At 41.4% G+C, this 61349-nt stretch overlaps 2 protein-coding genes across 2 annotated transcripts; one reads left to right on the top strand and one right to left on the bottom strand.

Annotated features, from left to right (window-relative positions):
• The first annotated feature begins 7171 nt into the window (after nucleotides 1–7171).
• On the top strand, nucleotides 7172–24815 carry LOC139461808 (gustatory receptor 5a for trehalose-like). Its single transcript, XM_071243284.1, has 4 exons — nucleotides 7172–8113; nucleotides 12026–12091; nucleotides 13508–13597; nucleotides 24690–24815. The coding sequence occupies exons 1-4, from the start codon at nucleotides 7172–7174 to the stop codon at nucleotides 24813–24815; spliced, it is 1224 nt and encodes a 407-aa protein (XP_071099385.1).
• Nucleotides 24816–33805: 8990 nt separating this feature from the next.
• On the bottom strand, nucleotides 33806–57345 carry LOC139461809 (PDZ and LIM domain protein 4-like). The gene is made up of 3 exons (XM_071243285.1): nucleotides 56964–57345; nucleotides 37599–37747; nucleotides 33806–35523 (listed from the first exon to the last, which is right to left on the bottom strand). Exons 1-3 carry the CDS (start codon nucleotides 57066–57068, stop codon nucleotides 35454–35456), a joined length of 324 nt encoding a protein of 107 aa, XP_071099386.1. The 5' UTR covers nucleotides 57069–57345; the 3' UTR covers nucleotides 33806–35453.
• Nucleotides 57346–61349: the final 4004 nt, after the last annotated feature.

A 61349-nucleotide genomic window follows, 5' to 3' on the forward strand; every position in this document is an offset into this window, starting at 1 on the left:
TACATAACAATGCCTTCCGAATGCCAAAATAACCAGGAATAATTATGCCAATTATAACACACACACTCCAATACGCAGTCCATACGTCTCTCTCTTCGTCAGCGTTGCGCGGAGTATTTGCTGTTAATGATAAACTTGCAGTTCCTTGATGATATCGAATGAGGATCGGAGTGTATTAATGTCTTACGTCTATCACTGTGTTTACAGAGGAGAATGAATCAATCAGCTCGAGAGTGATCGATAACAACTGTGAAAATCACATCGCGTCCCCCTGTATCTTTAGAGCGAAGACAGCCATCTGGGTGAGAATCCTGCTCCCCTTCGGAAGATATTGTAGACTTTAGATCAGTGATGGGAAATGTTATTTTTCTACATGAAGGTAAGACATTAACTAATTGATTTGGAAAAGATAAATCATTTTGTTATTCATGTTAATATAAAATGTTTGATTAATCAACGATAGCTCATTGATTGCGTTAGTTTTCATGAAAAATCGGGCGTTGGGGTAGCCCAGTGGTTAAAGCGTTCGTTCGTAATGCCGAAGGCCTGGGTTTGAACGGCGTAAAACATATTATTTGTGTGTTGTTTAGCACCGCACTCGACAATAATCCAGATATATGAAGGCGGTCCGTAAATAACTGAGTCTGGATCAGACAACCCTGTGGTTGATAACGTGAGCAACGATCCACACCGTTGTGGGACCAATTCTAACCCGGAATCCCACGTAAAATTACACTCACTCACTCATGAAACGTCCTTATTATGCCGCAGCAAAGGGCAACACATTTTATTACAAAACAATATCAGTTATCAGTGATACACGATAGTATCATAATATAATTATTTTACTATAAAATCCAATTTCAAATATCAAATTAAAAGTTATAATGACTTAATTTAATGATTTGACTGTTTTATACTTGTCGTTTGTTGCTTTGTATTGATGTCTGTTAATAATAAATGTGGCCTGGGAAATAAATATTTCCGTTAAGGTTTAGATCGATAAGAATTCCAGACCATTTCTCACCAGTTATCACCTATAAACAAACGTCAAACAGTATCCACAGTTGTAACGTTTTCTTAGCTGAGTGAGGGAGTGAGTGAGTTAATATTTAACTTCACATCGGCAATATTTCAGCCAAATTGTGACGAGAAGTTATACATTAATAAAACATATATTTAGACTTTATAAAATATCTGTCATCAAAGGACAGTACGATAACTAGAATATCACAGATTAGATTAAAAACTAGTTGAGGAACATTTAAAAGCAGAATGAATGAGTTTACTACACAATATACAAATGGGCTAGAGATCGTCAGTAACTTGAGGGAGATCACCATACCAGGGACCATGGGGACTTACAGTGCCTTTGCTTCCTGCATGGAGCTGAGGCCATGGCGCGATTTTCTTGAGTGAGTGAGTGAGTGAGTGAGTGAGTGAGTGAGTTTGGTTTAACGCCGCTTTGAACAGTGTTTCAGTTATATCACGGTTTACCAGTTCCATGTTGGAGGTAAGCCAGAAGTGATGCAGGTCTCAGACGTTTACCAGTTTGCTGAGCACGAGCCTGGGTATGGTGCTGACACACCTAGAAACATAAACAGCACGGTCCTATGTTCCCCGTGACCCGTGAAGATCCGGGGTAGAATAGGTCTTCAGCAACCCATGCTTGCCGTAAAAGGCGACTATGCTCGTCGTAGGAGGCGACTAACGGGATCGGGCGGTCAGGCTCGCTGACTTGGTTGATACATGTCATCGTATCCCAATGGCGTGGATCGATGCTCATGATGTCGATCACTGGATTGTCTGGTCCAGACTCGCTTTTTTACAGGCCGCCGCCATGTAGCTAGAATATTGCAAAGTGCGGCGTTAAATAACGCACAAACAAACAAGCAGACAAACTATGCTCCCTGTGAATCTCAGAGCGAGAATTTATCCTCAGCAACCCATGCTTGTTGTAAGAGGCTACTTTTGTTTGTTTGTTTGTTTGTTTAACGCCGCACTCAGCGATATTCCAGTTGCCTTTTACGACAAGCATGAGTTCCTGAAGACAGGTCGTAAGAGGCTACTAACGGGATCGTGTTTTCGCACAATACACAACTGATGATGGGTACCTTAAACATCTTATCTTTTAACATCAATACATTTGCATTTTTTTCGGCACAAATGTACAACATTTCAAACATGGTAGAAAATAATTTCTTACCCCAGTCTTCATTGAACCAAATTATTCTTACACAAAATTACCTCGCGACAGAACACTTTTTACAAAGTGTTGCAGGAATGAGTGATGATTAAATAGACATAATGGAATTTAACAGTTCAATTTTCACAAGTACATACATACAAACTCGGTATACTTTCTTTTGCCCTCAGTATATTATACCCTAGATACTCGAGGATGGGTTCCCTCAGGCAGCCCTAATCCCCACCTCGTATACATAGACATTAGACGAAGACATGGAGACAGTTTCCAAAACAAAAAATACAAACTGTTTTTCTGAGAAGAGTTTTCAGCGGGTGATGCAGCTGGAATTATGAATAAAACACTCAGCCAAAAGGAAGGGCGTTGACACAGCATGTGGTCGATAACACCATATCACAACGTATTACAGATGGTAGGCTGTGTTTGCTGACATGTCCTGTATAAGGCAAGCGGTGTGTAACACTACAGTTTAACCCTGATTATCCGGACAATACTGTCAATGTAAAGTAATGCGGATTAACCAATGTCTGGATTAACGAGATGTGAGTAAGAACACTTATCAATGTTATATATGCAGAGGTTCCCAATCGTGATGGTCTGAAGGACGGGAATCCCGGAATAACAGGGTTTCACTCTGCTTGCAGTTTATACAGGGTGGGTGAGTGGGTGTTGATTAAATATTATTATAGTTATATTAAAACGGTGAGCCGAATGTGTCAGGAAATCCCAAACTGACGTAGTTTGTATTTGGTTGTTGTTTAGCGTTATTCCATCTATAACACGGCGCTCTGTAAATGTTCGAGTCTGGACCAGACAAACCAGTTTTTGATATGAACAAAGATCCGCGCGGTCAGGGTACGATGGAACGCCATCAACGAGACTGACCACCCCATCCATTAAGTCGCCTCTAGCGATCAGCATAGGTTGCTGCTGGTCTCTCCTAACCCAGAATCCCCACGTGGCGATGTAGATGGTTACCAACAGAAAGGTACCAGAACCGTTATGGTACTGAAGGACAAAGACTATGAACCTAGAATTATGGAATATTTGTAAGAATTGTTTGGACCTCCACGCAAACGGACGATGAAGAAATAAAACGCGTTATATTCTAATATTTCAAAGTAAAGCTCAACCTGATGTACCATATTTATTCAGTTTTGTATGGTAGAGATAGGTGTAGGTCAAGCAATTTTTGAAGCGTCTGAATTCGAACAGAAGGTAACAAAAGTAAGGGTACTCGTATCGGAGCCTTCTTAACAAAAACCCCCATAATCTTAATAGAATAAACAGATTCGTAACAGAATATACAGAATCTAAAAATAATAAATGTGTGTTCTTGAAACAATGAGAACAGAAAGCGTTATGTGGTACTGAACCCTGAAACGGAATGAATGTTTGGTGAACACTCCTTGTAAATAAGTGTATTGAACTGTAGTAATACTGAAACAATGTAACAGAAGAACTGTAGTAATACTGTGACAATGTAACAGAAGAACTGTAGTAATACTGTGACAATGTAACAGAAGAACTGTAGTAATACTGAACAATGTAACAGAAGAACTGTAGTAATACTGAAACAATGTAACAGAAGAACTGTAGTAATACTGAAACAATGTTACAGAAGAACTGTAGTAATACTGTGACAATGTAACATAAGAACTGTAGTAATACTGTGACAATGTAACAGAAGAACTGTAGTACATGTATACTGAAACAATGTAACAGAAGAACTGTAATAATACTGAAACAATGTAACAGAAGAACTGTAGTAATACTGAAACAATGTTACAGAATAACTGTAGTAATATTGTGACAATGTAACAGAAGAACTGTAGTAATACTGAACAATGTAACAGAAGAACTGTAGTAATACTGAAACAATGTAACAGAAGAACTGTAGTAATACTGAAACAATGTTACAGAAGAACTGTAGTAATACTGTGACAATGTAACAGAAGAACTGTAGTAATACTGTGACAATGTAACAGAAGAACTGTAGTACATGTATACTGAAACAATGTAACAGAAGAACTGTAGTAATACTGAAACAATGTAACAGAAGAACTGTAGTAATACTGAAACAATGTTACAGAAGAACTGTAGTAATACTGTGACAATGTAACAGAAGAACTGTAGTACATGTATACTGAAACAATGTAACAGAAGAACTGTAGTAATACTGAAACAATGTAACAGAAAAACTGTAGTAATACTGTGACAATGTAACAGAAGAACTGTAGTAATACTGAACAATGTAACAGAAGAACTGTAATCATACTGAAACAATGTAACAGAAGAACTGTAATAATACTGAAACAATGTAACAGAAGAACTGTAGTAATACTGAACAATGTAACAGAAGAACTGTAGTAATACAGAAACAATGTAACAGAAGAACTGTATTCATACTGAAACAATGTAACAGAAGAACTGTAGTAATACTGTGACAATGTAACAGAAGAACTGTAGTAATACTGAACAATGTAACAGAAGAACTGTAGTAATACTAAAACAATATAACAGAAGAACTGTAGTACATGTATACTGAAACAATGTAACAAAAGAACTGTAGTAATACTGAAACAATGTAACAGAAGAACTGTAGTACATGTATACTGAAACAATGTAACAGAAGAACTGTAGTAATACTGAAACAATGTAACAGAACTGTAGTACATGTATACTGAAACAATGTAATAGAAGAACTGTAGTAATACTGAAACAATGTAACAGAAGAACTGTAGTAATACTGAAACAATGTAACAGAAGAACTGTAGTACATGTATACTGAAACAATGTAACAGAAGAACTGTAGTAATATTGAAACAATGTAACAGAAGAACTGTAGTAATACTGAAACAATGTAACAGAACTGTAGTACATGTATACTGAAACAATGTAACAGAAGAACTGTAGTAATACTGAAACAATGTAACAGAAGAACTGTAGTAATACTGAAACAATGTAACAGAAGAACTGTAGTAATACTGAAACAATGTAACAGAAGAACTGTAGTACATACATACTGAAACAATGTAACAGAAGAACTGTAGTAATATTGAAACAATGTAAGAGAAGAACTGTAGTGCAAGTAAGGCAGACTTCTTTTTTTAACCGAGCTTTTCAAGAGAGCAAAAGTAGTGGCATTAATAGCGTTTATCAGATATATTACGAAAATTATAACTGTAGTAATATTGAATCCTACTGTCATCATCCCACGTAGTGCGTTGTTCATAATATCAATAAAACCCAATGTCAAGATGACTTAGTCCATTGTCAACGGGTATCTCCGAGTAATTACTTCACCATGTGCATTAAGTTTTGTACACCACGACATCTTGAATTGCACATGCAATCGCCTGCTTCATTTCGACGCAGGTGAAATTGGTTGTATTTGGCTCCTTGTCAGCGTTGAACTATTTATGTCAAAGAAAGAACTGAAAAGATCCACGCAATCGTGAATGAGTAAGTTAGAATTTTATGTCACATCGGCAATGATTTAGCCATATCGTGGGGAGATGTTTTACATTAATAATAAGTAGACTATTTGAAAACCTGTCAATAAAGGACAGTAAAATAACGAGGCTATCACAGACATATGTAACCAACTTGGAGAAAGGGGACCTTATGGGTGTTAGGATGCAATTGTGCTGTGACATCATAAAGACGTTTGGCGTCAACTTTCTTCAGTAAAAGTCGCCATATGTGCGGACTGAACACAGCTATTCTATATAATTATCTCTCGTTAGTTTGTAATGTAATAAAAACTTTATTTCAAAACATTTCAGCATATATGCCCTCTTTCAATTAATCAGACATATATCTAAAAACTGCAATCATTACATAAACAGTTACATGTCTGATAATGGGACTTTGCAGAAAATGAGTCAAAATGTTTGATGCCATGTATATCTGTAATAAATATGAATTGAAGCTTATGAATTGTATTTTTGTGGTCCCAAGATAATGTAGTTTTTAAATATTATATTTATATATTTATTTATATTAAATTTATATTAAATATTTATATTTAAAGTCATTATGTGATTTTTCTCCCATGAGGTCCCTTATGTCATGGTTGGTCACATATGTTTAGAGTATGGAACCATTTCCACCCTCGTGTTTAATTTGTGACGAAAACACGCTTTTTCGTACTTATTTGATGACAGAAATATATGCATCAGATCGCCTCCATCACTCAAAACATGAAAAATAACATTACTCTGATGTTCCAGGTAGATGAGTCGATGGGTCTGGCCATGATATCGGGATACGGTCGGTGAAGGACATCAGTGATAACTGCAAACACACAAGACTAGCACAAGTTTAATTGGATCTGCACAATGAAAGTATTGGTTGAGGATATAACTCGGTGTCTTCTTAAAAATTACCAGGGATGTTGAATATTGATCGCCATCGACTAGATTTAGGAGCTAAGGACATGTTGTCATCACGCATATAGAAAGTGTGTTGCAGATGCGGGTAGATTATTAACCAGGCACCCAGGGAGTATCTCTGTGATACTCTGCTGTATTCGTAACACTGGCCATGAAATCAAGACAACAATGAGATGCAACTGGTTGAATAATTTCTTATGAATGGCAACGGTGGAAGAAGTATTTCGTAACTGAAAGACAGGCCATATTATGGACATGTACCTGTAGTTGGAACACTAGAGATCGAACACACACACGCCTCTATATTGAACTACTTTGGACGCACTTTTTAAAACTTAAATCATTGTTTTTATAAAGAAAAGAAAACGGAATTCGATCGGTTTTGATTTGATTCATGGCAAGAACCTCGCCTAAGAAGCGCGAGAGGATTGTGATTGTCCGAGAGAGAGGGGTGGCAGGGATAGAGAGGGACAGAACAATGCAAGCTTGGACCACACGTGATGACGTCAACAGCGCCTTGCAACAAGAGGTGTTTCCTCCTATCTCTAATAAACCCACTCACGACGACATGAAGGTCATTGACTGCTATGAAGGATGTTCCTTCTTCAAAGACCTTCGGCCATTGTTCTGGAGTCTTAGACTAACAGGTCTGTTCTTCCAGAGAAGCGAGACCAGTGCAGGAAAGTTCATTATAGGAAAGTGGGCGGTAGTGTGTGCAGTGGTATGCGGAATCACATTAGGGAACAGTATTAGATCCTTTCTCGTGTTCAAGAGCGGAGAACCTTTTGATGAACTCTTGTTTTTTAAGCTTCAACTATGCATTTGGTCGCTGGAGGGTTTTTCTAAAGCGGCTGTCATGTTTTTGGCTTCTTATAAGAAGGATTTACTTCCCTTGTTCTTTAAGCTGTGGCGGGAAATTTGTGAAGATAAGAAACCGGATAAATTTCTCAAGCTTGTCATGAAGAAGGCAATCCTGCTGAGCTGGAACTTTTCTATAGTAAACACCATCGGCGTTGCTGTCACCTTTTTCTTTGTCCCTGACCTTGAGGAACTGTTTCTGAATGCCACTCTTCCGGGCGCAGCCGAAGCGGACATGAAACTGCCTTACAAAATAATGATGATTGTTATGGTGTATTTCGCTTCCTCTGTAGCCATGTCGTCGGTATCTCTGCTTATTGTTATGTCCTTGGCTGTATCTCGGGAGTTTTTTGTCCTCAACAAGGAACTCTCGTCTCACATCTCGTCTGACGGGAAGTTCTCAGCGGAGCTGGAAGATTATCGTCTGCGCCATCAAGGCTTGTGTCGTCTGGTGGACGTCCTGGACGACGTCTTCATGATCATGATCGCCTTCGTCTTCATGTCCAACATCCCCTTGTGCTGCGTCATCCTCTACAACATCATCTACACCAGCAGACACTTCTCCATCCTCCTGCTCAACGTGTTCTGGCTGTGTTTCCTCACCTTCCACATGATCGTGGTTGCCGTCGTCTGTGCCTACATCAACATGGGGGTGAGTACGGTGTATTCGTGTTTGATAATCAGACGCGTGAGTGTTTGTTTGTTTATTTGCTGTTTAACGACGCACTCAGCAATATTCCAGCTATATGACGGCGGTCTGTACATAATCGAGTCTGGACCAGACAATCCAGTGATTGACATCATGAGCATCGATCCTTCATTTGGGATACGATGACATACATCAACCATGTCAGCGAGCCTCCCCGATCCCGTTAGTCGCCTCTTACGACAAGCATGGGTTGCTGAAGACCAATTCTAACCCAGATATTCACGGGTCATTTCGTTGTTAACTTAGCCCCTTATTATTGTAGCGACTACATTGGACCAGGTGGTCAGGCTCGGTGACGTGGTTAATTGCGTGGATGCCTGGAAGTTATGTCAAAGAATATTATTTCCCTGTCACTGCTACAAGGCATCCACAGTTTGTCTATGTAAGGAGTTGTCAAATATATTTTGGGACCCATAATTCAGGACCTCCGGACCTTCGGAATGTCCAATGAATGATTATACTTTTTGGAACCTCTGAGGTCAAATGTCAGTTGTTTCAGAAATGGTCGTTCCTGTAAGCACTGTGTCCCACTTCAAGAAGAAATCTTAGTTCATCTGCCGTAATGTTAAGCTATGGGAGTAACGACAATCGTAGTCCTGCGATCGCTTAGTTAAACGGGGCCCTAGACACATGGAGCAATTTTAGTGCTACGTCTGTTGTAAGTCCATGTTATCTATGGAAGTTACGACAATCGCAACACTACGTCAGTCTTAGTCCATGTTAAGCGTATGCTCCTTCTGTCGTTAGTTCATATTAAGTTATGGGAGTGACGACAATCGTAGTACTACGATAGCTTGGTGGTACTGGGCACCAGACACATGGAGCAATCTTAACGACTATGTTAAAACACAGTAGCTCCATCAGCTTTAATCACTTTGTGACACGTGACCTGGAAGTAAGGTACAATCATCACCAGGAATGTATTTCAATGTATCTCTAATAAATAAAAGCGACAAGACCCTTTCCATATTCCTAGGAAATCTCTGCTGAAAGCAGAGTCGACTGTGCGATTCCGATTATATCACTGTTCAATAAGGGATGATACCAGGCTTTCGTGAAAAAGCGAATGGATCCTGACACACCGTGGCACCCATCACAAACACATGCAAAGGCAAGGCACCTATTCACCAGAAGGAATAAAATGGAAAAATACGGTGCATATAATATTGTACCTCATAGAAATGTAAAAGAAAATGGAACTGCAAGAATAATGCTTGACAAGAAGGGAAAGTTGACTTGAAGTCATTCCTCTTGTCATACAGTCTTGTGGCGCGTGTTTGTCAAGCTGAATATTTATGCCGATGCATCTGTCACTAGCTTTTCCAATGAGAAATGAATCCATCAGTTTCAATATTGTCTGAAAACCCCCAACTGACCCTGGTATGGTCATGTGTACAAAGACAATAATGTTTCCCTACTTACAATGAAACTATTCAATGTCCTCCACTGCGTCCGATCCATCTTAGATAGATAACCTTGAGTGTATCAATGGGTAATGATTATCCGTACAACAATACAAAAATGAAAGGCCAAAGTTCCCGAGGATCCATATCTTTGTCTTTGAGTTTGTCTCTAGTATCTGTTACTGAATTGTTTGGTAGGCATTTCTAGATACTTATACCGTTGTCAAACAAGACTAAATATTGAACATGGTACAGACTTATATATGGCAGGTGAATGATTAACAATGACATCTATTACCATACAGGAGAGGGATTAACATGAGTAGGTTAACTGATAACAAAAGGACGTGAATAGGTTAACTAATACCAACAGGAGGAAACCTTTACAGGCCGTTAGAGGCGACTGAATGGATAGGGTTATCAGGTTCGTTGCCCTGGTTGACTGTGATGGTTCTCGACGTCGTGGATACTTGCTCATGATATCAATCACTGGTTTGTGTCCAGGCTCGATTATTTACAGACCGACGTTATATAGCTGGAATGTTGCTGCGGCGTTATAGAAAACCAACCAACCAACCAACCAACCAGCCAAACAAACATCAGATAATAGATCCCTTTTCGTGTGACCTTGCTGATTTTTTTGCGAGTAAATTTGGTTTCGCGCTACTTTGAATAGTATTTCTGATTAGCTTTTTCACAGCGTGTCAACTTGATGTGGGAGGAATGGTCGAAGTGATGCATGTCTTGGCCATTTACGACTTTTGTGAAAATCATAAGTACAGGTGTCGTGCCGACAAAGCAAGAAACATAATCAAAACAAACCGGGATTCGAACCCAAGATCATCGGTTCCTGACGTGCCCAAGGGACGCAACTCTGCACCGATTTGTGACGATTTGGCCGCCCATGACACCTCGTGTCACCGTGGCCCGACGGCGGGTCAACCACTGATTAGCTATCGCCAGGAACTTAAACCAATATGATATCACACACGCACACATTTTAAGAATGATTGCTCCTTCTGCAAAGCTCCATAAAGGTAAAACAAATGTTCATGAGCGCAACCCAGGGCACTTTGGGGAGTTCTTAAAAGAAACAAATGTGGACGCACATTTCCTCGTTGCTTCTTTATTGGGATTCACATGTTTTCATTCTGTTTTGCAACATCTTTATCAGCCGATTTAGAATTATCGCATATAAAAGCGCGTAAAGGTCACCCCGTATAACTGCGCTTGTTGTCACAGAAGAGCTTTCTCGGGCTATTTATTGCTTTCTGAAGATGCACTGGCGTCATTACCGTGTTTCTTTGTTTCCTGTTCTTAATGTGTGCCTGCATCAGACACTCTCGTGTGTTGGAAGACTTCAGTGATGGAACACTTTGCCAGTTTGTTGAGTATACGAGTGGATATGTTGGTTGGTTGGTTGTTTTACGCCGCACTCAGCAATATTTCAGCTATATGATGGCGGTCTGTAAATAATCGAGTCTGGACCAGACAATCCAGTAATTGATATCATGAGCATCGATCCACGCAATTGGGATCGATGACATGCTTCAACCAAGTCAGCGAGCCTGACCACCCGATCCCGTTAGTCGTCTCTTACGACAAGCATAGTCGCCTTTTACGGCAAGAATGGGTTGCTGAAGACCTATTCTACCCCGGTTCTTCACGGGTCGAGTGGATATGTAATAAACGTAGTAGATATGTAGCACAATGGGTGTGTGGGTGTGTGGGTGTGGGTGTGGGTGTGGGTGTGGGTGTGGCGTGGGCACGGGTGGCACGGGTGGCCCAGTCGCCTTGGGCTGTTTCCCTTAGGCATACCAGAAACCTATGATGATTGATTCGTTATGTAAATATTTCTAGGTTTCTCAGCACCATACCCGTGATGGTGGGTTTCCCCAAAGCGGTGAACGTTTGAGACCTGCATCACCTCAGGACTCCATAAAGGTGCCATGCCGTGATATAACTGGAATAATGTTCAAAGCCGCGTTATACCTCACTCACAGACTTGCTCGTGAATTAGTGAGTGATTCAATGCTGTTTCACGCCGCAGTCAGTTCTATCCAAGCTGTCTCGAGGCGGCATGTAAATAATCGAGCATTGACCAAACAAACCAGTGACTGACAGCATGCGCACCAAAGGCCATCGGGGTAACATGACACCAGTAAACCATGACACAAAGCCTGAAGACCCGTGAAGGTCCGGGGTAGAATAGATCTCCAGCAGCCCATGCTTGCCGTAAAAGGCGACTAACGGGATCGGGTGGTCAGATTCACTGACATGGTTGATGCATGTCATCGTATCCCAAATTCGTGGATCGATGCTCGATCACTGGATGATCTGGTCCAGACTCGATTATTTACAGCGGCCGTCATATAGCTTAGGGCAGCGCTTACCAACAAACAAAAAAACTCTTAAATTAATTTTTAATTTAAGCAATTTCATTGTTTTACAGGCCCACGCCCCACTTTCAGTCATCTACAACATCAAGGCGGACTTTCTCAAAGATCGACCTCTGGAGGTAAACATCGAATCTTTGTTTACTTTTTACACACAGTTGATCCTGACGACATACATTTGACTGAGCTAGAAACGCACATTATTTTCTAAAGTCTCTCAATACAGATATTGGGTAATATGGAGTAACCTACTAATACCTCACAAATGAGGGTTATCTTTCCCTCGTGAAAAACGTTAGGCTTTCCTCACCAAGGGATTTAAATCATTACTTCACTTGGGACAGCTGTTCCGTACTTCCTCGTAATTCCTAGCATCTTGCAACAGTATCACCATTTAGCCAAATCACATGGGAAGGCAATGAAACAATAATAAAATTATTGACGACGAAAACGGTGATGATGATGAAAATGATGATGGTGGTGATGATGATGATGATGATGATGATGATGATATTTGAAGATACATTTAATCCCTGTTTAGTTGGAAAAATCACTACTTCACCGATAGCAAACTACTATTTGCGTGCCATTATTGACCCATCTACCTCACGCTCTTTTGTCATTGTTACATGAGACACAGATATTACGGAGAGCGGAAGGTCCAGGGTTCGATCCCGGGCCGCGTCATACAAAAAGACGTTAAAAGATTGTACTTGTTGTTACCCTGTCTGGCGCTCGGCATTAAGGGGCTAAAACAAGGACTGGTCGGCTCGGAGTCAGTATACTGTGTCTGAGTGGGGTATTCATGTTAAACTGCGGCATGGTATCTCAGTGAGCTAGCACTATAAATCGGCATCAGTCCGGACTAGTACAAGCAGCCACACACACACATACACGTGCATGCACGTCGCTATATAAGTGCAATAATCTTGGACGCGACGTTAAACCCCATTTCACCTCACCTCACCTCACCTCACAGATATTAATTAAATACTCTCCTCAGATTTCCATGTTTATTACCCCGTTCCGGTAACAACAGCTCGTTAGCAAGATGAACTCAATGTCAAGTCATTGTGGATTAGGTATTAGTGTCGGGTGGGGATTAGCACTTGCAACTGTCTGTTTTCTAAAAGTTGCTTTAGATACAGGACAAAAGGTTACACTCAACCATAGATGTACCTAAACCCATCTGACATCAGTAAGTTAGGTGAGCTGGGTTTAACGCCGCTTTTACAGTATTTCAGTGACTAGTATGTCATGGTGTGTCAGCTTAATGTAGGGGGAAGATTTATGACGTTTAGCACTTTCGTGAAACCAGTGATCACTGGTATGGTGCAGACAAACCTGAAACCTTATCAGGGTTACACGGGATTCGAACCCATGATAATATGTTTCTGGCACGCCTTAAGGACGCAAATCTGCCTTTTACGCCAAAGGAAATCTGTTTCGGCGGTTAGTCGAGAGTGGTTATTCTCTAGCCTTAGTGTTTTATATTTACGTCGAATTCTTTTTTGTATGATAAGCCTTTACTCTTCCAGCTGACGCTGTTTCTGAATCGGTTGACTGGCTACGACATCGGGCTGTCCGCACTGAAGATGTTTGTCATTAACCGACCAGCCATCCTTACTGTAAGTACTAGGATATGTTACACGTGGGGATTGATATGTGCAGGTCATCCTAACTTATTATACAGGTCACCCTTACTTTTAAAATATTCACGGCATTCTTCTTTTTAAATATACATGACTTTACTTTTAAGTATACACGGCATACATTTGGACCCCTCCCTGTTAAATATGCTGGAGCCACCCTTGGCCTTAAACCCTCGTAACGAACTATTTTGAATGTCAGGACTGATTGGTTTGGAGGGTCTAACGAGCGTTTCCAGTTGAAGCTATTTCACATTGAGTGTATCCACTCACTTAGGTTCGGGATTTAACGAGCGCTTCCAGTTGAAGTTATTTCACATTTAGTGAGTGAGTGTGTGAGTTGGGTCTAACGCCGCTTTTAACATTATTCCAGTTATATCGTGGCGTGTCAGCTTAATGTGGGAGGAAAGCCCGAAGTGATGCAGGTCAGACGTTTGCCACTTCGGTGAAACCCACGAGCACGGGTATGGTGCTGACAAACCTAAAAACATAATTGGGAATTGGGGCGAACCGGGATTCGAACCCACAATCAGAGGTTTCTGGCGTGTCCAAGGGACGCAACTCTGCACTGCGAATCGCGGCGCCTTAGACGACTGGGCAACCCGTGAACGGGTTGGGGATTTAACGAGCGCTTCCAGTTGAAGCTATTTCACATTGAGTGTATCCATTCACTTATGTTGGGGATTTAACGAGCGCTTCCAGGGACCCCGATTTCCCACTCAGAGTATGCATCATTGCGAGGAGCATTATTCTATTTTATTCACCTGGGTTTGCATCTATCACCCTTATTTTCTGTTTAGTGATTGCAAGTGAGGTAGAAGCAACAACATTGAAACATGGTGTTAATAAAATATAGAAATGAAAAGAAACTCTGGTTTAAACACATAGTTTTCGGACTAAGGATTTTCACCCATATAGTTCTTTTTCTGTTATCGCACAGTTCTTCCCTTGCTACGTTGGTGATAATTATTTGAATGAGACCGATATCTTTGGGGTCCACTTTTCGTTTGTGAAGTTCAAAATTTGATTTTAACAATGTACATTTGCGGAAACAATGGCAACTGTCACGCTTTTCGATCTATACATGTACAGCTTGCTAGTACAGCTGGTCCAGCTGTGGTGATGGGATGACACTGGTATGTGTCGGGACACAACACACGTCAAGGTGCTGTGCAGACACTAGACGGTCACGTACGGTTGCTGGTAACACGACGTGACTTTGTCATACCATAACGCCCACAGTGACAGCTGCCGTACACACGGTCCCAGCTGATCATATTCGATCTGTTGAGTTTGTGATAGGAATTCACATTCTACAACAATAGTATCAGAATGTAGTTTAAATCTTTTGAGCATGGTATATGGTCTTACCCATCCTACTGATATAACGGACCCAACGATTTACAAAAATTAAGTTTGTTTTGTTTATTTGTTGTTTAACCCCTTACTCAGCAATAGTCCAGCTATATGACGGCGGTCTGTAAATAATCGAGTCTGGACCAGACAATCCATGAGATTCGATCTACGCTATTGGGATATTATGACATGCATCAACTAAGCCAGCGAGCCTGACCACCCAATCCCGTTAGTCGCCTCTTACAAGCATAGTCGTCGTTTACAGCAAGCATGGGTTTGCTGAAGACTTATTCCATCCCGGATCTCCACGGATACCACAAAGTAATATTCCATTTTAATCTTTTATATAAAACAATTTAAAATTTCACGTTGTAACATTGATGGAATAATGTTAAATGTGACGTCTCGTCTTAACTGAGATTGCTTGTAAGATATTCAGTGGCACGGTGAAGTCCGCTTTAGAAAATAAAACCCCATACCGCCACGATTTAATCCAACGTCAACTGAATATCAGCCTTGAATAATATAAGACAGGCCTCGATTTAATGGCAATCTATAATGTTCTCCGGGGTAGTTGTTATTGTGAAAGCATATCGATGACAGGTGGGAGTGATATCTGAACGTTAGACCAGATTAGGAAAGTCATTACAAATATTGTTTGTTTATGTTTGTTTACTCCGTATCAAGGATACGTTTGAAATTTTAACTGTGATTGCTTGTAAAATATTCAATGCACATTAATCAACTGAAGAAGTGGGTGTGTCTTCAGAAGACATCGTTAGAGATGCAGAGAGGTATCGGCAGACAGACCCGCATCTGTCGAAGGGAGGAAATCTATACCGTTCACGATTATTAGAGTGAGTGAGTGAGTGAGTGAGTATGGTTTTACGCCGCTTTTAGCAATATTCAAGCAATATCACGGCGGGGGACACCAGAAATGGGCTTCACACATTGTACCCATGTCTGGAATCGAACCCGGGTCTTCGGCATGACGAGCGAACGCTTTAACCACTAGGCTACCCGACCGCCCCACAATTATTAGAGAGCTATTCTGGGTAGGTCATCACAACCTCTGTCTGCTGAAGTCGTCTATAGTCAACTACAGATTTACTGAGGGGGCACGGGAGGCTCAGTCGTCTTAGGAGCCGCAATTCACGGTTTAGAGTTATGTCCCTTGTGCGTGCCAGAATGCTACGATCGTGGGTTCGATCCCAGATTCATCTGTTTCATATTTATATCCATGCATAGCGATTCAGAATAACACAAATTATAATTACAAGACTGACGACTTGAACTCTTCACTTGTCAACTTCATTTTATATTGAGCAATATTCTAGCAGCTCATACGACTCTTGCTCAAAAGCAGTTTGATCAGGGTTTCAACATTCAAGGCTTTAGCAAAGTTTTCAAAATGTTTAATGGTAGACATGTGGAGGACATTCCCAAATCTAACACATCAGTGACAAAAACAATTGACTTGAGACTGACCAAATGCTCCCGTGCTTTTTCAGGTGAACAATTAACTTGCCTTTGCATGTGTTTATGATGAATGCAAACGGTATGGCAGGATGCGGTCACCTTTTCGCGAACACTTGGTATCATCACTATTTGATAGTGATTCATAAACAAATGCTTATGATATAGTCGGAATCATTGAATGGATTTAGCAGATATTTCTTATAATTGTGGGAATAGTTTTGTTGCTTTTCTTTTCACCAAAGTGGTAAACGTCTAGGACCTGCATCACTTCGGGATATCCTCAAACATTAAACTGACATGTCATGAAATGATTGGAATAATGCTGAAAGCACAATTAAGTGTGAAAAATAATCCCCAGAGCAACGGATATTTTAAATTGACACTGGAGGCTGATACGTGGTCGACAGATGCCTTCGGGGGTGGTGTGCGGCTGGGTGGGGCTTGGTTCCTCCCTCCCATCTTCGTTTATAGACAGAGGTGAGGTGAGGTGAAATGGGGTTTAACGTCGCGTCCAAGATTATTTCACCTATATAGCGACGTGCATGTACGTGTGTGTGTTTGTGACTCCGAGCCGACCAGTATTTGTTTTCGCCCCTTCATGCCGAGCGCCAGACAGGGTAACACCAAGTACCATCTTTTAACGTCTTTTGGTATGACGCAGTCGGGGATCGAACCCCGGACCTTCCGCTCTCCGGGCGGACGCTCTACCACTAGGCCACGGAGGCGGTCGTTTATAGACAGACATACACAGACCCTCAGCCAGACTCAGAACATATACTGACCCGATGTTCCTGCGCTCTGCAGCTGCACTGAGTTATGGCACTGGGAACGTCATTCAGCAACCATTTACCATGCACTTTGGCACCAATCCAGACCTAATGCCTTCACGAACAAAATATGACAAGGAGGCAATGTTACTGTTACAGTAATGTCAGAGATTCTGGATGTCAGAAATTCTACATTTAATATCGCAGTATTTGTGTTGTGAAATTCTACATTTCATATTGTAGTATTGGTGTTGTGAAATAGTACGTAAAACGTCCTTGTAATGCCATTATCGCGATCCTGCACGTGTAACATCGTTTGGCGGTGGCGTAATCATCTATATCGGCGGGGAACTTCGGGAATGCTGTTCTTCTTACATAACTGTCGACGAAGATAGACACGTGTCCTATAAACGCTGAATGACAGGATCTAAAGAGGATGAAGGTGAGGTGAAATGGCGTTTAACATCGCGTCCACGATTATTGCACTTATATAGCGACGTGCATGAACGTGTGCGTGCGTGCGTGCGTGAGTGCGTGCGTGCGTACTAGTCCGGACGGATACCTATTTATAGTGCTAGCACACTGAGATACCATGTTGCAGTTTAACAGGAATACCCTACTCAGACATAGTATACTGACTCCGAGGAGCCGACCTGTCCTTGTTTTAGCCCCTTAATGCCGAGCGCCAGACAGGGTAACAACAAGTACCATCTTTTAACGTCTTTTGATATGGCGCTGCCAGGTATCGAACCCCGGATCTTTCGCTCTCCGGGCGGACGCTCTACCGCTATACCACGGAGGCGGCCCAAAGATGATGAAGAGGCAGAGAGCTCGATGGAAGAGTTCAGAATAATGGTCACATGGCAGAGATACATACTGGAACTACATATGCCCCTGACAGGCAATGCAACTTAAAACTACATGCGTGTCGTTTCCTGACATGAGCTCAAATGTTAGTCTCAATGAAAAGCCATATTTGACGAAATGAAGATCAATTCTTTCTAATGTTAGACACCACCTGCGCTGGTCACAGTATAACAGCAGTTTCGGCTATCATCGGTTATCACTAAACGGCAATTTTGTATTTCTGGTTGTATTGCTTATATTTTTAAGTAAAGTGTATCTTTCTTCATTTAACAAGTCACATTCAAAGAAAAAATTATATGTATTTTCATATTTACCACCACATAAACATTCTGCTTTGCATTTAATTCCTAGTCGACGTAAATCAGTATTTAACTGACTAACCTTATGTCTCAGCTTAGCGTGTATAATACCATGTCTTCTATGTCAAAAGAAGTACGGTGGGGCCTTGGGCTGATTTTGACTTGTAAGTGTCTTAAAATGTTGAACTACAGGTTCTTTCATTTGATAGTATCTCATTCCACAGCTTGATGGTAGGTGGGACCCTTGGGGACCCCAGCCTTCAAATGTCTTGGCTGGGGTGGGGCTCCATTCCACAATCTCTTTTACAGCCGATCACGATTCAACTAGAACCTCGGTTATTATCGGTTGCGATTTTTCAACAATCTTGGAATCACCGGTATTGATTTTACGACAGTAACGGTCATAACAGAGTCACGATTTAATGATAATCTCGGTTATCATCGGTTGAGATTAAACGACAACCTCGGTTATCATCGGTATTGATCTAACGACAGGCTCGGTAATGATAGGTATTGATTTAACGACAGTCTCGGTCATGATCGGTATTGATCTAACGACAGTCTCGGTTATCATCGGTATTGATCTAACGACAGTCTCGGTAATTATCGGTATTGATCTAACGACAGTCTCGGTTATCATCGGTATTGATCTAACGACAGTCTCGGTTATGATCGGTATTGATCTAACGACAGTCTCGGTTATCATCGGTATTGATCTAACGACAGTCTCGGTTATGATCGGTATTGATCTAACAACAGTCTCGGTTATCATCGGTATTGATCTAACGACAGTCTCGGTTATCATCGGTATTGATCTAACGACAGCCTCGGTAATGATCGGTATTGATTTAACGACACTCTCGATTATCACAGATCACGTTTTAACAACAATCTCTGGTATCATCAGTTTCATGTTCTAGGATAACTTTTTAACGACGATCTTGGATACCACCAGTCAGTGTTTAATGACGATCCTGGATTTAGGGACCAACAGTTTGATATTCCCTCGTGATAGTCTGTTCTAATAATTACTGTGCCTCAGGTTAAGAGATGTTCGCTAGGTATGTTGGGTTTCTTGAGAAAATGTGTTGTGAAAAGGATATACTGTTCTGCCGACGTCTATAAAATGCATTTTTATAAACATAAGCCGCCAAAACATACAGTTAGCGTTGCTAAGATGAAGGTTCTATAAGTGAACGTTATTAGCTTTGGTTTAACTAACTCACCGATCACATAAGTGTGTTAATAGCAACGGTTTAACTAACTCACCGAACACGTAAGTGTGTTATTAGCTATGGTTTAACTAACTCACCGAACACATAAGTGTGTTATTAGCTATGGTTTAACTAACTCACCGAGCTCATAAGTGTGTTATTAGTTATGGTTTAACTAATTCATCGAGCACATAAGTGTGTTATTAGCTATGGTTTAACTAACTCATCGAGCACATACGTGTGTTATTAGCTATGGTCTAACTAACTCACCGAGCACATAAGTGTGTTATAAGCTATGGTCTAACTAACTCATCGAGCACATAAGTGTGTTATTAGCTATGGTTTAACTAACTCATCGAGCACATAAGTGTGTTATTAGCTATGGTTTAACTAACTCATTGAGCACATAAGTGTGTTATTAGCTATGGTTTAACTAACTCATTGAGCACATAAGTGTGTTATTAGCTATGGTGTAACTAACTCACCGAACATATAAGTGTGTTATTAGCTATGGTCTAACTAACTCATCGAGCACATAAGTGTGTTATTAGCTATGGTTTAACTAACTCATCGAGCACATAAGTGTGTTATTAGCTATGGTTTAACTAACTCATCGAGCACATAAGTGTGTTGTTAGCCATGGTTTAACTAACTCATCGAGCACATAAGTGTGTTATTAGCTATGGTTTAACTAACTCATCGAGCACATAAGTGTGTTATTAGCTATGGTCTAACTAACTCACCGAGCACATAAGTGTGTTATTAGCTATGGTCTAACTAACTCATCGAGCACATAAGTGTGTTATTAGCTATGGTTTAACTAACTCACCGAGCTCATAAGTGTGTTATTAGCTATGGTTTAACTAACTCATCGAGCACATAAGTGTGTTATTAGCTATGGTCTAACTAACTCACCGAACACATAAGTGTGTTATTAGCTATGGTTTAACTAACTCACCGAGCACATAAGTGTGTTATTAGCTATGGTCTAACTAACTCACCGTGCACATAAGTGTGTTATTAGCTATGGTTTAACTAACTCATCGAGCACATAAGTGTGTTATTAGCTATGGTCTAACTAACTCACCGAGCACATAAGTGTGTTATTAGCTATGGTTTAACTAACTCATCGAGCACATAAGTGTGTTATTAGCTATGGTTTAGAAAACTCTTCGAGCACATACGTGTGTTATTAGCTATGGTCTAACTAACTCATCGAGCACATAAGTGTGTTATTAGCTATGGTTTAACTAACTCATCGAGCACATAAGTGTGTTATTAGCTATGGTTTAACTACCTCATCGAGCACATAAGTGTTTTATTAGCTATGGTTTAACTAACTCATCGAGCATATAAATGTGTTATTAGCTATGGTTTAACTACCTCACCGAGCACATAAGTGTGTTATTAGCTATGGTTTAACTAACTCATCGAGCACATAAGTGTGTTATTAGCTATGGTTTAACTACCTCACCGAGCACATAAGCGAACATGATATTAGCTATGGATTAACAAACTCAGCGGGCAGCTAGAGTTTGGACGGAAACATTAATACTGTATAATATACAATTTTTGTATTTTTCGCCGATCATAATAAAATGTGTGTTTTTCTTGAACTATGATCTGATGCCAAATTGAGATTACTGAACCTGTGGGTGAACCATTAGAGAACAGCATCAGCGATGGGTGGGGCTGACAGTTACCGTTAGATTAATATGTAGAAGCCATGCTTGGTTGGTTTGTTTGTTTGTTGTTTTATGATTGATTGAGTGATTAATCATGAGCATCGATTCACGCACGCAATTGGGATCGATAACATCCATCAACCAAGTCAGCGAGCCTGACCACCCGATCCCGTTAGTCGCCTCTTACGACAAGCATGGTCGCCTTTTACGGCAAGCATGGGTTGCTGAAGAACTATTCTCTCCGGATCTTCACGGGTCGCGAGCTATGCATCAAGGGAGAGTCAACAATAACGCACGTGTATAATAACATCGGCATTGTTTAAGCTATTGAGTGACAGGGCCAGACAAACTGGGACGAAATGCGCGCTCTGAAGACCACCAGAAAGTCGCCAATGCACACACTAATGTTATGTCATTATGAGTGACGCAGCTTTGACCAGTATTCCAGTTATATCATGGCGTGTCAGTTTTATGTGGGAGGAAAGCCTGAAGTCAGACGTTTACCACGTTGGGGAACCACACGGGTATGGTGCTGATGAGCCAAGAAACATAACCGGGATGAACCAGGACTCGAATTCACGATCATACGGAACTCTACACAGCGAATTGCGGCGCCTACGGGAATCTCCACCCGTGACCACCCCATCCCCCGCGCCGCATTTAGGTTACACAACCAAATGTTTTCCGACAGGCTTCTATAGTGACGTTATTTTCAACGGCTATTACATGTTCGTGTGTTCACAGTCTGGCCTTAAAGCAGCAATAAGCCAGCTCCTTTTCCGAGTACAGGATGCTAAACACGCCACCCATAGTTCCGCACCAAATGCGAATGGTGAATAGAACTTTAAGGGGATACAAGAGGACTGGTCGACTCGGAGTAAGTGGGCGCAAATAGGCCTTCATCTCGACCAAGTTCGCCCTTAAACGTTACTTCTTCTACTACTACTACTACTACTACTACTACTACTACTACTACTACTACTCGGAATCAGTATACTATTTCTGATTGGGTTTTCTATGCTAAACTGTAGCGTGGTAGGTGGTCCAGCACTAAGCAATCGGCATCAGTCCGAACAAGTACAAGCAGCCACACACACACGTGCATGCACTTCGCAAAATAAGTGCAATACTTTGAAGGCGAAGACCAACTCCATTTCACCTCAATGTATATCTATGCTCCAAACCAAACGCAGGCACTGAGATAATAAATCAGAACGGAACATTGCCTTGACTACAAACTGCATCTGAATAAACGTCTTTCATATTAATACCGAGGGCATTTATCCGTCCCAACAACACACGTCATGACACAACAGACGATGTCTGTGTTCATGTCTTGTTGACACAGGTGGCGTCTCTCACTCCCGCCATTCCAATTTCATAATACACCAACACAAACAGCGGTTGCCTTGGTGTATTGTGTCCCATATCTGGATCAGAGTCAATACGTCACGGTCTGGTGTGGGCTGCGGTCCTCCATACGTGATTACGTATGCAGGGCGTACAAGGCAAAAGGGTGATAAACGTTTTGTGAATGGATAACAGAAAACAGTGATGACACCGTCACCTGGGAACATAGAGACTCGCTGACTTTGTGCGACTCATTAGGGTGGTCAGACTCGCTGATTCTTGTCATCGTATCCTAGTTGCGTAGATCGATGCTCATGATGTCAATCACTGGGTTGTCCGGTCCAGAGTCGATTATTTAGAGACCGCCATCATATAACTGGAATATTGATGAGTGCGGCGTAAAACAACAAACAAACAACAACACTGGTCTCGATTGTTTAGAGCCTCTTGAGACAAACATGGAACATTGCTGAGCGCTAATGATTTCAAATGTTCGGTTATTCTGACAATAATAAAAAGTACACACATTTGCTTGGATTATTTTTAATTTGCATACAGTTTAAAAACAAAATACTTTTCGCGTAGAAATGCGTGTACAAATATATTGATGGAAATAATGGGCTGTGATATCCGACGCATGCATAGGCTGTCATTTTATTTTAGTTGGTCAATCAGAATCAAGTATTTCCCAAAAGAATGGTAAAAGAAAAACATTATGTGTTTTTAGTTTTGCGGGTGTTATTGTATATTTGATGGCCGGAATTTTCATTGGAACCGACGGCGTTATTTGTTTGTTTATCACCGCACTCGGCAATATACCAACGGTATGTAAATAATCGAGTTTGGACCAGACAATCCAGTGAGTGATATCAGGAACCCCGACCCCCGCAATTAAGATACGATGACATGCATCAACCAAATAAACGAACCTGACACGATCAGCCAGTCGCCTCGTTCCTTAAGTATGGGTTGTTGAACACAAATTCAATTCTTACCCGGATCTTCAAGGGGTCCGGCGACGTCAGATTGACCCTTAGGATTTTCCTCATTTTTATCGAAATTGTACGTGATGTGTCTAGTTCCTGAAACTACCTTTTCGATTTTAATCAATTACTCGACAAGGGGCACTAAAACAATTTTTTATTTCTTTTTTTAAACACTGCGCAAAAGTCGATTTTATATCTTTAACAGACAATCTTTGTGTTCAAATTCAGAAATATTGAAACAGAGCGAAAACCTGTTGCAATGAATTGTGGCCATATGCTGTGTCACGTGACTATGCAAGCCGAGGAATGCGTGGTATCGATGGGTACTGCTGCCTATACCAGTCTTAGTGTCGGTCTGTGAGCCAGGTGCAGCCAAACATGTCTCTCCATCATTATTGACATGTCTAACATAAGCCCTCGAGTTAACGGCATCTCTGGGATATATATATGCTGTCATTTATAAATAGACTCAGTGCATTTGCAGATTGCAGAAATTTACAATGCATGCACGTATTTCCCATTCACTAACGCATAAGGCCAACTTCATCCTTCGTTTGTAAGCACCATTCCCATGCGCGTTGGATTCGCCGAGTGCGAATTATGCTTTTACTTGGGATTTCATTACATATTGAGTTGAACTGATTCGCCATGGTATCACTGAAATACTCTTAAGACTGATAGGAAATTTAGCCCGTTTTATCAGGTAAGTCACCATGAAAGTTAGATATTCATAGCATTGACCGGACCCGTGAATATCCGGGGTTGAATAGGTCTTCAGCAACCCATGCTTGTCGTGAAAGGCGACTTTACTTGTCGTAAGTAACAGGATCGGGTGTTCAGACACTTGGTTGAAGCACGTCATCGTATCCGAGTTGCATGGCTCGATGCTCATGATATCAATCACTGGATGTTCTAGTCTAGACTCGATTATTTACAGACCGCCGTCATAAAACTGAGTGCGGTGTTAAACAACAAATAATCAAACATTGGCATTGGCCGTGTCTCTGACTGTCGAGGACCCACCGAGTGTCATTCTGATGCCTGAGAATCAATCATTGTACATTTCAGGTGATTGGTATGCTCATCACTTACTTCGTGCTTCTGGTCCAGTTCAAATCCCCTGTCTCCTCGAGCTGCACGTGCTCTTTCAACTCTACAGGTGCAACGTGGAACGGAACACTCACACCCACGTGATCGTCATGCGCAACACGTATGGTCAAGTAACACGAGATTCTGCCCTAAGTTTTATAGTTGATTTATTGAAACATTTTAGCTCGTTTGAATTTGGCGTCAAAGCAATATGGAAAAGTGTCACAAGGGCGCATTCAAGAGAATCCAGTGTATTTTAACTCTATTCTATTATGATAAACATCGTGGACCCATTCGCCAACAAACCTTCGTTTCGGAAGTGACGGTCATCATCTCGTCCTTACCACTAACGAAGCACTCAATGTTTTACGCTCATGGCTCATTGAACAGCTATTTTTAGCGGCGTGTATTTATTTACGGTCCAAATCGAAGCTTTGTTGGCGAATTGGTCCAGAGTTTTTAGCCTAACAGAATGGAGATATACTCCACTGGATAATCGTGGATGACAGGAGCGGTAGTGAGAGCAATTACTTCAGCTGCATCAACTGTTTTGAAAAGGAGATGTTACGATGTGTTCATAAAACTTGAGATCCTTGAGATCGTTTCAAAGTTTAAATTAATATACGTTAGTAACATAAGATAGTCTTGTACCAAGTGTGGCACCAGACGCTGTATAATGGCCGATGGAGGATTCCAGAATACTGAACGAGTACCAGATTACCTCGATGGTATGAGAAATGGCGTAGTAGTAGTAGTAGTGGTAGTAGAAGTAGTAGAATTATTAGTTTGTTGTTTAACGCCGCCCTCGACAATATTCCAACTATATGACGGTATGACGGCGGTCTATATATAATGGAGTCTGGACCAGACAATCCTGTGATGGAGCATCGATCGACGCAGTTGTGATACGATGACATGCATCAACCAAGTCAGCGAGCCTTACAACCCGACCCCGTTAGTCGCCTCTTCCTACAAGCATGGGTTGCTGAAGACCAATTCTAACCCGGATCTTCACGGGTGTAGTAGTAGTGGTAGTAGTTGGTTGTTGGTTGGTTGGTTTGTTGTTTAACGCTGCACTCAGCAATATTCCAACTATATGAAGGCGGTCTGTAAATAATCGAGTCTGGACCAGACAATCCAGTGATTAATATCATGACCATCGATCTACGCAATTGGGATCGATGACATGCATCAACCTAATCAGCGATCCTGACCACCCGATCCCGTTAGTCGCCTCTTACGACAAGCATAATAGCCTTTTACGGCAAGCATGGGTTGCTGAAGACCTATTCTAACCCCGGATCTTCACGGGTCAGTAGTAGTAGTAGTAGTAGTAGTAGCAGAAGTAGTAGTAGTAAGATACCGAAAAAGACCAAATGTCTGCTGGAGATGCTGGGTATCCTCAACTTCATGTGTGAGTACTAAGATTGCGTGGCCCCTCCCTTCAACGAAGAAATTTCTCTTGAAGCAGTGAAACAATATTCTGCCAATAATTAAAATCCCTTCCCAAGAATATTGAACACACAATGCCATTTAGAAAATGTTATATTTGGGATAATACTTTCTTAGTTATATGGTTTGCGCGATAATGAATGCTGAAATGTGACGAGAATATTTATGAATTACATTTTTGTGCATGTTCCCACTTCGTGTTGTACAACTGCAAAAATACGAACCGCATGCACATGCAATGTGCACCTCTATGCATGCGCACAATAAAGTTCGTTATCAATTGTCTGTGTTCGCATTAGTGAGTGAGTTGGTTTAACGCCGTGTTCAACAGTATTTCAGTTATATCACGTCGTGTCAGGATGTGGGGAGGAACGTTTAAAGTGACCACTTTTGTGACGCCTCCGTGGTCTAGCGGTAGAGCGTCCGCCCGGAGAGCGGAAGGTCCGGGTTCGATCCCCGACCACGTCATACCAAAAGACGTTATCAGATGGTACTTGGTGTTACGCCGTCTGGCGCTCGGCATTAACGGGCTAAAGCAAGGACTGGTCGGCTGGGGGACAGTATACTGTGTCTGAGTAGGGTATTCATGTTAAACTGCGGCATGGTATCTCAGTGAGCTTACACTATAAATCGGCATCAGTCCGGACTAGTACAAGCAGCCACACACACACACACGTGCATGCATGTCGCTATATAAGTGCAATAATCTTGGACGCGACGTTAAACCCCATTTCACCTCACCTATTCTTACGTGAATGACAATGCTCAATAAGGTAGCGAATTTATGGATGACAACTTCTTTATGATGAGGAACACAAGGTTTCAGAGTATATGCTTACTCCTTCATCAGGTGAAGGATGAATGACCTGATGAAGAAGTAAGTGTATACTCCGAAACGTTGTGTCCCTCATTACAAAGAAGTTGACATCCATAAATTCTCTTCTTTATGTGAATCACTTCTAAATGACTAATAAGTTATCCAATCAAGTAAATATAAGAAAACTTCACTTTGCCGATGGAACGTTAAACATATAAACTTTCTCAAACCAAAAAGGAAATCCTCATTAATATCTTCCGCTTTTGAAAAAAAAGATTCATAACTTGTATGCAGACACGTTTCCCAGTTTTTCAACTTTTAGCCAATAACAGATCTCAAAACCTCCGATCAATATACCCCAGTAATTAGTAAATAAGGCTAATTGATGAATATTGTTATTCTTCTTGCCGAGTTCAATTGCAAAAATATCAAAGAGACGTTTTATGCAAACAAACACGTTCCAACACTCAAGGCTTTACAGACCCTGACATGGCTCGCTACCCAACACCCTGGGGTACGCTGTACGTCACTACAACAGTGTGTGTACACTGGCTGAATAAGTACAAAAAACCGTCAGTGTTTACAACTGTTTGGATAAACTGTACAGCTCATTCTAAGCAGGCATATGGTGAAACACTGTACAGGCAGTTATCGATTTATTGATCTCAGCCTGAATCTGAACGTGATATATAGAGGGTGACTGACGGAGCATTAACGGGTTGGAAAAGTACTGTCGTGGATAACAATGATAGTCAATGCTGTACGTCACAACATGTAGAGATATCGCAAGTGTGTTTAGGGATGGTAAATATCAAGACTCACTAAATACGTGTTTATTCCTAATACAGGATATTTACGATCCCAAAACACACTCGCGTGATAATCTCTTTGAACATATAATGTCATTCTTTAATTCTGTTGTCAAAAAAGCCTTTACATTGCACGTTTTCCTGGAATGAGCGCATTTATACATACTTCGTCAGGAGGTCAGTGATTTGTCAGGGGGCAGTGACAACTGAAACTGTTAAGTATAACAATTATCCCAGTAATTTCTCCAGATTCCCGATGTTTAATTCAGACTCGATCGCCGATTGACAAAGGTGACCCCATGTTTGTTTGTAAAAACTGAACGCAGCTGACCTTTCAAATTTGCATCTTTGTCAGTATATGACCCCAACGGATACCGTGTTATCAATTGGCTGTATCCTGCCAAGGAACCTACCGTAATGTAATGAAGCTTTATATCCCGGGGGCACGGGTGGCCCAGTCGTCTAAGGCGCCGCGATTCGCTGTGCAGAGTTGCGTCCCCTAGACACGCCAGAAACCTATGATTGTGGGTTCGAATCCCGGTTCGCCCCGATTATGTTTCTAGGTTTGTCAGCACCATACCCGTGCTCGTGGGTTTCACCGAAGTGGTAAACGTCTGAGACCTGCATCAATTCGGTCTTTCCTCCCACAGTAAGCTGACACGCCGTGATATAACTGGAATACTGTTAAAAGCGGCGTTAAACCCAACTCACTCACTTTATATCCCGAGGGCATTGTTACGAGTTCTCTACTTAAATATACATGCAGCGAAATACATCGTGGTGCACGGAAATCACGTGCACAACGCAGTCCTATGATATCTTCAGTAAGTGGCTCCCTGTTCTGATAAACTCGCCGTCAAATACCACAAGCTGCATGGACTGCCGTACAACATGAGCTGCGATGAAATACACTGTCAAGACTCTGTAATGTGGATTACCATTCAGTCAACTATCACAGTTTCACCTGTGCAACAGACATTTCAATGAAATGCATTGTCACGAATTATTAGCTTCCTTATATTTTAACACATGGAGAAAAATCAGTTTGCATGAAATGCACCAAGCAACGCGCAGTGTTAAATCTTCAAATCTTGTCATGAACTGGTTCACACGATCATTCCGGGCCGTCGTGAGTATTGCTGACTGCTACGTCACTCACTCACTCATTCTTGACTTGATTTAAGATAAATATGTCATATTTAGATCGAGGCATTGTACAAAATATCATGTTGTTATCAGTCGGTAACTAGAGTACCAGTTTCAATGTTGATATATGGATGATTGGTGAATTTTAGTTACTCAAATAACACTAAAACATATATCTTTGGAACAAAGGTTGTGTTTCATGTTTGAATTTATCCGCGAAGAATAGGTCATCAGAAAGCGTAAAAGGCAACACTCGCCCCTTTCCGTAACCTGCAAGAAGACCCGTCCCCACTATCGGTGAATGTTTTGTGCGAAAATACGACAAACCAATCAGAATGCGCGTATGATTTCAAGTTCTTCGTCAAAGAATCCTTCAGAAATGAGTTTTGATTTTACATCATGCATCTAAAAGTATACCCAAGACACAGTTAAATGTGTTCAATCATACTGTATAATTCCGCACGTCCCGATGTGCTTTAATTTGCATCTGAAGTATATATAATATATGGGGAAATATATGTGAACCATTAGGCAACGAGTTGACAATTGTTTTAGGTATGCCCGTTTGCGCTAAGTCGGAACCCGGTCGCAAAAATGGCCACCAGAGGGGCACGAGTCGCTATTCGGCTTGTCATGGAATAACACAAGTTGGTCACGAATGTGTCGAAAGAGGCAACTAAAGGGATCAGGTGGTCAGGCTCGCGGACTTCGTTGATGTATGTCATCGTATCCCAATTGCGTAGATCAATGCTCATGACATCAATCGCTGGATTGTCTGGTCCAGACTCGATTATGTACAGGCCGCCGCCATATAGCTGGAATATTGCTGAGTGTGGCGTTAAACAAACAAAGAACATAAAAACAAACAAACAAACATGTTCCACGAAAAATATCGCCGATGTCACCTGAGTAAAAACTAGCGACTGCACAGAACAGCCGTGTCTTTGCAAACCCAGGAAGCATTGACGTAGAGTGGAATGTCGGAGTAACTCTCCGCCATTCCTTAAAAAGAATGGAGCATAGGCTCCGTAGGGGCCGAGGCTCATTGTTTTTAAGGAATGGAGAGTTACGAGGGTATTCCCCTACTTAAAACTCATCCCTACTTTTACACTTTGACAAAATATTCTGTTGTGGAAAATATTTGAAAAAATAAGCCAGAACATTTTGTAGACTTTATTTACACTGCATGAGTCGCCCTTGCATGATGCACGAGGAATACGTTCTCTGCCGCTGTTGCACGTGCACCAAGCTCCGTCGCGAGCTGATATTTACAATGCATGGTACACGGCTCTTCATAATTTCGTTGTGTCCTGAACTGGTATTTATCAATCGCTTGCACATTGTCAATACATGCTGACGGGTATAATAAGTAATATAGAGACCCGAACAAGGATATATATTTACCTGATTTGTTTTCTCTCGTCAAAGATTGATCTTATTGCTATAAATATAAACATTGTTGTAGGTAACCTGCTCTAATACGGAATATATACTAGCTTTTAGGCATTATGCAAAATTATGAAAATATTGATTCTAATAGTTCATTTCACACCAATACTTCATGTGACGCCGTAGCTGAGGTTGACTATTACACATCCTCAAATCAAACGATGCGTGTTCGAAACCCGCCTGGTAACACAGATTTTTGGAAAAAATACCAATTATTCACTTGTCAATAAATGTAAAAAATAGTTCCGTCTATTCCAAGTGGAAATTAATTCAAATTTATGATTCAAGATAATGTGTAGTTGACAAACAACTCTCCATTCCTGAAAAATAATGGAGCATTCAAACAATAGAATGACGTCACAGATGTGTTTTTTAATATAACTTAGCCTATTCACTGAACTACCCTGCTACCCCTCATAACTTCTGAAGAAGGAAGGACTCCGACACCCCTGAGAGGCACCCGCGAAATAAGGAATCAATATCCAATCAGGTTTCACAGTGCGGGTCTTTTAAACGTAAATGCTCAACGATTTGGGGTTTGTCCTCTTTTATCATCAGTTCTGTGAGTAGAACGAATTTCTAAAGAACGTGTTAACTTTCGTTTTAGAACCATGGTTTCTAAAAAGTTTAGTTTCTGCCTACTGGGAAAAAGAGCAAAACAGCCAGGTGATCTCGTGATTTTGAAAAAAACATTCTGATGAGAAATGTATTGATTATGTTGTTATAGGGGTAATGAGACTTTTGGAGAATGAGCAATATTATCCAACTTGAAAACCAGCATTGCAGGCGTATCTCCTTACAGAGTCATCTGTTGGCATTTTGAAGACAATGAGTCTATCTTCAACAAGATCTAAATAACATCCTCACTCAACCCTGTACTCCAATACAAATAGATAGAATTCAAAGAAACCCCACAAATACAATATACGCCCTTGAATCACACATCAAACAAACATTGTACACAGACGCACGAGGTAAGTGTTGGATTCAGGGGTCCGGAAGAGCAATGACTTGGATCTATTGCTAACTGATCCGCCCTCTTGATCTATTTCTGATTGACCCGTGTTTTGGAGTATCGTATTATCTAGCTTAGATTCTGGGTGATTGGAATTCCGATACCGCCATTGAATACTGTTGAAGAACATCTTCGATTCTCCTTCAATGGTTTGTATCGAATCATAACGGTGCATTGGGAAAGTGTCAGTTTCCAGTCGTGGTGTACATAGCACTCAATCATTGTGTTACGAATCACACTGACACCGAAGGTACATTGTAATTGATTTGAGTGACAGGACAAGTTGTCGATGTATCTATTACTTGAACTTTAAGTGAAGAAAGTTTGTTCTGATTAATTAAAAAAAAAGATTTAAAAATTGAAGAGTCAAATATCCGTTCAGTTTTCAAATTATGAATAATATACTGGCACATATTTCGGTGACTAGTATATTACATGAGCGATTAACCCTATAACACCAAATTTCAGGGAGTAAAATGTAATTTGTTTGATCGTTTTCAGAAAATTTGCAATATTTACGACTCGGGACATTAAGCGATGTTTGAAATTGTTCCGACATTTACGTGTTTGACTACAACCATTTAATTTGGTGGCAGTCATCTATGGCTTCCAAATTTAAGATTTATTCTGATGAACAAATATGAAAGGTCTTTGGAATATTTCATGACAAGACAAAATGGAGTAAAGAGTGAGTGAGTGAGTGAGTGAGTGAGTGAGTGAGTGATGTTTTACGCCGCTTTTAGCAATATTCCAGCAATATCACGGCGGGGGACACCAGTAATGGGCTTCACACATTGTACCCATGTCGGGAATCGAACCCGGGTCTTCGGCGTGACGAGCTAACGCTTTAACTGCTAGGCCACCCGACCGCCCCGAGTTGGGTTACCCACCTTCGACGTTAATACTACATACGGGTACTTCCAGGGTCCAGACACTTCCAAAAAGCAGAAATTTATGAACACCGGATTATTCACTTCATTGACAAAATAGTTTTCTTAAACGATATTTTAGACACGACAAACAAATAGGATCTTCATATTTTCTAACCTACTATGTAAGCTTTTTGTCAACGTTCAGCTGTTGTTTGGGGGTTGCCATGGAGTCATATGAGACAGTATCCTGGGTGAGACGACGTCCGGACATTCAATAATGGGTGAAGGTTTGTCCGCCCCAGTCAGGAAGGGAAAAACAAAAGAAATATATGTATGTATGTTCCCGAAAATATATACTTGAAACAATGTTCCTCAGGCTTTACACGATATAACAAAACATACACTGGACATCCTGGGTGGTCTGCAAGATAAGGAATCCAAAGATGTGTGTGTGGATCCTTTTTTAGAATCGTTTGTATGTTTTCGAACGCTGATTGAGAAATAGTCTGTCCATTGGGTAAAAAATTGACTTTAGCCTGGTGAGTAAGAGAGTAAGTGAGAAGGTAGGTGGGTGGTAAAGCTGGTGAGTGAGTGAGTGAGGCAGCGAGTGTGGTTTTACTTCGCTTTCCATAATGTTCCAGCAATATCACGGTGTCGAACACCGGAAATTGGCTTCCTTCATTGTACCAATGTTGGGAACAAACCCGGACTTTCGGCGTGACGAGCGAACGCTTTAACCACTGGGCCACTTCATCTCCCTTTCAATTCTGAAAAACTAATGGAATGTTTAAATGGCAAGGTGGTAAACTTTCCTGTAAATGTTAAGATGACTTTCAATACAGCAACGACAAAGATCGCTCCGCGTGTCTTATGAACATACCACCCTCTTCACTTCCCTTGGCCACACCAGAAACCTATGATTATGGGTTCGAATCCCGGTTCCCCCCAATTATGTTTCTAGGTTTGTCAGCACCATACCCGTGCTCGTGGGTTTCACCGAAGTGGTAAACGTCTGATACCTGCATCACTTCGGGCTTTCCTCCCACATTAAGCTGACACGCCGTGATATAACTGGAATACTGTTAAAAGCGGCGTTAAACCCAACTCACTCACTCATTCACCTACCCAACCTGAAGTAGGCGTGTACCCTCATATGTTAACCTTTTGAGATGTTTATGGGAACAAAATATTAGCCCTGAAATATTGAGTTTGTTTTATCGCCGTTTTCAATGGGATTTCAGTTATATCACGGCGTGTCAGTTTGATGTCAATCTCATTAAAATGGGATCATGTCTCCGATTCGATACCTCTTTGTGTAAAGGTCTTGAGGACATATCCACGGGAGCCCGCGCCCAAGGACGGCAACTCTACACAGCGAACCGTGAGGGTTGTTGCTCATTGTATCACCCACTGTTTTATCCTATCCATTCTCAATTATTTACATGCAATCGTGACATAGCTCAAATGTTGCTGACTGGCGTAAAAGCCAACCAACCAAACAAACAAACAAAGTTCATATCACAACAAACAAAATATTAAAATGAAAAAAATATTTTAATACATGTAGGACAATGGACGGAGGCTGAAGGGCGACCTGGGGTCCTGAAACTATCCACTGGTCAACTAGGGACCGTCTCGCAACTATTAACATAATGCACTCGAAATGTACACACCTTGCTGACGATATATACATCTATCATACATTGCACACACGGCCTATGTACTCTACAACCGCCATGACAAGGCTGTCAACACGGAAATACACATGCGTAGATATGCAATTTACATCACTATAATTCTTTACATCTATTGAGGACCATCCCGGGGGCGTTAAATAAATTATCGCTGTTCAATATCATTTCTGGTTTTCCAGTTTACGATTGGAACTGTCATTTATAAATCCAAAATTTGATATTTATGATTTCTTCGAGTGTGGAAAAATTGGGCAGAGACACCTCAATCGTTTAAATATATACACATTTACAAAAAAAAATCACAATTTGTGATAGATAATCACCATTTAGATTCTAAACCAGCAAATGTTAGCATGACATTATGAAAAGTATAAACATAATACAAATTTATATGAAACGGGCAACGATTTCTCACACAGTACAATACATAATTTCAGCAAAATCACTAGTGTTTGAGATAAACCGTAAAACAATAAATGTACAAAATACCTATGTAAACTTCAACTTAATTAGACCATACATTTAACAATTTTAAGAAGAAAAACGAAAAGAGACATAAATAGGAATAAAAAACTTCTATTGTTCTATACAACATAAGACGTATTGATTCCAATGGCTTTGAAATTGTTAATTTACATTAAGATATATTCAGGTTTCTTAGAATTAAAATCTTAGTTTCGACAGTAATATACTCGTGATGTTAATAAACAGAACGCTGTGAGCAATAAACACTCCTTGAGATACAGTAACACATAAATAAGTGTTACTTGTGATAATTCACGATGTTATGAATATTAAGTACAATAAAACAATATAGACAGTTTCCAATAAAATGTCTATCACCTAATATGGCGCTGCTTTTTAAGTTTGTGAATTAATATTCCATGTCACCTAAATCATTATCTAACATAAATCTTGCAATTAGAATATCGTGTCTACAACAAATAGGACTTGCAAGAAATAACCTTTGCATAGGATAAATGCATAGATGAAAGTGGTGTCAGTCACAATTCAAGGTTGAAATCGGGATAGATCACGTGATAATACAATATCCATATCAGGAAGTTTGACATTTTACTTCCAGCCTGTAAATTCATTCAAAACTGCATCATTCCATAAAAAAGAAGATTTTTTAATCGCAGACCTGTAGGGTTCGTTTTAAGGAAGCTAATCTACCATACAATCCGGAGGCACGTGACATTTAGCCACGTGATCACGACTATCCAATCAACACTTACTCCTCCCAGCCTTGAAATTTTCATCGCCTTCACGGAGCAGCCTGTCTATGGAAATGGTGAAAATGCATGAGAATATCCGCTTCTGATCCAATGTAAAACCTCCTTGTACTGAAAGCAGAACAGCATGGAAAGTTTCATGCCGTGAAAGGTGAAATAGCGCGTGACCTTGACATTTCACCTTCACTGTCACGTGACACACACTGACTTCGTAAATGGAAGTCGTTGTTCAAAACGTCTTCGCAGTGCGAATGCTAGTGTTGTTTCCAGGGTGAAAACTTGATAGGCCCTTTCGGTTTGATGTGGTCGAAATTCTCACCACCCCTGAAACGATAAGATGGTAGTTTATTCACGAAATCTACATTTATTATGTGTCATAAAGCACGTGGCACGTGAGATATACAGTAAACTATATTTATAACGAACACGCTTATAACGAACTGACAGATGTAACGAACTTTTATTGTCCCGGCAGTTTCTGTATATTTTATCACTCTAAATGCGTACAAAGAGCTATATTTATAACGAACTAAAGATAGTGGTCCCTTTGAGTTCGTTATAACCATAGTTTACTGTAACTCGGTAGTTTTCTTGATTCGAACAATGAGACAAAATAATTAAAAAAATATATAAGTAGGGTTACACAATGTTTGTTTGTTTGTTGTTTAACGCCGCACTCAGCAATATTCCAGCTATTTGACGTGATAATATCTTCTCACGATTTGTTTGTTATTCAACGCCAAACTCAGCAATTTTCCAGCTGAACTCAGCAATATTCCAGCTATATGACGGCAGCCTTTAAATAATCGAGTCTGGACCAGACAACCCAGTAATTAAGATCATTAGCATCGATCCAAGCAATTGGGATACGATGAGTCAGCGAGCCTGACCACCCGATCCCGTTAGTCGCCTCTCTACAACAAGCATAGTCACCTCTTACGGCAAGCATGGGTTGCTGAAGACCTATTCTACCCCCATCTTCCCGTGGCAAGAGAGTTAACTGACTTTAAAAGTCCAGTTTCCACCCTTGCCAAACTAGGCTGGAATTACTGGGCTCGATCGTAGCGCCACCAGGGGCTATTACCAGTTATGTCCCTTCTAAGCCTCTCCTATGGACCAATCAGATTCCACTTCTCATATCACTTGTGTTTGCTTCACACAAAATGGTGGCGCCCAGTCAGGACGATCTGATCGATAATCAAGATCTACATTGTGATAAAATGGGTCTTTCATCGCGAAATGCATCAAATCACGTGAGCACCTTGATTAAAAACATGAAAAGATTTGGAAAATATCTGCTGACAACGGGTTGGCTGTGCACATGCTTTGCAAATCCTGCAATCCATCGAAATCTGCAGGACAGTTTAGGAACCGGATTTCGATTTCGGTGCGCGATTTTGATTGGATTATGCATAGACTCGTTAGCCCAGCGAAAATGTAACTCCATAAATCAAGCCAAGTTCGGCAAGGGTGGAAACTGGACTTTTATAGTCAGTTAACTCTCTTGCCTCGGGAAGATGATTCTACCCCGGATCTTCACGGCCGGCAACCACTCAGATCATACAGAGCGAGTGAGTGAGTGAGTGAGTGAGTATGGTATTACCTCCCCTTAAAGATATGTCAGCAATATCACAATGGGTAGGCGAGTGAGTGAGTGAGTTGGGTTTAACGCCGCTTTTAACAGTATTCCATGTATATCACGGCGTGTCAGCTTAATGTGGGAGGAAAGACCGAAGTGATGCAGGTCTCAGACGTTTACCACTTCGGTGAAACCCACGAGCACGGGTATAGTGCTGACAAACCTAGAAACATAATCGGGGCGAACCAGGATTCGAACCCACAATCATAGATTTCTGGTGTGGCCAAGGGACGCAACTCTGCACAGCGAATCGCGGCGCCTTAGACGACTGGGCCACCCGTGTCCCCGGCGAGTGAGTGAGTTAGCTATTACGCCACCATCAGACATATCGCAACAGTATTGCGACTGGGGGCCACAACAACATGCTTCCCACAATGACCCTATGGAGACACGAACCCAAGTTTTCGGTATGACGAGCAAACACTTTAACCACTGGGCTACCCAACATCCATCACACAACATGGAGTCAATTAAAATGTCGCTGTTAATGCTGGACCCCAAGGCTGTTTCATTGGTCCTTAATGTGGGAGTGAGTGAATGTTGTGAAACGCCGCAGCCAGCACTATTCCAGTTATATTACGCCGGCCTGTAAATAAGATATACCAGTAAATAAAAACATAAATAACGATCCACGGGTTCTCAATGACAACTGCTTAGCCTTGACCCCTGACCCTCTTTAATCGGCCCTTACAACCACCTATGAGGCGCTGGTGATCTTGTCAATGTAATCATATTGAACTTTCATATTGGCGTGACCTACCTTTGTAAATTAAGCATGAGTGCGTTGCCCGACCCTTTGATCATGTTCTGAGCCTGAGCGTGTGTGAGGCCCTGAGAGGTCCTCCCTCCGATACCGAGGATGATATCACCGGGGGTCAGATGACCTTGACTCGGTGACCCTGGTTCGACCTGCAAGTTTAAAGAAAGCCCAATGATACACTTAACTAAAATGTTATTAACGTTAACTTGTTGATTATAATAAAATAACTTATTTTCAAGGTCATGGTCACAAGGTAAAACAAAGTTGCAACGTCTCAAAGCGGGTCATGTATCATTGGTCACCTCTCTCAAGAAGACTCGTCACCCTTTCAATCAATGCTCTGTGCGACAAACAAAACAAAGTACTTCAGTCAATTAATATTTGATGTTTATTGGTACAGTTTGTATCCGAAAATATATCAAAGTGACACTCGCAATAGTCACAAAGCCATACTTTGTGGTTATAAATGTCAACCGTTTTTTATCATTATAATATCAAAGATGTTAACTATTGTTTTCGCTGTTGACAATCGTGAGAATACTGAAATATGTCGACAAATTGGCCACGAGTTGGGAATGTGTCGCCAATCGGCTTGTCCCGGAATGAGACGAGTGATCACGAATGGGCCATTGATCTTCACCGGTTCGTTCCCCGGCCACGTCATACCAAAAGACATTAAAAGATGGTACTTGTTGTTACCCTGTCTGGCACTCGGCATTCAGGGGCTAAAACAAGGACTGGTCGGCTCGGAGTCAGTATGCTGTGTCTGAGTGGGGTATTCATGTTAAACTGTGGCATGGTATCTCAGTGAGCTAGCACTATAAATCGGCATCAGTCCGGACTAGTACAAGCAGCCACACACATATACACGTGCATGCACGTCGCTATATAAGTGCAATAATCTTGGACGCGACGTTAAACCCCCTTTCACCTCACCTCAGTATGGAACAAAACACACGATGTCCGTGACACGCTGACACAGACAAGTGTTTATATTGAATGATGGGGCTACTGATTTTCTGTAAAATATACATGCAGACGTACACACATATATGGACTGATATCCACTTCCGCCTCACATATGCCCCCTACATAACATGAACTCATTGTTTTCCCCTGACTCAGCATATTATGTTCTCTCGCCAGCATGGTCTATATATAAATCACCTTCGAAATCAGCGTAACGCATTATATCATTACAACCTCATTATAAAGCGGTATCGTAAGCTAAAAAAACATTCATTGCATTCCACACCGGCGTCTCGTTGTAAGGCGGTTCTCATATGAAAACTAACATTTTGATGTTGGCTCGCCCTATGGTATATCAACACATATCTCCCTGTGCAGTGAACAAGAGGAGGTCGGGCGTTATTCTATGACATATTGCACAAACATGTCTATTTTGGAACATAATCTTGTACAAGTCTGGAACAGTATCGTCTGGAAGGAGCTGGAATGAATTCCACGTGTGTACTCATCTAAACAAAACGTTCTGTATGGAGGAGGGAAGCTCAGAATATATTTCACACACACATTGACAAGTGTTATGTTGTACCAGCCAGCGCCCCAGTGGGGATTCCGGATTAGAAACGGATTAGAAACGTTAGGCACGTGTGTGTTTGAAAGACTCCAAAGTGAAACAGTGTTCATCAAACGTCAACGAAGAGGTATTTGTATGTGCCGGTTACGTCACTACATCCTCAAAACCATGGAAGACCTGTGTCCACCATTGGCCGGAATGACTGCCGGACACCTCCCCCCATCGTTCGCTCGTCACGCCGAAGACCCGGGTCTGATTCTCCACATGGGTACAATGTGTGAAGTCCATTTCTGGTGTCCCCCGTCGTGATGTTGCTGGAATATTGCATAAAGCGGCGTAAAACCATACTCACTCTCTGAAGACCTAGGCGTAATTACTGCAAATTCCGTGGCCCTAGTTGACGTTGACGTAAACGTCGGTCAAGGTCATTCCATGTTACTTTGCTAATTTTGGATAGATATGGCTGCACATATGCTCAGCTACTGTTACATAGAGAGAACCACTGAGGAGGTACAGACGATCGTACCAGTTTCATTACATATGCAAATCTGATCAAAGGGAGGTGTAATGGGTTTCAAGTTATTTCATATAAACAGCGACGTGCATTCACGTGTGTCCGATGGCTGCTTGTACTTGTCAGGACTTCTGAATGATTTATACTGCTGACCAAATGTCGTTTTTGATTGGCATTTGGAACTTGGAAGAACATGGATACATGACACTTTTTTATGGATAGCAACTTCTCTTATTCTTTGTCAATTCACTTGATGACGGAGCAGGAAGTAGCTTTGATACGTAGTGTCAAATTCAATAAGTTGCTATCTGTGAAAAAGTGTTATGTATTCATAACGCAATGTCGCAGTATAACATGTCCTTGGTTTAGCCACCTTGATGCTGAGCGCCAGGCAGGGTAACAAGAAGTAGCAAGAAGTTTGAAAACTGACCTTCCGCTCTCCGGGCAGACAAAACGGAGGCGGTCAAATCTGACCAAACAGTCATGCTGAACTGCATAATGTAAATGCATTAAGATTTGATAAAGTCACAAGATATCAAACAATCGGCAAAAACATTTATGGTTGTAAGTCATCATATTGATAACGAGACTTATTCCACTGCTGACAAGAGTGAGTGAGGATATTTTTACGCCGCGTTAAACAATCGTTTCTAAACATGTGTGCACGTAAATAATTTGATCTGACATGTCTGATAAAACTACACCGCTGTATATGATACTTGTACCAAGAGCAAAATACAACATGAAGTGAAATCCACCTAATCTGATAATATTCGGCAATCCAATTAAGCACAAACCCGTATGTAATTTTCCAAGACAAATTGATTTCGTGTACTAAATAGGGCGACCCCTCACATACCTAGGATCAACACTATCTCGTGTAATTATCCGTAGTACCGATATCTAAAAACGTCCGTTCTCCTCACCTGCACAACAAACGTCAACTTTGACCTCATGTGAAGTAAACAAGCTTCCACGTTCTGCCAGGAAAGGCAACACCATGAGAGACGTTGGTGGTACTGTTATACCAAACCAGGACAGTCCGCGCTATCAACGTCTGGTTGTACTTCCCGAGGCGGATGAGCTGTTGCACGTGAAACGCTGCTGACATGCCCCAAAGGGATGTTCGTTGCTGAGGAGTGAAATAGACATCTTCCTCCGAGACTTGAGTGTTTACACTAGATAAAGAACTTATCCCCACTCAAGCTTAGACGGCTGATTAAATTAAACGGTGATTGGGAGTATACAAACATACACATATAGAATACTTATGTTTAAATAACTACAGCTGTCAATTCTAGTTCGCAGAGATATGAACACCTCAAATGTATTTATTTGTGTCTGTTGAAATATTCCATGTGTTAACATCGATGTGGGTAATTGAACTTATGTTTTATCTTTGGGGCAAATACTTCATAATAACCAACTTGTTAGGTTTTTTATAGGGATGTTCAGATTAAGTGAAATAACCGAAGCCAAAGGTCTAAACGACCAATCAATCACTGAGTGAGTGAGTGAGTGAGTGAGTGAGTGAGTTTGAAGCATAATTTTCAGGGACAGTTGCATCTTTGCGATATCCCCCCTCTCTTGACTAAAGGGACGATCGAGGTTACAGTGTGAACTAATCCGACACAGGGTACACTATCGCAACATGGTGTTAATAAATCCAGATAGAAGGACACCCCCACACCCCACACCCCACCCACCCCCCCACCCCCGGGACTGGAGTACAGTTAGAGTCATGATGGGGAAAGTGGGAACGGTATAGTAGTCTGTCTCAAAGTCGGGTGGCCCAGTCGTCTAAAGCGCCGCGATTCGCTGTGCAGAGTTGCGTCCCTTGGACACACCAGAAACCTATGATAGTGGGTTCGAATCCCGGTTCCCCCCAATTATGTTTCTAGGTTTGTCAGCACCATACCCGTGCTCGTGGGTTTCACCGAAGTGGTAAACGTCTGAGACCTTCATCACTTCGGGCTTTCCTCCAACATTATGCTGACACGCCGTGATATAACTGGAATACTGTTAAAAGCGGCGTTAAACCCAACTCACTCACTCACTCACTCACTCACTCACAGTTCCTGACCATTTCCCCTTGCAGTAATTCTTTTGCCATGAACGAAGCAAGTTTAGACTTTCCCATCTCATTTGGTTCCATCTTGATTGGCTGCTGCTTTCAAGCTGTTGAGAAATTATCTTCTTGCGTTCTATTTCAAAACCCCCGCCAACTCTGATTAACCCGCCTTGACCAAGGTATGATCCAGGTTTGGTTGACCTGTGGTAGTACTTGATAACTGATGCGGTTGAACAGAGTTGCCCATAGTAATTGAGCCCCTTTGCCGTCACTGAACCATAATATTTCCCCTCTCATCCAGGCCTCATGGTAATGCTGTAGCTCTAAATGAAACAAGTGTAGATTGTTCCAGAGGTCCGTTGGGGCACCTTGTTAACATGAACGTAGCTGCTTGTTCCTATCAAAATGATAGTCGGTTGATGTGAGGTAAAATGAGGTTTAACGTCACGTCCAGGCAGGGTAACAACAAGTGCCATCTTTTAACGTCTTTTAGAATGACGCGGCCGGGGATCGAACCCCGGACCTTCCGCTCTCCGGGCGGACACGCTACCACTAGACCACGGAGGCGATTGATAGTCCGGGGGTGGGGGAGGATTTGGGTTGGTTGGTTTATCACATCGATAACACTAACGATGGTATGAAAAGGCAAGTGATGACGACACTATAATTTACGATTAACGTAAATTGATTTTCATGTTGTCAATCACTGGATGATTTGGTCCAGATTCGATTATTTACTGACCACCGTCATATAGCTGGAATATTACTGAGTGCGGCGTTAAACAACAAACAAACAAAGAAAAACACAAGTTTAGCGAGTGCGAACATGTCACAATGACAAGCAGGGACAAGGATATACAAGACAGTATGCTCAGCTCGATCTCTAATGTGACAACAGGTCCAGATGGAACGTATTAAACAAGATCTCGCGAGAGTAAGCAAATCCAAGCGAGAGTTTGCGAGATTAAGCGAGAACACGACAAAGAAGAATCCCCAACTCAGGAAGGGGAAGACAAGTCGAGTTCGTAACGATCACCAGCTTCGATGGAAGCAATCTTATATATTGTTGTAACATTACAAACAACATCTTCACCTCCAGTGAGTAACGTCTTCCACATTGGTAACGTGGTCGCTATCATCAACGTGGGTACTGATATCCATCTGACATTTTTATAAGTTACCACACGTGCCATTCTGTATCAACGGCTAACGGTCAGCACACGCTGGAAAGAGTCGTACAACTCGCTACAGAGGGAATTGGAGAAAGGGCGATCTAGACCTGAAAATGAATCATTCTGATCCATGAGCGCTCTGTTCAATTTTTTCTCTATTTCTCTTTCTTTTGTCTTTTTTTTTTTGGGGGGGGGGGAGCTGGATTGGGATTGTCGTCAGAGATAGGACATGCAATTGTTTTCTCTGAAACGAGGAACCAAACAACTTTTTTTTCACAACACCTTTATTATATTTCTATTGTAAACCCGTAGGCAAAGTATGTTTTCCCAGTATTTCTTGGAACCGATTATTTCTGTAATACAATCATTTCTCGTGCCAACAACCTCTGATTTACAGGAATCCGTTATACATGTTGAATACTAATCACTGTGCCTTAAAAAACAGCATTCCATCCACTCACAACCCGACACACTACCCGAAACATTTGCTGCATACATACAATTAGGAGAAATGTAGTAAGGTAGCATACAATACAGAAGAATATTCGTTTACACAATTCAGTTTTTTGTCCGTTATAGCCGTCTAAATATCAAGTGTCTGGATGTTGTTTTACGCCGCATTCAGCTATACTACCGGGGCGGTCGGGTAGCCTAGTGGTTAACGTGTTCGCTCCTCACGCCGAAGATCCGGGTTCAATTCCGACATGGTTACAATATGTGAAGCCCATTTCTGGTGTCCCCCGCCGTGATATTGCTGGAATATTGCTAAAAGCGGCGTAAAACCATACTCACTCACTCACTCACTACTATATTCTCCAGTGGTCGTAATTTGCTTGGATCTGAACAGTGATTGAATTGTTTGAAGTTCCCTGACAGAGTACATTCCATTCACAGACTGGCCCTTATACCATGCCGCATGCTGGTGATTAATGACCAACATTTGACCCCAGCAAAAGGAGAGAAATAATTAATGTTACACAAATATTAACACAAATAATCTACTCATCTTGTAATGATGAAAATGAAAATTTCAAATTATACATAAGCTAAATAATTTAATTTTTTTGGCATTTTATGGTATTTGAACATTCATAGTTTGGTGTATATTTTTCAACGTATGTTCTGTGGGTAGTCCGTCTCGCAGACCCTTGAGAAAAAATTAAAAAGGAGTTCAACTCAAGTCTAGAATGATTTGGCAAGTCTAAATTGACTCATCTCTCGACCTGAAATTAAGGCTTGTTCTTGGCTTCATTTTGATTTTAATGTTTTTAATTTGTAGATACATGTTTTTAAATAAGGTAATTCTATTTCTACTAACTGTCAGTCTATTTTGGGGGGCTCCGGATAGTTGATCTTCAGGACAGATAATGGAGATCATCTTCCTGAACAAAACCATTGTGTAACAATATAACATATATACATGTACATGCTATTCGTGGCTGCACTCAACTAAACATATTTCGGAGAGCGAAAGGTCCGGGATTTGATACCCAGCCGCGTCATACCAAAAGACGTTAAAAGATGGTACTTGTTGTTACCCTGTCGGGCGCTAAAAGGGGCTAAAACAGGGACTGGTCGGCTCGAAGTCAGTATACTGCGTCTGGGTGGGGTATTCATGTTAAACTTCGGCATGGTATCTCAGCTGGATAGCACCATAAATCGGCATCAGTCCGTCTCGTACATCAGCCACACACTCACGTGCATGCACGTCGCTATGTAAGTGCATTAATCTTGGACGCGACGTTAAACCCAATTTCACCTCACCACTTCACCAATGTATCCCACGAGCCCGTCGATAAAAATGTATTTGTGTACAGCTACGAATTCCTGTCTTTACAGGTTGTGAGACAGTAGAACAGCGAGGGTTTTCTGTTGGCAAACTGCCCACTTGCTGTCATTGTTTTGTCAGCTCGTTGGCGGGATCCACACACGCACGCTTGTAGGGAGCACGGGGCACGTGCACTCTAATAAAACAAACGTACTTTCCATAAAAAAAAAACAATTTCCAGTTCAGAATATTTCAGACACAGTTTTTTTTTTAGTTTTTTGTCCGGGTCAGTTTATGTTTCTTGATAATGACATAAAGCGATGAGGATTAAAAATCAAATAGCGCGTTATTGCACGAATTTTACTTTTCGCTGAACTGCGTTGTTGTTTTCTTATCGACATCTCGTTATTATTAGTGTCCCAGCACCCCGGTCTATATACTCTAGTCTTATAACATTTGTTTGCTTGTTTTGTTCAATGCCGCAGTCCCGCAATATATTAGCCATATGACGGCGGTCTGTAAATGTAAAAAAACCTAGGCTGGACCAGACAATCCAGTGATTGACATCATGAGCATCGATCTACGATGACATGCATCAACAAAGCCAGCGAGCCTGACCACCCGATCCCGTTAGTCGCCCCCAATGACAAGCACGGTCGTCTCTTACGGCAAGCATGGGTTGCTGAAGACCAATGCTCTACCCGGGTAGGTGAGGTGAGGTGAGGTTTAACGTCGCGTCCGAGATTATTGCAGTTATATAGCGACGTGCATGCACGTGTTTGTGTGTGTGTGGTTACTTGTACTAGTCCGGATTATGCCGATTTATAGTGCTAGCCCACTAAGATACCATGCCGCAGTTTAACATGAATACCCTACTCAGACACAGTATACTGATTCCGGGCCGACCAGTCCATGTTTTAGCCCCTTAATGCGAGCGCAGGCAGAGTAACAACAAGTACCATCTTTTAACGTCTATTAGTATGACGCGAACCCCGAACTTCCGCTCTCCGGGCGGACGATCTACCACTAGACCACGGAGGCGTTCTCTACCCCGGTAGATCTTCACGGGTCTATTAGTCTAATGCGCCGCAGTTCTATGTGAAGAGTTATGCCCCTTAGCGATACCAGGATACACAGTTCGGGATCGCTTATGACCCATTGCTTTGTTTACTCCTTCTATGTTAAATTTTAACCTGCCCAGCCATTCTCAATGCAATCTTTTTTTAAAAGCGGCTATTTACTTTAACCGTGTTATTGTTAATAATTGATTATCGAAAACATGAAATTAATATAGGGATAGATTTGATACGAAAAGAAGGATAAATAATTCGGAGGTATTGTTAATCTAAACAGGGCGCTTCGTATTTTTAGCGTACAGTATCAATACGTATCATACAGTATCAATACGTATCATGCAGTATCAATACGTATCATACAGTATCAATACGTATCATGCAGTATCAATACGTATCATACAGTATCAATACGTATCATGCAGTATCAATTCGTATCATGCAGTATCAATACGTATCATACAGTATCAATACGAATCATACAGTAGCAATATGTATCATACAGTAGCAATACGTACCATACAGTATCAAAACGTATCATACAGTATCAATACGTACCATACAGTATCAATACGTATCATACAGTATCACAAAACTTATCATTGCAGCCTGAATATACTGAACAACATAAGTTAGGGATCATGAACAGTTTTTTTGGATAGTTTTATGAAAGTATGTGCTCAGTTTTCAGGACAAAAATATTCTCAATATATTCATGATCCCAATTTTCTTTATGAGCAACAATCCGCTCGTTAGGGGTATGATGACACACGATCAGCTGGTCACACACAGAAACAATCCGTTACTCACGTAAATAGGATAGGTCAAATGTATACGCCAGAGCTCAGATCGCCTTCTCCCATATAGACTTACGCGTATGTTCAATCACATTTAATGCATTACTTGGCAGAAAAGAATGAAGAAAAATAGCGAAGATTTAGGGAAACACAGTTTAAAATTTATATTACAATTTAGTCCGTTATTATGACAGTCATGGAGGCATGGGGGCATCTGGGAATCTGGGCATGGGGGGCCATCCCATCCCGGGGCCACCGCGGTGTCTGGCTCAACTTCCTAGACCACTTCACAATTTAGTGCCTACTCTGCCACGACGCGTGTCATTAGGGAGCGCTGGTCAGGTGGTGAACCATGGCTAATTGAAATAACGTCAGCGTCAGGAGCCGTTCAAGCAATTACACTCCAAAGAATATGAATTGGAAGGGTGCAGCATATTTCTAATCGATCAAACATATTTAATTTCTGACGTTTCGGTGAATCTGATGTTTACTTTCATAGCTTATAAAAGCAATTTCATTGGTCAAAAAAGTTTGAAAAATGTATTATTATATATGTTTTGTTTATAAAAACAACTTTATTGGTTTTATTTCTGTATGTGCCGTTTACGTGAGATATATGAGAAATTGTCCTTAAAGACACACTATTTAATTCATGTCTCTTAAGTTCGAATGTGTTTGTGGTGCACATCTATCTCTTCAGCCATGAAATGGAGCCCTTTGCTATTTCGGAGTTTGGGAAAGTTATATTTGTTCGGTTTCCATGACAACAAATGACAATCGATGAAGTATTCATATCCAGAGTATAACGCATGTAACCATTTGCATTTCTTTACTTATCATTCAAGCGGCCAACTGCGGACGTTTATGTTTGTAGAATTTGTTTCATTTATATGTTTTCTAATCCCAATCGAAACCAATAGAAAACCAGGGGGATATTTTTCTGTCTAACTTGAGAAATTTTAAAAATGTTGTGAAGATTTAGAATATTGATCAATCTGTATGGTCAAATAGTCATCCTAATCATGATAAATACTAATCATAAGTATGATAATTTAATGACCACAGTTTTGCGTTTGGGTGTATTAATAAAGTCTCTAGCTGGTACCACAATATGCACCCGTGAAGATCGAGGTTAAAATAGGTCTTCAGCAACACATGCTTCACGTAGGGAGCGACTAACAGGATCGGGTGGTCAGGTTCGCGGACTTGATTGATGCATGTCATCGCATCCAAAATGCGTGGGCCGACGCTCATGATATCAATCACTGGATTTTCTGGTCCAGACTCGATTATTTACAGACCGCTGTTAAATAGCTGGAATATTGTTGAGTGCGGGGTTAATCAATAAACAAAAAACAAACCACTATATGATGACCGTGGTAGAGACATTTTTTGCCATTCCCTATCAGATTTATCAATTATATTTTTGAGTTGCTTTTGCTTTTGGTGGTATTATATATATTCACCCAATTTTAACCTGGAGCCAGGTTGGAACAACAGTGAGTGAGTGAGTTGGGTTTAACGCCGCTTTTAACAGTATTCCAGTTATATCACGGCGTGTCAGCTTAATGTGGGAGGAAAGCTCAAAGTGATGCAGGTCTTAGACGTTTACCACTTCGGTGAAACCCACGAGCACGGGTATGGTGCTGACAAACCTAGAAACATAATCGGGGCGAACCGGGATTCGAACCCACAATCATAGGTTTCTGGCGTGGCCATGGGACGCAACTCTGCACAGCGAATCGTGGCGCCTTAGACGACTGGGCCACCCGTGTCCCCCGTTGGAACAACAGGGAGGTGAGTATGTGTGGCTTCTACTGGAAGTGATGACTCGACATGAAAGCTACCCCGAGCTACACGTTTGTTATTTACAAGGTTACCGGTTTCTGTGTTTCATCACTCTACGAGCTTCGTAGCCTTGCTCCAAGTCTCTACTGAATGATAGGTCGATGAATGTATGGAATTTCTAGATCTGTCCTTATGAAGGCAAGTCTATTTGTTTTTTAAGGACAACCTTTTCATATAATTTATATAATCTAGGAATAATGATGTAAACCAATAACCATTGCCTTAGAGACTTGTGCAAGCCTATCAGCTTCGCAGAATCCACGTTTACAATATCGGTAATGGAAACCACTGAGCTCTAGAATTAACGTTGTTAGACCACAGGAATGTCGATGACGTCATTGGCAGATGGGACTTCAGAGATGGAAGAACGTCTGTGGCACGTGTCGGTTGAATGGAATACACACTTGTAACAACATGGGCTGGGGAGGTTTACATTATGTTGGCATTGTCTGGTGTTTCCCCCGATCATCCATATGCGCGAGGATAATAAGGGAGGAGGCGTTTGAACAACACTGTGAGGATCCTGCCCATCATGTAACTCTGCATTGACATATGGCACGTATTATTTACTTATATAAACTGGTCTACCAATACCCTATGTGGTAAAGGAGGTGCACTTTGTGGATACGAGTGAACACTCAAGTTTGTTTGTTTGTTGTTTTAACGCAATACTCATCAATGTTCTAGTTATATGAGGGGCGGTCGGGTAGCCTAGTGGTTAAAGCGTTCGCTCGTCACGCCGAAGACCCGGGTTCGATTCCCGACATGGGTAAAATGTGTGAAGCCCATTTGTGGTGTCCCCCGCCGTGATATTGCTGGCATATTGCTAAAAGCGGCGTAAAACCATACTCACTCACTCACTCTAGTTATATGACGGCAGTCTGTAAAATATCCTGGCTAGACAAGGCAATCCATCGATTGATATCATGAGCATCGATCCACGCAATTGGGGGGTATCTTGACTTGCAATCAACCAAGACCTATATACGCCCTCGGAATCCCCACGGGTCTAACGCTCAGTTATTGTATGAAAGAAAAACTCCGGAAGCAAAATGCATTTGGTAGTCATGTCATCCTTATTGAGTTAGGGGGCGGTCGGGTAGCCTAGAGGTTAAGGCGTTCGCTCGTCACGCCAAAGATCTGGGTTCGAATCCCGACATGGGTAGAATGTGTGAAGCCCATTTCTGGTGTCCCCCGCCGTGATATTGCTGGAATATTCCTAAAAGCGGCGTAAAACCAAACTCACTCACTTATTGAGTTAGTGATTCTGGTCTAACGCCGCTTAGAACAGTATTTCAGTTGTATTTTCCACCGAGGAAAGTGGTGCATGTTTTTGACGTTTACCACGAGCAACTTTTAGTGCTGAATAAGTTTGTCTGTTGTTGTTTTGTGTATGTTATTGAACGCCACACTGAGCAATATTCCAGCTATATGAGTGGGAACTGTAAATAATCTAGTTTGGACTAGACAATCCAGTGATTGGATTGCCTAGTGGTTAAAGCGCTTGTCCGTCAGGCCGAAAATCTGGGTTCGATTCCCGACAAAGGTACAAACCAATATGTGTATCACAAAATATGGCGGGAAACTGCTAAAAAACGTAAACCCAAACTCACTCACTCACACACGAGGGGCCGCAAGGGAACCTTCTGGTTAAAGAGTTGGATCGTCAGGCCAACATGCAGTAGGAGGGGCGACGCGATTCGCTGTGCAGAATTGCGTCCCTTGGACACGCCAGAAACCTATAATTGTGGGTTCGAATCCCGGTTCGCCCCAATAATGTTTTTAGGTTTGCCAGTCCCATACCCGTGCTCGTGGGTTTCACCGAAGTGGTAAACGTCTGAGACCTGCATCACTTCGGGCTTTCCTGCCACATTAAGCCGACACGCCGTGATATAACTGAAATACTGTTAAAAGCGGCGTTAAACCCAACTCACTCACTCACATGCAGTAGGTAGGTATACGAAACCCGTGGTTAAAAGCAAAAACCAAAAAAACCCCGAGAATTGTAAAAAGAAAATACTACTAAAAATAATCCTATTCAAACCCGATCCTTTATTAAAGAACATATCTGTCAGTTTTCTATGCTATGCAATAAACGATTGAGAACTACACATTCAGCATCGGGGATTTGGCCGGGTTGTCATTTACCCACATATTTACTTATCCTCTCATGCCTCTCCATTGTAGACTATGAATGCCAGATGCTGCATGCTGCAATAGGTCATTATACGCCAGTGCTTCTAAATACCAGGCTAGGTATCCCCTCAAAGCATTTTGCCATATCTCCCCAGGTGACGGGAGGGGGTGGGTTGGATGATATAGGGAGGTCATTAGTGCAAAAGGTGTATGTTTCGTAATCTTATTTTTGGTCATATAAGCACATTGCGCATAACAAGTTCCATAACTTACTCTTGCGTCACCACGAGCAACCGTTTCGTTGCTTAATACACAGCGGAGTGTATGAGTACACGGCGCTTTCTGCAATATTCCAGCAATATCACGGCAGGGGGACACCTGAAAAAGGTTTGCACATATTGTAACCATTTGGGAATCGAACCCGTGCCTTTGGCGTGCCGAGCGAACGCTTTATCCACTGGGCTGCCTTATCATCCGAGAAGATGCGGGCTAGAATAGATCTTCAGTAATCCCATGCTTGCCGTGAAAGGCGTCTATGCTTGTCGTAAAAGGCGACTAACGGGATCGGGTGATCTGGCTCGCTGACTTGGTTGATGCATGTCATCGTATCCCAACTGTGTCGATCGAAGCTCATGATATCAAGTACTGGATTGTTGGATCCAAATTAGATTTTTCACAGACCGTCGTCATATAGCTGAAACATTGCTGAGTGCTGCGTTAAACAACAAACAAACTGTACACACAGAATTGGAGTGAGTGCAGAGAGTGACAGCATGTTGTTCTAAGCCACAGACAGCTCGCATCAAGGTGGCCTATCAGCAATCGAGTCAACATCTCAGAGCCTGACCACACGATCCAATTTTGTTGACTCTTACAGCAGTGGAATGTTAGTAACATATTCTCTCACGGATCCCCTACCCTTCCCACGGTAACGTTTTCAAAAGAAAACACGGATTTACAGTAATATTATTGGGATGCTTTTTCGAAATTAAGGATGTCAACTTTATTTTATATACAAAATGTTTTGACGTAACAGTTTCGTGAGTGATTAAAAGAGTCTTATAATACGCAGAAACTTCAAGTAATGTGCACCTCAACGAACAAGAGAAGCCATGAGCGAATTTAGACATCGCTCAGGGAAGGTACGGCTCGTCTCCAGAAATAAGTCGTGTATAATAGCATAGGCATGCTGAACGGTAAATGGAACGGCTCCAACATATCAACAATACATCCTATCCTGCACGGGAATTTCGTGCGCCAGTCACAGGTTGCGCATGCGCAGTGACAGCACTCATCTGACCTGTCAAGATGACACGCATGAAAAGCATGCAAACGTGCATTGAGAAGACTGCCAAGTGATCGCTTATGGGATGGGTTTATGCGTTTGATTTTTGTTGTCTGTGTCACGGGTTGGCCAGTGTGTAACTATTATGTATGGTGGTGTTCCATGATTCATTGGCGATGACAGCTGTTGGGGGTTGGGGGTGGGGGTTGGGGTGTGGACCGGGGACATTGGTCTCAGGACTGAATCATGTTTGTCGATTCCTCCTATTTTATGTAACCTATCTTTCATGCGCTCATACTTTTGTTAAGATGTACTTGGAAGGGATGAGCCCCCCCCCCCCCCCCCCCCTTCCCTATTATAACTGACCAGTCCATAAATAATGTTTAAATATGTAATTGCTTTATTTAAAGAACTAGAACTGCCATTCGTCTTCAACCGAGTATGACAAATGTTGGCGAACCAACGCCTTCACGGGTCTAAATTGGGGAAGTGAAAAACACTGTTTGTACGTGCATTGACCCCCTCCCCTCTCCCCAAAGTCTGTGTTCCAGACCCTAGAGAATAATATCAAATTAAAATAGGAGTCCAACTCAAGTCTAGAATGGTGGTATTTGAACATTCATAGTTCTTATTTTAAGATTTAATATCGGTGTATATCGTCATATTTTCTGGGGTAAACCCTGGAGAAATCATTTGTGAAAGGAGTCCCACTCAAAACGTTTAGAGTGAGTGAGTGAGTATGGTTTTACGCCGCTTTTAGCAATATTCCAGGAATATCATGGCGGGGGACACCAGAAATGGGCTTCACACGTTGTACCCATGTCGGGAATCGAACCCGGGTCTTCGGAGTGACGAGCGAACGCTTTAACCACTAGGCTACCCGACTGCCCCCAAGACGTTTAGAATGGTTTGGCAAGTCTTCGAGATTTCCTCAGCTCTGAAATTAAGGATTTGTAGATATATAGTTTAAACCATATTTTATTGCTCCCTTTCCAATAATTGAAGGGTATTGGGGCAGCCTAGTAGTCAAAGCGACCGCTCGTCATGTCGAAGGCCCGGGTTCGATTCCCCACAACGTGTTCAGTTTATTCCAGGTGTCCCAACCATGATGGTGCTGGAATATTGCTGAATGCGGCGTAAAACGATACTCGCTCATTATAATAATTGCGGCAAAGTCTCAACAGGGTAGATTCCTATTTGTGAGTGTGATACTGTTTTGTGCAACAGCTGTCTGTGTCTTGTAAGATCATTAAGAATCACAGCATATCAACCAAGTAAGTTCACATCGGCCTATTCCCTGCGTGTGGTCTGTCCGTGATAAACACAACATCATACAGCGTCGTAATGGCCTGATATACCGTCACTATCTATCTACTGGTTTTCACCACCTTCAATGAATCAAAGGGGCCGACAGTCTCTTTAAAACATGATACATGCGATAGCTATCCGGTCCAACCTCCCATCCTACAAACACCGAGATAGGACCTGTTCACTGTATGTAAGGAAGATAACTCTAATTTCATACCGTCATAGTTTCGTGGCGTTATATTTGTTTGTTTGTCGTTTGACGCCGCTCTCCGTGGCGTTATGAGAAATAATGAGTGAGTGAGTGAGTTGGGTTGAACGCCGCTTTGAACAGTATTCCAGTTATGTCACGGTGTTTAGAAATGATGAATGATATAGTTACCATGTAAGATGATAGGAAAGGTCAATTTGTGTATCGATATGTAAGATGCCCAAGGACGTTAGAGAACACGATTCTTTCACACTACTATAGTTAATATGTCCATAGTATAGTAATAAAGTGTAACATACGAGGAATGTTAGTACAGATAAACTTGTTTCTATCAGAAAAAAGAAGAAAAAGATTCATAAACGTGACATCCCAGAACACATTCTTTGCTCGTGTTTAGACATGTTTTGATTAACGTGATATGCTGTTTACTTCGCCCGCTATTCAGCTATGCGCTGCTGGGAGCGTATCACTCGCCAAACAATATCTAGTTTGTTTTTCCTCGTAACCTTGGCTCGGAGAAGTTTATTTGGAGGAGATTCAAATTCCCGTGGGCACTCACACTTCACCACATTGCGTGGGTGGACGTGTTTGAAAAATGGAATAAATATTTGAATGACTTGAGTTTAAAAAGTAATAATAACATTGAAACTTTGCGTCTTTCTGCTTGACAAATGGTATGATAAATCTGACGTTTGGTGTGAGTTTAGTCTAAAGCCGCTTGTACCAGTTTGCCCGTATATGATGTCAGCTTGATGTAGGAGGAACGTCGGAAATGACCCTAGACGTCTACCACTGAAGCGAAACCCACGAATATTGTGCCGACAATCCCAGAAACTAGGCTATCTGAGATTTGAACACACGATCATAGGTTTCTTGTACTCCCAAGGGACACAACCCTGTACAGGAAATTGCGCAGCCAAATTGCGGCGCTTTGGGCGACTGGGCTACCGTCTCTACATCTAAATTTGAAACATACGTACTCTGAAATCGTGAAGAAATTATCCATTATAAATGAAATTCATGTTAGGTTTCCTGACATTATTTCTTTGCCTTTTGAACAAAGGACCGCTCAAATTATTTCAACATCATAAACACGTGTTTCCTCTTTACAGTATTGATATAAAACAGTTACCTATTAAGAACCTACCTAAACAGGTCGAGATCAGAACATGACACTAGCGTGAGAACAAATCGGACAATATGAAGCAAGGAAAGTCGCTAAGAAAGCTTCCATGCCGTCAACTCTCTCGGCATTTTAAGTGCCATTTCCCCAAACGTGCGTGCCACATGCACCCAAAACCCCGACCCCCGCCCTATTTGAACACCGTTTGATAACATCGCGAGATATGTTGTGATACCCCCCACTCGTCTGGTTCTATCACAACGAGCGCAGTGAGGTTACGAACAGTTAACGCATTGGCTCTTAGTCGGGAGCCCAGTCAAGCTATATCGCTGCTTTGTCGGTCGGTCCTCCCGACGAGTGGTTATTTTCTCGGTGTACTTGTGGGAACTGAAGATGTAGCACACACCCATATACAGCGGGGAAAGCGTGTTGGGTTACCGGGGACTAATTTGGATCGCCTCCCGCTAGTTCAAGGTACGCTGCTGTAGCAGCGTGTATGCTGCGGTAAATTCCCGTGCAGCACGGGCTAAACGTGCGTAATGGATAACAATAGATTTGTGTTGAATAACGATGCGTAACGCCGTGGTTTCTCGTGGAGACATCGTACTGGTGTGCTGGTATTTGGGATAGTTTGGGATAGTTTCCATGGTTACTGATGGGGGATCGGTGATACTGGAATTCCATGTGCAGTGACGATGGCGCGCTGTGGATTGTTTGATAATGGAATGCAAATAGTGGTTGACAGAAAATGAAATTGGATATGATATCAACAACCTGTGATTGATAGAAATTAACATACTTCAGGAATATTGTTAGTGTCGACTTTTTTATCATTGAGAAACCGGGTTCTATTATTAACATACCCCCCCCCCCCCCCCAAAAAAAAAAAAAAATGCAAATAAATAAATAAATAAAATAAAATAAATAAGTAAGTAAGTAAGTAAGTAAGTAAGTAAGTAAGTAAGTAAGTAAGTAAGTAAGTAAGTAAGTAAGTAAGTAAGTAAGTAAGTAAGTAAGTAAATAAAATAAAATAAAATAAAATAAAATAAAATAAAATAAAATAAAATAAAATAAAATAAAATAAAATAAAATAAAATAAAATAAAATAAAATAATAATAATAAATAAATAAATAAGAAAACAACTTTAACCCCTTTTTAACCTCACGAAAATCGACTTAATATATTTTTCTGGCGCAAGTGACGTAATATGAGTGTGATGTGATTCTTCCACTGAAGTTGTAATCACATATGTTATAAGAGTGTATATCATCATGGATCATGTATTATCATCATAATCATAACCCGTACTGCTTGTGACTATTAACTTTTCAATGTTAACTCGAAAGCTTCTGCTTTTATCGACAGGTACAAGTTTGATCCTGATGAGCAATATGACAAGGCCCATTCGAGTCGATAGCCTCGGTTCGACACAACCGAATTTTAGACTGTGTTTTAGATATCATGTGAGACACTTTTTATATAATAATAACAAACCTTGGCAAAAGTCACTCATACTTATTGCTATCATTATTTATAGAAGCGTTTTAGTGTCAAACTTTCCGCTTGAAATCTGTCGGGTTTCTTTTATTATTCTCAATCCTCATACCTATGATGATGAAGTAAGATGCAGGTGTAAGATGCAGGTGTAAGATGCAGGTTTAAGATGCAGGTTTAAGGTGCAGGTGTAGATTTCACCACTTGAGGTGGTGGGGTGAGGTGAAATGGGGTTTAACGTCGCGTCCAAGATTATTGCACTTATATTCACCACTTGAAATACACATCAGTCACATGTAGCTGGGATAAGATTGTAGATTTGGGATAAGGTGCTGAGATTTGTGGCAGGCATTGGACGTAGTATAAATAAACTGTTGTGGTTCCGTTCGAAATTGTATATTTACACGGGGTGGTTTGTGTTTTTATAGAAATTGTTCCATTCCATTCCTTCTATGAATTAAAAGATAAGATGGCTTCATTCAGATTGATTACATATCACATTGCTAGAAACCCCAAACAAAACATTCTATATTTCTCCTTAGTGGAATGTGGACAGTTGTCAATAAAAGGAGATCATATTCCAAGAACACCCCCCCCCCCCCCCCCCCAACCCCCAACCTTTCCCCCTAAATGTTCTATTGTGAATTACTGAGTTTAACGAAAGAGATTCTCTCAACACTATCAACTCATTACATTAACAAGAAATCGACTATTGCATATACTTAAAATAAAATAATTCAACATGCGCTGGAATCACTATTCCGGACCCTCCTTAATCAAAATAATATATTCTATATTCATTATTCACCCCGTACACTTTGACACACGCTGTTCTTTTCTTATTCCTTAATGCGCGTGTTAAGTATTATGAACTAAGTAACAAGACATACAAATCAAACACGGACACCTCCTATAGCGGCAACCTTTGAGTACCAAACCATGCCCATAGCGGGGCAACAGTGTAGGGCTGTGAGGGGGAGAAAAGTCGAGCATACTTCCGCAAATAACTGCCTAACGTTTTACCTACCTTTTTAATACACAACGCCATCCGGTAATCGCTCCCCCCCTGAAGTCGGAATCCCCAAGGTTCCTGAGCTGACCGGCGCTGTATCTGAACCGTAGTGGTCGCCATTATGTCCGAGGATGAAAAGGACACTACTTGGGAAAAGTCTCAGTGGTTATGCTGGCTTCAACACGCTATCCCAACCAGTCACAGAAAGCTGGCCTCTTCACAGCGCATGCCCGAAAGAACGGGATTCCTCAAGAACTGTGTCTATTTTAAGAATCTGTGAGGTCCCTCTGCAATACTTAACACGTGGTATTATCCTGTATTGCAGATTGAATTGGGTTGCAGTTCCCTTAATTCTATAACCTTACCTAAACAGCTGGTATGTACATTTCAGAATGTTGATTTCAGTAATTACGAAAGTTTTGATCACTTTTCCCACCTGTTTTGGAAAGCATTATGGGTGTCTATATCGTGTTTATTTCAAAAGTGGGTGTATCCACTGGCAGCTATTTCTGTCCACACCATGTTCCTTCCTATCTGTTTGTGTTGGCGTGTAATGTTTCATGCAGTTTTCACTACATGCTGTTGAGTGTTTACCTTTTGCGCACTTAAGAATATCTATAATTTGCCAAGGACGTTGAGGCACCATTGTTGAAGAATTCCAAAATGTGATGTTACGGAAATGGACATCGATGGTGTCACCGATGGAATAAACAGAGAAAACTACACCAGTTCTCCTTAGATACCATATTTCTTTTATGATATTTGACCGGTAAAAGTGGGGTCAGATAACAGAATGTTTCGTAAAACATGGATCTTCTTGTTTGTTTGTTCATTTGTTTGTTGTTTAACGCCGCACTCTGCAATACTCCAGCTATGTGACGGCGGTTTGTAAATAATCACATCTGAGAAAGACAATATAGTGATTGACATCATGTATAGTCGCCTTTTACGGCAAGCATAGTTACCTTTTACGGCAAGCATAGTCGCCTTTTACGGCAAGCATAGTCGCCTTTTACGGTAAGCATAGTCGCCTTTTACGGCAAGCATAGTCGCCTCTTACGGCAGGCATAGTCGCCTTTTACGGCAAGCATAGTCGCCTTTTACGGCAAGCATAGTTGCCCTTTACGGCAAGCATAGTTGCCTTTTACGGCAAGCATAGTCGCTTTTTACGGCAAACCACGGATTATCACTTGGTATCTAACGAGAATAAGTAAAACAATGGTATTTTATTAATTACGAATATTCAATATGTATTTAATTGTCTGTAAATGACAATGTTCGTTCGATCAATAGACCAAACCGAAATTGGTCTATTAAGATGTCGTTCGAATGAATGTAATTCAAACACTTGTTGTTTGTACGAAGAACAGCTGAAACGACACTAAACAAAGTCAAACAGCCCCGCTCTCTGAATCTCTGACCTGTCACACATCGCCGGTATCCCCGCTCAACAATCAATTGAAATCATTCTGTTTCCTGAATGTATTACCTAGTTTTAACTCCCATCTTTCCGGGTTAGAACTGGTCTTGAACTGAACATGTTTGTCGTAAGAGGCGACTAACGGGATCGGGTGGTCAGGTTCGTTTCCTTGGTTGCTTCATGTCATCAAAGCTGACACGGGTGGCCCAGTCGTCTAAGGCGCCGCGATTTGCTGTGCAGAGTTGCGTCCCTTGGGTACGCCAGAAACCTAGGATTGTGGGTTCGAATTCCGGTTCGCCCCGATTATGTTTCTAGGTTTGTCAGCACCATACCCGTGCTCGTGGGTTTCACCGAAGTGGTAAACTTCTGAGACCTGCATCACTTTGAGCTTTCCTCCCACGTTAAGCTGACACCCCGTGATATAACTGTAATACTGTTAAAAGCGGCGTTAAATCCAACTCACTCACTCACTCATTCATGTCATCATATCCTAATTGTTTGGATCGATGCTCAGGATGTCAATCAATGGAATACCTGGACTAGACACAATTATTTTCAGACCGTCGTTGTATAGCTGGAATATTGCTGATTGCGGCGTTAAACCAACCCCCCCCCCCAAAAAAAAAAAAAAAAAAAAAAAAAAAATCAAATATGTCTGTACAATTTTGGAAAAGGGAAACCGCTGTGATCGCCAAAGATTTTCATTTTATTTATACAACCGGATTGAAGAAGTGAAATCCACATTGACGTGTCGGCTCGAATTATCGCGTCGGTAACGGCCTCAAACAAGGGCAAGGTCACAACAAGGATAAGGATGAGGAACTGTGATCTACACACTGATCATTACGGTGGAGACGGTCGGGTAGCCTAGTGGTTAAAGCGTTCGCTCGTCACGCCGAAGACCCGGGTTCGATTCCTGACATGGGTACAATGTGTGAAGCCCATTTTGGTGTCCCCCGCCATGATATTGCTGGAATATTACTAAAAGCGGCGTAAAACCATACTCACTCACTCACTGGATGTTCTAGGACACAAAATCACAAAACATGTACATTATCGCGTTTGATTTGTTGTCGGAAATGTTTAGCTTCAGTTACCTGATCTAGCAACCGTGTTCATTCATAAAACACACTTTGGGAAACGACACTGATGGCGCAACCACTGCAACCTTCGTCTCGTCTAGATATGTTCCAAATATCCGAATCTGGCTCCATATCGCCACGCTGCCTTTGTTACACGTCACCCTCATTGTCATCCACCAAGAGTCTTCGATCTGTCTGTAGACATGGCAAAAGGATATACCTCGATTGTATTTCTGTGTGTAGTAGATCTTTGTTTAGGTAAATGTTCAATGAATAGCGAAATTGAAGTGTTGCTTTCATGTGTGATCGTATCCAGGTCTCGGCAATCCAATCAAAACAACCCGACCGCGTCATACCACAAGCCGTTAAAAGGTGGTATTTGTTGTTACCCTGCATGGCGCTCGGCTTTAAGGGGCTAAAACAAGGGCTGGTTGGTTCGAGTCAGTATACTTTGTCTGAGTGGAGTATTCATGTTAAACTGCGGCATGGTATCTCATGGTATCCCGTGAAGATGCGGGGTGGAATACGTCTTCAGCAACCCATACTTGCCGTAAAAGGTGACTATGCTTGTCGTAAAAGGCGACTAACGGGATCGTGTGGTCTGACTTGGTTGATGCATGTCATCGATCCCAATTGCGTGGATCGATGCTCATGATCTCAATCACTGGGTTGTCTGGACCAGACTCGATTATTTACAGACCGCTGACATATAGCTGGAATATTGCTGAGTGCGGCGTAAAACAACAAACAAACACCACGTGGGTAATGTACCGTTCGGTTGTCATTAGATGTATACTATTTTAAAGCCTCGGTTACCGTAATTTCAATTCGTTCATCGTTTATCATCAGCTGTTTTAGATCTACGTGTCACTTCTGGAGACCTACATACAAAATTCTGTGATGAGTTTTGAGGTAAGGATTCCAAAACGAAAAGGTCAATTTACTTCCTCATTGATGACGTGATGATACAAGGCCAATAGGTTCCGACTGAAAGGAAATATGAAATATATACTCATACTATCAACCACTGTTGCATGTTTGAGGAGTGGAATTGAAGGTTAATGGAAAGCAGATATCGTGAACCAGTGGTCGAAGCTGCCATAATTTGCAGTACAGAGTTACGTCCCCTAGCTGCCAGGATCCGCTAGTCGTGAGTTCGAATTCCACATTTACCCACATTATTATCATGGGTCCAACCATGGTGGTAAACATTTACGACCTGCGTCTCTTTAAGCTTTTCCCCCACATGACGCCTGGAGACCCGTCTTCAGCAACCCATGATTGTCGTAAAAGGTGACTATGCTTGTCGTGAGAGGCAACTAACGGGATCGGGTGGTCAGCCTCGCTGACTTGGTTGATGCATGTCATCGTATCCCATTTGCCTGGATTGAATTGATTGAATTTGAATTTACAAATTTATCCGTCAAATACAGGTACATTTTCATATAGCTTGAACTTATTAGATAGTCCTAACTATAAAAAAGGAAGAAAGTATAGACTTTTTAATTCAGAGACATTGTTTTATTATATTATACACATACATTCATTTAAAAACCCATTGATGAATAAAGCTGGATTCGAGAAGCAATGAAACATCTTTATCCGCAGCGTGTGCAGGAATTGACTTATTGCCCGCAGAAGCTATATGCAGCTTAGGTTACACTGACGGCAATTGGGTTAAGTGGTCACGTGACTGATATAATTAGTTGGGGGACGGAGACTGTTTATATCATAAACAGAAACGGAGAAACCCGATATGCTAAATGACAGGGGCCTGTGGTTGCTTCATTCAAATATTCACACTGATATTTTTCTTATTAATAATTGCATGCTTCAGCGGTGAACGATAATATCAAATATCACCACAATCTATATTCCTAATTAAACCAGTTTTTTTCG

The sequence above is a fragment of the Haliotis cracherodii genome, unplaced genomic scaffold, assembly GCF_022045235.1.
Source record: "Haliotis cracherodii isolate W230 unplaced genomic scaffold, xgHalCrac1.p SCAF_15, whole genome shotgun sequence".
Lineage (NCBI taxonomy): Eukaryota > Metazoa > Mollusca > Gastropoda > Lepetellida > Haliotidae > Haliotis > Haliotis cracherodii.

Bases quoted from the DNA above. Each gene is read 5' to 3' on its own strand.
- LOC139461808 (XM_071243284.1), top strand. From the start codon at position 7,172: ATGAAGGTCATTGACTGCTATGAAGGATGTTCCTTCTTCAAAGACCTT. The intron at 8,114-12,025 runs GTGAGTACGGTG...ATTGTTTTACAG, and splicing joins GTGCCTACATCAACATGGGG to GCCCACGCCCCACTTTCAGT. The intron at 13,598-24,689 runs GTAAGTACTAGG...TGTACATTTCAG, and splicing joins ACCGACCAGCCATCCTTACT to GTGATTGGTATGCTCATCAC.
- LOC139461809 (XM_071243285.1), bottom strand. From the start codon at position 57,068: ATGGCGACCACTACGGTTCAGATACAGCGCCGGTCAGCTCAGGAACCT. The intron at 37,748-56,963 runs GTAGGTAAAACG...TTAAACTTGCAG, and splicing joins TGGCGTTGTGTATTAAAAAG to GTCGAACCAGGGTCACCGAG. The intron at 35,524-37,598 runs GTAGGTCACGCC...TTATCGTTTCAG, and splicing joins CTCATGCTTAATTTACAAAG to GGGTGGTGAGAATTTCGACC.